A 68,925-nucleotide genomic window follows, 5' to 3' on the forward strand; every position below is an offset into this window, starting at 1 on the left:
CCAGGCCTCTGGGTCCAGTCAAACAAGACGGCCATTGTGGTCGCCCCATAGCTATTATTCCCCAAGAGATAAAACCTTTTCAGCAGGCCAAGACCACCACTTACGGAAAGCAGACACCGGCCAGTGAGTCCTGCGCGGCTCTCTCTCTCTCTCTCTCTCAGCTCTGCTAAATAAATAATTTGTGATGCTAATGCCCCAGGATTGTGGGGAGGGGGAAATGAGGGTGGAGAGCCAAAAGGGCCCCTGATGCAAGGAGGAGGAGGAGGAGGAGGAGGAGGAGGAGGAGGAGGAGGAGGAGGAGGAGGAGGAGGAGGAGAAGGAGGAGGAGGAGGAGGAGGAGGAGGAGAAGAAGAAGAAGAAGAAGAAGAAGAAGAAGAAGAAGAAGAAGAAGAAGAAGAAGAAGAAGAAGAAGAAGAAGAAGAAGAAGAAGAAGAAGAAGAAGAAGAAGAAGAAGAAGAAGAAGAAGAAGAAGAAGAAGAAGAAGAAGAAGAAGAAGGCCAAATACATTTCAAAGTGCAGAGAAGTAAAAATGAACTGTCAGAACATATTGGCTCTCAGAAACGGGGAGGGGGCAGAATTTCCCCTGCTCCTCTTAAATGCTCCTTTCCCACGCTCTGCTTGTGTGAGAGAGAGAGAGAGAGAAGGAGAATTTTGCATTCTCTCTCCAGACTTCCCTGAGCCAATCAAACAGATGAAAAGATTCACAGTCCAGGCTGAGCTCTTTTGGTCAGCCACTCCAGGCCCCACCACCCACCACCAAAAAAAAAAAAAAAATACTTCCCAGAAGCTTTTCATAATTCTCCAGCAGCCTTTTTACATTCTGCTCTCCCTCCTGTGCGATGACCGTTTTTCCTAAACGGAGAAAAGCCTGAAAATATGTCCAGCAATATGTTGCAGATGCTGAATTAAAAGAGAGAGAGAAAGAAAACAAAAAAAAAAAAAAGGAAAGGAAAGAAGGGAAGGGAAGGAGAAAGGAGAAAGGAAAGAAGGAGAAAGGAAAGGAAAGAAAAGAAAGGAGAAAGGAAAGGAGGAGAAAGGAAAGAAGGGGAAAGAAAAGGAAAGGAAAGGAAAGGAAAGGAAAGAAAGGAAAAATGTGTCCATCCCACCGATGGAGAAGGAAGCAGCTAAAAATAAATAAACTGTCTGAAATAGAAAGTTATCCAGAATTTCAAAGGAAATTTTAGGAGTCAAAGGCATTTTAGGAGTGAAAGAGGAACAATAAAAAATGGATCATGGAAGGATTGTGGTTGGGGAGAAAATTGTGTTTCTTAAAACAGCTCGTTTAGTGACCTTTCAATTTTTTTTTTACAGCATCACTGAAAAAAGTAATTTATGACCGTTTTTCACACTTTTGACCATTGCAACATCCCCATGGTCACGTGATTCAAAATTCAAATGATTCACAGGCTGCAATCCTGGGTCTTCTGAATTCTGTGAGATCACTCTGTGCTTCTGGGGAAAGTCAGAAAAAACAAAGTGTGAAATTATAATTACGCTTTGCCGTTCTCCGTAAAGAGATTTGCGCAGGTTGAAAGAACAGGCTGCCCGCCGTGCTTTGGGGCAAAACACCAGTGTTGCTTTGCAGTGGTTGTTTGTCTCTGGTGAAGCATCGATAAAGCAGAAACCAATAAAGAATGCAAAGTGGGGTTTGCTCTCTGAGCAAACGTCTCGCACTGATGATGTTACCTAGTTGGGTAAAGAAACGTCTGCAAGAAATCCACCCAGCTCAGAGAGCACCAAGGACCCCACGTTTCTTTCTTCCCAGAATTGAAAGGGATTCAGGTGAGGTCGATGCTCTGGGGAACCAAAACCCATTTGGTCTCATTCGGCTCACTCGGAGCTCTTCCAGGCGATGCCAAGGTTCACCTGGGCACCTGCTGTGATGGGAACCTGGCATCAAGGTGAAGGCTATGGGGCGCTGTCCCTTCAGCACCAGGGAGGTCCTCCAGGCAAGGTGACCACTGGTGTCCATGCCCTTTGGGTTCCCCGCAGTGAGAATGCCTTGTTTTTTTTCTTCACTAAGGCCAAAGAATCTGAAAGGCAATAAATTTTGCAAATAAAAACAGTGACAGTTCACCAAAGACTACTAGGTGCAAAATAGCCATCCATACTATTTCCATAGCAAGGAAGATCAAGCAGGAAGGGTTGAATTGAATACTTTAATTAAAGAGGAAAGTATGTTCTTATTGGGATATCACTTCTGGAATTTATGCTTGTGTTGAAACTTTGATCTTGGTTTTGTTGAGTAGAAAGATTTGGTGTCATAGAAATGACTAGTATATATTAATATGTAAAAGCAAAAAAGTTGAGATTTGAGAGTGTTTATCTTTGTACTGATCCAGGAAGAGTTGGAAGTCAATGCCTTCTTTTCTTTCTTTTTTTTCTACCCCCACCCCTTGTATTTCACACCCTCTTTTCCCATTCCCTTCCCTTCATTTCCTATTTTCTTTTCTTTTTCCTTTTGTATTTTGTACAATTAAAAAAAAAAGAATGCCCAGTCAAAAGGAAAAGCAAGCAGGTGCTTCCTGGCCTCACCTCCACTTTATTCCACTTAAGGTGACCTGGGGTGCAAGGAGAGATTTCCCACCCACCCACCCACCCAAAAAAGGGACAGGAGAAAAAGGATGGTTTGTAGGCAGAGGCACAAAATGGCTTTATTTAAGGTCTCTATCTGAGGTGGTTAAAGAAGGAAGAGGCGAAGGATGTCTCTACGGCGTACCAACCTGAGGTGTAGCAGAGAAATATCTCTTTGTGTGCTTAGGGCTTTCAAGGGAAATGTCTCCCTGTGTGCTGTGACTGGAGGAGAGTCACAACTGAGGGTTGTGTGTTTGTACACACTCACATGCATAGGACACGCCAAGGTGAATGGTATTCTAGTCTCCTGAAGACTATAAAATAAGATAGATAAGATAAATAAGATAACCTTTATTATCGCTTTTCCTGGCACCCGTTTAAAAACAGGCCCATCTTTTTGTAGTGGTTTCGACCAGCGTGCTGCAAAGGGGGTGCGTGAGTGGAGGTGTTGTGGGTGTTTGTGTGTGCATCCAAGCGGTGGAACCTAGTGAGCTGCGGCAGGGCGAGATGATCCGCAGAGTTGGAGGTCTCGATGACCGAGTGAGAAATGATTACTTGCTGGGTGGGGAGGCAAAATTGGAGGGCTGCAGATTGTGACTGGCTAGAGGGTGTGTGTGTTGGGGGGTGTTGCTTGCACGTGTGAAGAGCGTTTGCTTGTGCTTCGGTGAGTGTGGAAGGAATGTCCACAGCAGAAGCTGAGGGAGCCCACTTGCTCTGCTGCAGGTCTCTTCCAGCCTCCTAGGTCCCCCTCGGCTACCAGACCCATCTCTGCTCCAGGTAAGTCCACTTGTTTCTAAGGGGAGAGTAAAAAGGGGGATACGGGAGACAGGCAGGCAGGCAGGCAATGGAGGGTTTGTTTCTATTGATTGGAAATAAAGGATTGGAAGTTGCCAAGAGCTGCAGGCAGAGAATATTCCAAGAGTTGGATCCTGACCTCCTGCTTGAGAAATTCAGAGGGCTGATGCCTTCCCCATCTCCTGTTCCTAGTAGTCGTGGAAAGAAAGAAAGAAAGAAAGAAAGAAAGAAAGAAAGAAAGAAAGAAAGAAAGAAAGAAAGGAAGGAAGGAAGGAAGGAAGGAAGGAAGGAAGGAAGGAAGGAAGGAAGGAAGGAAGGAAGGAAGGAAGGAAGAAGGAAGGAGGAAGGAAGGAGGGGAGGAGGAAGGAAAGGAAAGATCTCAAGGAAGGAAGGAAGGAGAGGAAAGATTGGAAAGATTGGAAGGAAGGAAGGAAGGGAAGGAAGGAAGGTGATATCTCAAGGAAAGAAAGGAAGGAAGGAGAGGAAAGATAGGAAGGAAGGAAGGAAGGAAGGAAGGAAGGAAGGAAGGAAGGAAGGAAGGAAAGAAGATTGGAAGGAAGGAAGGAAGGAAGGAGATATCTCAAGGAAGGAAAGGAGGGGAAAGAGAGGAAAGGAGAGAAGGAAGGAAGGAAGGAAGGAAGGATCTCAAGGAAGGAAGGAGAAGATAGGAAGGAAGGAAAGATAGGTAGGTAGATAGGAAGGAAGGAAGAGGAAGGGAGGGAGGAAGGAAGGAAAGATAGGTAGGTAGGTAGATAGGAAGGAAGGTAGAATCTCAAGGATGGAAGGAAGGAGAAGATAGGAAAGAAGGAAGGAAGGAAGGAAGGAAGACAGAGTTGGAAGGGACCTTGGAGGTCTTCTAGTCCAACCCCTTGCTCAGGCAGGAAACCCTATATCTTTTCAGACAAACGGTTGTCCAATCTCTTCTTAAAAACCTGCAGTGTTGGAGCACCCATAACTTCTGGAGGGAAGCCGTTCCACTGAAGGAAGGAAGAAAACCTGTTTATTTCTAGGGTCTCTATGGGAACATTCGCTACACTTTCTTAGCTGACGTGCTCCCTTTCATTTTAAAAAAATAAAGAGTCCTTATAGTCCTTAATCTTCCTTCCCTTCCTTCTCCTTGAAACCTCTGCTCTTCTCCCTCAACCGCGAGTAGCTCCTTCTCAGCTTACCCAGGTCACAACCATGTCGTTTCTTTCTCCCCCCAATTGTCTCCACCAGCTATGAACCTCTCCTTCAGCCTCACCGTCCTCGGGAGCCAGCCGGAGGCGTGGACGCCACCCAACCTGCCTTTGTCGGGACAGCCAAATGGGAGCCAACCAGAGTTGGGTTGGGCTGAGGTAGAGAAGCTGCTCTTCCTGTTCGACAAAGACCCGGTCACCCTCAGCCTCACCATCCTCTACCTGCTCTCCTTCTTGGTGGGGTTGGTGGGCAACGTCATGTCACTCCGGATGCTGACCCAGAAAAGGAGCCACGCCATGCCCAGCCTGAATGCCACCCGCAGCCTCCTCATCAACTTAGCTATCTGTGACCTGATGGTGGTTTGCATCTGTATGCCCATCACGACTGGGAACCTGGTCTACAAAGCGTGGCTCTACGGAGACGTGCTGTGCAGGGCGGCGCCATTCCTCCAGGCTCTTTCCGTCTCCGCCAGCATTCTCAGCCTGACCGTCATCAGCGTCAACCGCTATTACAGTGTGCACAACCCGCTGAAGGCCAGGTCCTTCTTCACCCGGACCAAGATCTTGACTGCCATCCTGGTTATTTGGGTCTTGTCTTTGGGCATCTGCCTGCCTCTTGCGTTTATGAGCCGACGGGACGAGATCAGGGTGGGCTCCGATCGCCTGTTGGTCTTCCCCATCTGTCGGGAAATGTGGCCCCGGGAAGAGCTCAAGCGAAGCTACAACCTCTTCCTCTTCTGTGCCCTCTACTGCTTGCCAGTCTCCTTCAACGTGGTCATCTGCTATTTGACGGTCCGCCGTCTCTGGAGACCCGCAAGCAGCGCACTTAAAGACTGCGGAGCCTTGAAGCAGACCTTGCTGGCTTCCAGGCTGAAGATCCGCCGGACGGTGGCTCAAATGGTCATCGCCTTGGTCCTGCTCTTTGCCGTTTCCTGGCTGCCCATTTACCTGGTGGACATCTGGATAGAGTTCCACAGCCCCAAGGCCTCACGGGATGAAGAGCCATCTCGTCTGGTCCTGCAACTGAGGGCTTTTTCCCAATGGCTGAGCCTCACCAACTCCAGCCTGAACCCCATCTGCTACTGTTTCGTGGGCAGCCTCTACAGATCCGCTCAGGAAATGAGGAGCCGATACCAGAAGAAGGTGGCTTCCCTTCTCAACTTCTCTCCCTTGGGAAGGAACTGGCTACCTTCTGTGCCCAAGAAGATTTCTCACAGGAGGTCCACAGACTCGGCTAAAAAAGAAGCCGGCCTTGCAACACGGAGAGAAGGCAAAGTAGGCCACAGCCACAGCTGCGGAAGTCTTGCCTAATAGATCATAGATCAACCTCATAGATCAACTCATAGATCAACTAGGGATGACCAATAGGGTGTTGAGGAACCTGCTTCCCACAAGGGTTTGATGTTTCCACGGTGCCTCTTCCCTTGACGTAAGCACCTTCCTGAAGCCGGTAGAAGAGAATAGTTGCAGCTCAGAGTTGAACTGTGGGGTGCCTTGGTGCTCTCTGGGCTTGGTGGGTTTTTTTCCAGACATTTTGTGACCCAACTAGGGAACAGCATCAGTGCCAGAAGGGAGTGGGGTTTGCAGAGAGGAGGGGGGAGGAGGAGGAAGAGAAGGGGATGGAGGAGGAGGAGGAGGAGGAGGAGGAGGAGGAGGAGGACTGTGGGGTCCTTGATGCTCTCTGAGTTCGGTTGTTTTCTTGTGGACATTTCATGACCCAACTAGGTAACTTCATCAGTGCTTCTTGAAGAGGAAACAGTGAATGGAGGACAGGATCTAAACTCTTGCAGTGATGACACAAGTGCCATCATGCTCAATTTTAGCAGTTAACTGCAAGCTTTTGGAGTCTCTCCATGAACCAAAGTCCTCCAAGGAATTACTCCAATTTTTAGCGTCAAAGCCATTTTTCTCCATTTTCATCTTTTACAGCCCCTTCAAACGCCCAGGGTTCCTGCAGATGCAATTTGCACTAAATGTCTTCTGGCTGCGGCAGACAGACATTTAATTCCATTATCACATCAAATTAGAGTTAAAAGGCAGGAAGAAAACGAGAGTGGTTTTTACCTCTAGCTCAGAATCAAGTGCTCCCAGTATGAATTCTTGCGAAAGAAAACCAAAAACAAAAACCAAAAAACCAAAACCCAAAGCTTTCTGGATAGAAAGCAGATTGGGTCTTCTCGCTTTATAGAAGTAAGAAAAAGGCTCTCATAGAATTAAACCTATAGTATGGAAAACTTTTTATCTGGTCTCCAGTTGCAAGCAGTATAGAGTCACTCTTTTCACTGAGAATCCTAGGTGCTAACAGGGAAAGTCCGTAGACTGGGGTCAAAAACATGGCTGCCATCCTGTGATTGAAACTCTACTTGTTTTGAGTTGGTTTTTATGGGATGATTGAGTCAGTTGGACTGCAACCAATGTTGGAGGGGGCAGTCTAACAACTCAGTTGATGAAATAGGAGTTTGGCCTAGTGGCAGAGGCATCAGGCTATAAACCAGGAGATTGGGAGTTCTAGTTCCGTTTTGGGCGTGAAAGATGATCGGGTGATTTTGGGCCAATCACCAGGAGACGGTGAATTCTACTCCTGTCTTGGGCATGAAAGCTAGATGAGTGGCATTGAGCCAATCAACAGGAGACAAGTGAGTTCTAGTTCCACCTTAGACATGAAAGCCAACTGGGTGATTTTGGGCCAATCACCAGGAGACACTGAGTTCTAGTCCTGCCTTAGGCACAAAAAACAGCTGGGTGACTCTCTCTCCACCTAACCCAACTCACAAGGTCGGTTTGGTGGGGAAAAATAGGAGGAGGAAGGAATATTGTGTGTGTTCGGTGCCTTGAATTATTTATAAAAATGAGAAAGGCAGGACATAAATAAATAAACAAATAAACATTCACAGCTTCTCCACTTGCTAACCATCTGGAGACCTGTGATAATGGAAAAGATAAACGCTCAGACTTTGTGGTATATGTGCAAAGGCCAATCAAACGTTAAATCTCCCTGCCACTCCAGAGACCAAGGAATGGAAACTCCAGAATCTGGAATTAATGACCCGAAAAGAAATGAAACGGACACACAACACTGAAGTTGTCAGGTATGTGTTAATTTCATGTGATAAAAGCTGGGATGTTGACGTTAAATCAATCTCTTAACTCGCTCAGCCCTGCAAACAAAGCTCAAGGACATTAAAAGGCTATTTGCCGAGAGATGGAAATGGAATTGTGCTCGGTTTCCCATGAGACCCAAATATTGCCTCCCGGATATTTTGATATCTCGGGCAGGTGCAGCAGGACGGAAAGCCCCACAACTCCAAACTGGAAGATGATACAGCATCTATCAAGTCAGCTGCCATCAAACAGGAAAGAGTCAAGAGATGCCACTCTCGACAAAGGGTCTGATAGTCATAGTTGCATTCCTGATCTTAGTTTTGCAGCCCAGACTGCCTCAAAAAAAGGCCTAGCCAATAATACATAATAAAAAATAAATTTGAAGTGTTCCCCGAACTTCAGCTACGAAGGGACTCCTCATTTCAATGCACCTTCCTGCATCCTTCACCAATTTCCCTGCAAAGCAAGCAAGAAAAACAACCAAGAATTGTAACCTTTTCATTCTCACAAAAAAAACCAAACACCAAAATCTGGTAAAGTCACCTTAAGAGTCCTAGAAGAACATATTGTCCAAATGCGCCCTCTTGTGGCAGGAGATGGAGATTCTCCTCTAGTTGGCAGAGTTCTGGAGCCCCCTACCAGTCTTTCTATCCGGCAGATTTAACACAACCATGCCAGGATATTCATGAATCTGCCATCCAAAGCAGCCGGGGAAAGCTTGTCAGCTCAAACCTAGCCCTGGCTTGTTTCTGAGCACCGAAGGAACGGTCAACAGACCGCAGTTCTTGCCATGTTGGTCTTCCCGGCTGCAGACAAAGCAAGCGGCTTCACTAAATATTATCTTTCCCCCCCAAAAAAAAGCTGCCGGAAGAAGGAGGTGCAAGTGAGAGCAATCACAATGATGAAGCATGGAGAAAACCACCTGGCCCCCTCTCTGATATTTACATGGCTCAAACCATGATGCCACTTAGATGCCTCCTGGAAGAAGCAGATGACCAGGAGTTATTTCCTGGGTGTAGGAGGAAGGGCCCTGGTGCCACATTCAGATCCATGGCCTCAAGAGATCCCCCTTGCTCTGCGCCATTCCTTCAATCTTGAAAAGCCAAAGCTTTTAGTTGAAAATACACCCCAAGACCAGCACCAAGGAAATAACAAAACAAGACTTTATTTTGAGAGGTCCTTGGTGGTCTTTGAGCTTGGTTTTTTCTTGCAGGCATTTCGTTCGGTGGCACAGTGGTTAGAGTGCAGTACTGGAGGCTACTTCTGCTGCAGCCAGCTGCCTGAAATTTGGCAGTTCAAATCCCACCAGGCTCAAAGTTGACTCGGCCTTCCATCCTTCCAAGGTGGGTAAAACGAGGTCCCAAATTGTTGGGGGCAATATGCTAACTCTGTAAAACCACTTAGAGAGGGCTCTAAAGCACTATAAAGCGTTATATAAGTCTAAGTGCTATTGCTATTATCCAAACCAGATAACACCATCAAAGCCCCCAAGCTTAGAGAAGCACCAAGGACCCCTCATTTCCATCCAGAGCTACAAATATTCTTTATTAAGTCTTGATTTTGATTGTTGAAGTTGACTGATGGTGGAGAGGAAGAGATATAGAGGGACATGGTCCAAAATTCTAAGGTGCTTTAGGAAGGACATGGTTGAGAAAGCAGAGATGTGGGGAAATGACTTACAGAAAGCGGGGGGAGATATCATAGGGTAGATTGAGTCACCTTGAGAAGGAAGGGAGACAACGAGAAGACCAAGAAGATTTCAACGTGGAAGTGGCAGTGGAAGAATGAGAGCGGAGCAGAAGGATGCCAATGAAGTCAAAAGCATTTGATCTAGGAGAATTAGAGAAGGTTTCCTTGTAAGATTATATATTTATGTGCCAGTTGAAAAGAAAATATTTAGGCTGCTGAGCTGCATATTGCAAATATTAAAGGAATCCTATATTGGAGAGACTGAAAGAAACGGATTATTTGTCCCTAAAGTCAAAAAGGGCAGCGTTATGTTTATGCCCTTGGCTGAGCTCAGCTCTCTGTTCATTGTGTCCTGGAGGAAGTGTTATATTAATATAGTGAACATAAATATTTTGCAGCTGGGAAACTCAGTTTAGGGGAGTGATGGCTTCACTTGGAAAATGTTGTGAGCCAGGAGGCAGATACAAGACCTGAATTAACCTTCTTTGGCCTTGGGGGGGTGGGGAATGGCTTGTGCAGAATCTTATAGATTAACTTTAATACTGAAAAACAAGGGGGAATCAGGATACGATGATACCTGAAATACGTTTTACCTGTGGTTGCAAAAAAGATGGGAAGGTTGGAACAAAAATAACTAGAAGGATTAGAATCAAAATGTAAATATTGTACCAATAATAGAAACGTTAATGGTTTGGTTATATTTTTGTATGTAAGGCAAAGTAATGCCCAAATGCTTGCACTGTGCTTAATACTTATCGTTGTAAACAATAAAAAATATATTCCAAAAAAAAGGGGGGGGAAAATTAAACGTTAGGAGAAAATGATCATCTTGAACCAGTGCTTTCCATCATAGCTAATAATCCATGGCAGCTGGTGTGTCAGGCTCAGGATAGGCTGGATTAAAATCTCAATCCCATAATGCCCCAGAGTTGGAAACAAATCAAAGCGGGTGTCTTCCTGGGGAATTCTGGGAGTTGAAGTCCACCCATTGCAAAGTTGACAAGGCTGAGAATCATTGATTTAAACCATTGGTGTGTTCTTCTTCTTGACCAGCTTTTTTCTTTTCTTTTTTTTACTGCTTTTAGCAGTTTTCCACCTGCTTATATGAAGTTTAGGAAACTCTGCCACTGAACTCTAAATTCCCAAAAGAGAAATATGCAAATATTGTTTAACATTCCCATGCTGATACTTTGCATTAAAAACCAAATATCGAGGGATTGTATGGCGCGGAGAAACAGCGCCATGCAAGCTTGAATTGCTAAGGCTGAAGAAACTTATAGAGTCTTTTATAAATGAGATAATATCCAGGAGCCACTGGCCATCACAAGCTACTGAACAACCTCCGCAAAACGCTGGTGTCATCTTTTAACATGTGAATAATACCGCCTGTGTTAGCACGATGGCTGGAGTAGACATGGACACTGTAAATACGTCATTCAGAAGCTCCCTTTCTTGCTTTTCCAGATGCTTCGAAGTTTGCGTTGGTTAGTCTTTCCACAAACCCCCTTTTCATTTTCCTCTAAACCAGTACTCCAAAGGGGAAGGAAATCCCCAAGGGATATTTTGGGGATAGCTGAGGTCCAGCTTGTTTTCACAGCTCTCATCCCCCCACAGACAGTTGGCCCAGTTCAACGCTTCCTTGTCTCATTCTGGCTCGGTTGCCATTCCACAGCCCCACCTTTATTTCCAGGGCAGAAAACAACCATTGCAAACAAGAGCTTGTTCCAAAACCTTCACTCATATCTGCATTCCAACAGATGCAAGGAAACAACATGGCTTAACACCGCTATAAATCTCCTCCCCTCCTTGTTAATTCCTCCTCCTCCTCTTCCCCTTCTCTTTCTCCCCTCCTTCTCCTCCTCCTCCTCCTCCTCCTCCTTCTTCCATATTTGATTTGTCTAGACTCACCCACCACAACTTATCTATCTGCCTGGCTTTTTCGTTCCGGGCAGAACCTTCTCATTAATTTTAGGCAATAGACCAACTTGATGGTGGCTTGCCAGGGGAGGAAGATTTACATGCCCTAAAGGGTTCTTTTTCCCCACAGAAGAAAAGAACGATGCTTAGAAGCCTTAGGTAAACATTCGTGTTTGACAGGTTGCTTGTTTGGGATGCTCCTGGAGGAGGCACCCCACCTGGGCACTGAAAACATTCGCTCGGAGATTGAAGGGGTAGAAGATTCTTGGTTCTTAATTTGTTGTGGTGGTCCTTCCTATTGCTTTGTCCCAACAGGTGAGGGACCTTGGTTCAAAGGACCTTACTGGACCACCAACCCAAGGTGTTGAGTTCAATTGATGCACATTAATGGCCCAAAGAACTTCAGGAGAACATATTCTGGATTCTTGGGGGGTTTTGCTTCCCCGATTCCTGAAACATGGAAGTGTTGAGGGCCAGGCCTCTTTTAAAGATCTGGGAAACGCCCACATTATCTAGTTATAATTTTTTTTTTAGAATCAAGACCGATGAATATGCACAAAAACATGTTGTTCCCATTGAGGATTTGCAGACCTTTTCTACCCAAGATATTACAAACTGTTCCCGTTTGCCTCTTGGTGCACATTCCTTAGCCCAAGCACAATTCCTAACTTTGCTTTAAGAAAACTACAACACACACACTCTCTCTGCTCTTTCCCAGTCCCTTCCACCTCGTGTCGAAAAATGACGAGACTGTCAGAAATGAATAGATTCAGGATCGCTTTTTGGGCAATCCACCCTTGTTTATCTTTTCCGTGCAAAAACCTGACAAGGGCCTTGCCTTGTTTTTCTCCAAGGGTGAGTCACACATTCCAGATTTTGGCAGCAAGCAAAGTTGCAAATGCCAGAAGGGCAGATTTACACGTCTTACTATCAGCTGCTCCCGATGTGGAGAGTTGGAGCAACTAAGGAGCTATGAAGAATCTAGTTCTTCTGGCTCCAGAGACATGCAGGAGGAAGACTTGGGTCTCCTTCCACAAAATTGGGAGGGGGAAAAAAGGAAGGAAGAAGGGGACGCTGGGCCAAATGCCAAATTCTGTGCAACTTTGGCATAAGTGAAATGGCAAGTATTAAAGGAATGCACTTAAAATGGCCAACACACTCCAAGAGGGGTCGTAATAGCTGAGATATCCAGTGGCAATTGAGGCAGGGGGTTTATTTTATCGGTGTTGGGGTCTTCTGAAACCTTAGCTTCTACAGAACTTTGAACAGACGCAAATACATCATCTTAAAGTCTTGGTTGCCCCAAAGAATCTTTGCTTGTATTTTTCTGTAGACCAGGATTCCACAAAGCTGTAAACAGGTCACAACAATTCCTGGGAGGCAGGCTTAAAGATCATGGGATGGTTTGTTGAAACCCAGACAGTTGTCTCTTGCAAATTGCATCTGGACTGTGGCACACTTCGTACTATTTTTTTTTTCTTACACTTGAGATTACAGCCAAAATACCGAGGAAGCCATGGTTTAGAAAGGCCAGTGAACCTGGTTAGTGGTATTTTTCCCCAGAGGTCTTTTCCAAACACCTTACCAAATAAAACTTTTGGCATATTTGTAGGGTTTTCTAAAATGAAAAAAATAAAATAATGATACTGGCTGACTTTGGACCAACCACTAGGGGACAGTGAGTTCTAGTTCTGCCTCAGGTGACTTTGGGCCAGTCCTTCTCACTTAGCCCATCCCACCTCACAGGGTTGTTGCTGTGGGGGTAAATAGGAGGAGGAAGCTGTGTTGGATACATTCACCACCTTGGGTTATTCGTAAAAATAATAAAGGCAGGAAATAAATAAGTAAGTAAATAAGTAAATAAATAAATTTATGCACACAACTGCAACCAAGAATCAGTACCTGCTGCTTTACCACCAATGACTCTGAACCCGCAGCGTTTTTCTCACCCCATCCCACCCTCTGGGGTTTGGGGGGGGGGAGTTTGAACAGAAGCAACGTAAGAGGACACACTTTTTCGTTCTTCCTTCCCACGGCAAGCTCCGTATTAAATATTTTTTTTAATATATTAATTCTTTCTTTCCATTTGTTTTAAACGCACCCCAAAAAAGCATCAACATAAAACAGAGGCAGAACCCACCGGATCATAACACAAATGCAAAACTCAAGAGGTCACACTGGACAAAAAAAAACCCGAAGGGGGCTGGTTGAGGCTTGAGACCCTTTCCTGCAGAAGAGTCGGGAGTTCGCCACTGAGCGATGTGTAAAAGGCTGTAGAAAAAGGTACACTTGTGGAAGTCCACCTGGAAGGACCTTGTTATTTGGGGCAGGGGTCCCCAACCTTTCCAGCTTTGTGGAACGGGGGAGGGGAGAGAGAGGAAATGGTTCCATGTGCGAGCGGCAGGCAGGTGTGCTCACACACGCAGCACCACTGGCACAAGCAGCAGGTTCTCGCACACGGCCGTGAAGTTCCATTTGTGCGAGTGACGGCCACTCGTGAGCATTCGTGAACCTCTATTTGTGCAAACGGCGGGCGCTCGCACGATGCATGGTGCCCCATTTGTACACCTGATGGGCACTGGCACTCACGCGCATTTGTGAAGCTCCATTTGGGTGAGCAGCGGGCACACTTGCCGCTCACCCGAATGGAGCGTCACGCGCACACACACACAGGGCGAGGGCCCACCGCTTGCCCGAATCGAGCTGAGTTTGTGCACACTCACCTTCTGCTCGCACGGCCTGGTTCTCAACAGGCCATGGCCTGGGAATTGGGGGACCCCCTGATTTGGAGGACATCAAATAAGGAGGATTCTTTGGGATTTGGGGGCGGAGGGGCGGGGAGGAACACTCCTCCACCTGGCTCTTGCTCAGTTTTTGAGCAGGTTTTCCGGTTTGGGATAGCCGAAAAGTACGAAATCGGCTTCGTAGAGTTTGTACAGCCGCTGTCGCCACGCCATGGGGATTTTAGCGAACCAGTCTTCCTCCCAACTGTTGGCTGTCCTGTTCCGGTAGCTGGGAGGGAAGTGGAGGAGATGGTCCACCTTGAGAAGCTGCAACAGGTACGTGGCGTCTTCGTCCAAGGTCTCCAGTTTGCCGACAAAGTCATACTCGATCTGGCAGGGGTGACATAGGCGGTACACCTGCCTCCAGTGCTCGTTGAACGGGGCCAACTTTTCTGTCCGAGGGTCCAGTAAGTACTGGATGAAGTCTGAGAAGGAGACCCGGAAGCCACCTTCGAAGGCTTCGCTCACTGACGTCGGCAGGCTGCTGTAGTTGGCGTAAAGCTTGAGCATGGGGATGGCAAACCGGCGGTAGAATTCCTCGTTGGCCAGCTCAAATTTGCTCCGGAAGGCCGAGATGAGCCGAACGAAAGGATCCCGGACAAAGAGGAACTTGGTGTACTTCTTGAGCTTGATTTTCATCAGGTGGCGGGAGAACTTGCCGTAGCGGCGCCAGAATTTGTTGAAGGTGAAGTGGGTGCTGGTGTTGTGGACGTTCTCGCGGGGAATGTCCAAAGGGTCGACATAAGGGACGCCTTGGTCCATTAAGCTTTCGCTCAGGACAATCATCACCCGCTTCCAGTTGGTGCAGGCCACTTTGGGGACGTAGCAGTAGATGATGCCGTGACGGTCATCCACAATGAGGTGGTTGAGCTCATAGTTGGGAATGTCGTCGAAGGTCCTCTCCTTGGTCGGGAAGGAGAAGCTGGAGTTAGTGCACCAGTCCTGCAACATCTGCCGTCTCTCCTTCTGCAGCTTTGCTTGGTCCAGCACCATGTTGACTTCCCGGGTGGGCCACTCGTAGCCTCTGACATTCTCCTCCAAGTTGCTGGCCCCGGGTTTGCTTGAAGGTCGCAGCTTCGGCTTCTCGGCCTTCCAGCCCAGATCGAGGTTCTTTTTCAGGTTGGAATTTAAAAGGTTCTCCAAAAAGTCGTCCATCTCCAGCAGAGAACCTGGGTTGTCCTTCACCGCTGTGGGGAGCGCCCCCTGAGGCCTCGAGAGGGTGGTGTGGAGGTAGAAATGCGCTGTCCCGACATTGTCCCAATACACAATGATCAACAAGATCATGAAAATGGAGCCGAGGACCACCGAGAGACGGAAAAGCCGTGCCTTGGTCATGGCTGCCAGGTGGGATCTTCAGCTACTTCCTTCCTGAGCTCATCTCCAACTCAACGGGAAACCTCTGGAATCCAACATGGCTTCGATGGAAACCTGCAGGGGGTACCAAGCACAACGTGAATGTTTTTTTTCGCAAACATTATTAGAGAGAAAATACAGAACAGGCCAGCCTTCCCCAGCCTAACCTCCTTCAAGACATCAAATGGAATTTTGGAGAACTGGAGAAAGGTTGGGATGTGCGGGGTCCTTGTTGTTCTTTGAGTTTGGTTGTTTTTGCGCAGATGTTTCCTTACTCAGCTAGGTAGTATCTTCAGTGGAGTGCTTGATGCTCTTGGGGCTTGGCGGTTTTCCTGCAAGGCGTTTCATGACCCAACTAGGTGACATCATCAGTGCTAGAAGGAAGTGGGGTTTGCTTTCTGAATGCTCTCCCATCTAGCACTGATGATGTTACCTAGTTGGGTCATGAAATGTCCATAAGAAAACCACCAAGCTCAGAGAGCACCAAGGACCTCATCTTTCTCTTCCTCCTCCTCCTGCCATAAACCCAACTCCCTTCTAACATGGATGATGTTACCTAGTTGGGTCATGAAACGTCTGCAAGAAAACCACCAAGCTCAGAGAGGACCAAGGATCCCACAGTCATTTCCCCCTCTTCTCTTTCTTCACTCTCCCTTAAAGCAGTGATGATGTTACCTAGTTTGATAAAGAAATGTCTGCAAGAAAACCAGCAAACTTAGAGAGCGCACCACAATTTAACCCCGGACTATAAATATTCTCTGTTATCAATAACATGTTCAGTGCTGCACTGATGATATTACCTAGCTGGGTAATGAAACATCGGCATGAAAACAGCAGGATCAGAGTGCGCCGTGGATCCCACAGTTCAACCCAGAGCTATAGAGAGTCTCATCTATTGGCTGTTATGTCTATTTCAATCTGCAGCACACCCGAAATTTTAAAAGGTGGACCCTCCCAAAAAAACCAAAATAGAGTGGAACCCAGTTCAAACCATTGTAGATACAACTTGTATTAAAACTGTATTTCGTGCGTGGTATTATTGCTCTGACACTATCACCCTAATCCGAAATTGATTTTTTTTGTTTTGTTCTGGATTGACCCCACTCTCTCCCGAGACCAAAGTTCATCTCCCTCTTTTCCTGTGCCAATTCTGCGTTATCTCACTGGTTTTAATCGACAACCCTTTTCAGAGCTACTTCTCACAAAAGTGAATTTCCCCTCTGGAGAGAATGTGATAACCTTTCTCCCTCAGTAAACACAATCGATCACCACAAACTGGAATCCGCAGCACCAATTTCATCCGTTTCTAGGCTGCTATCTCTCCTGTTTTGAAATACCTCGGCCGGCAAACCGGTGAATTTCTGAATCCCGAATTAGATAACATCAGCGGAGTTTGGAAGTTTCTGTTCCTTTTAAAATCTGGGGTAGATGGGAGTCTAGATATTTGTTTCAGAAGTTGGTTCTTGCAGTCCTGATTTCTTAGGATCTTCAGCCAAAAAAAGAACACCACAAAATGTTTCTAAGGTTTGTTTGTTGGCTTGCTTGCTTGTTTATTATTAATCAACCAGATCCCCAGGATAAGGCACTTTCTCCACAAATAATGAAACTTTCTTTCTACATCAAAAGTGACTCACATGCTTCGTCACGCAAGAAATGCTTACCCCAAATCTTCTCCTTGATCACTCTTAGAGCAGGGGTTCTTCAAACTTGACCACTTTTAAGACTTGTGGACTTCAACTCCTAGAATTCCTCATGTTGGCTAAGGAATTCTGGGAGTTGAAGTCCACAAGTCTTAAAAGTTGCCAAGTTTGGAGACTCTTACCTTAGAGGGGAAAAAGGAGACCACGTGAGGAAGATCAGCTGTTTTGAAGACGGAAATCACTTTAAATTTCAAGCCATGCCAAAGAATTGAAGTTTTTCAATGCTTGATTTGATTGGCGGGCAAAGCTTTCAGCAAAAAGCAACTTAAATCTTATTCCTGGTCCCTTATTCCTGTCTCCTTTGGAAGACCTTTTAAAGAAATCCAGCTGTTCCCTTCTTTATCACTAAATCTTCACAACAATTTGGCAAAAGGAATCTAGATCAGACTTTTTAAGATCAGATTGACCGACAATGGCAGGGTGACCCGATTCCTTCCTGGAAAGTAAATAAATCATCATAAGGCATGCTTTCTGGAAAGAAGCAACAAGGGTGTGCCTTGAATCTTCTCAAACGGGCTGGATTCCTGCAAAATCCCGTCTGTAGAATTTGACAGGAAGCGAAGCAGACATGGGAAATGGTCTTTACAGCATGAGGTGGAAGGGAAAGCATGTAAACAACCATGGAGAATGGTGTGTTTGCTTTGGGAACGAGTCTGCCCTGATTGCATCTCTGGATTTCTCTCTAACTTTAAAATCAACAACACATGAAGAAGTCTGAAGTTTCACAGACCCAAGATCTTGGCGGGGTCCCTTCCTTGCCCCGTGCATTGTTCGAAAGCATGCGAAGTCATGCGTTAAGACGCCTTTCCTGGCTCAAGCAGAAAAAGGAACCAAGGGCCAAATTTAGCATTCGACTATGGCTTGTTTTTAGAACAGTGAAGTTTATATGGCAAGGGTCTTCAAACTTGACAGCTTTAAGACCTGTGGACTTCAACTCCCAGAATTCCTCCTCCAGTCATGTTAGCTCAGGAATCCTGGGAGTTGAAGTCCACAAGTCTCAAATGTGCCAAGTTGGAAGACCCTTGATCTATTCTCTCTCTCTCTCTCTCTCTCTCCTATCTCTCTCTTTCTATCTATTCTACCTCTCTTTCTATTCTATTCTATTCTATTCTATTCTATTCTATCTATCATCTATCTATCTATCTATCTATCTATCTATCTATCTATCTATCTATCTATCATCTATCTATCTATTCTATCTATCCTATCCTTCTCTCTCTCTCTCCCCCTCTATCTATCTTTCTTTCTATCTATCTATTCTACCTCTCTTTATCTATCTATTCCAGGGGTCTTCAAACTTGACAGCTTTAAGACCTGTGGACTTCAACTCCCAGAATTCCTCCTCCTCCAGTCATGTTAGCCCAGGAATCCTGGGAGTTGAAGTCCACAAGTCTCAAATGTGCCAAGTTGGAAGACCCTTGATCTACAGCTTACAGGCCAAATGTGCATTGCGCAACTTGTGAACCTTCAGGAAAGCAACACGGGCCAACTTATTTTCCACAGCACCACAAAGCAAGACAAGAAGCGACGGATGGAAACAAATCAAGGAGAGAAGCAACCTAGAATTAAGGAGGAATTTCCTGACAGGGAGAACAATTAGTGAAACGACTTGCCTCCAGAAATTGTGGGTGTTCCATCACTGGAGGTTTTCAAGAAGAGATTGGGCAGCCATTTATCCGAAATGGTATAGGGCCTCCTACTTGAATTGAGGGGGGGGGTTGGACTAGAAGACCTCCAAGGTCCCTTCCAACGCTGATGATATCCCATGTTCTACTGCAGGATGCTCAGGGGCCCATTCAAGATATATCCACGGACATAATCCACAGGCCACTTTTGGCCAAAGCAAACTCCCTTTCCCTAGCTAGAAACTGGATTCCATCATCCCAGCAGGCTTGGGCCAACCTGAGGTGACTCATAAGTGGTTGCACATTAAAAATAGAAATTCAGCAGGCCTGCAAGGATTTCGGTCAACAAGCAAAGCAAAAGCAACCAATTATTTGGTATTCTGGACAAACTCAAGCGAACCAAAAAGGGTTTGCTTCACGGAAAGCCACGGGGAGAAGAGTGGACTCTTTCTCACTCACTCCCCGGAGAAGCTGGAAAGACATCACAGATCTGCAAGGAGCACTTGCACTTAGTGATTGATGTAAGTTGGATGAGGGGAAAATTAAAAAAAACCAAACAACTGGAGCAGAAATTTGCCAAAGGCGTAAAAACACCGAGAGCCAGAACTGGGTTCTATGCCATGCAGTTTAATCCACCTTCCGATGCCTTCACATCCATCTTCAACTTGTTCGCTAAGATGACTGACACAAGCCACAATGACGTGTCAGGGTAGCAATTGCATGACATCGTGATGGAGATGTTGTTCCCTAACTCCATTTATTTACCTGTATCCATTTATTTACCTGTATTTATTTATCTTTTTTTTTTTTAAACAAGTTTTATTAATTTTTAAAACACACAAATTATCATTATTCATTACATGTTTAAACCTTTTTCCATTGTAAATTTAACAAGTCAGATAAATTATGATTCTATTTTAAACCATTTCCATATAATATACCAAAACCTCTTATTCAATTTCTCTTTACTTCTCTTTACTCTTATTCAATATCATTATTATTATTTCATCTGTTTCTTTCTGACTTAGTTACCATTATTCTCATTCTATATTTCTACAAGTTTTTACCAATTCTCCCCCAAAAAGACATATACACACAACACACAAAACATAAAAAAATCTTTTTGGAAAGTAACTTGGACCCAGGTGTCTCTCTCTTCATGGACTTCAATTATATTCATGCTCATCTTACATATCATTACTTATTTTATTTACCATTCTAAGCCTTCTATATTAACTTCTCCACATATTTCACACTTCTTAATTCTACCTTAATTAATCATCTTAGTTTGAATCATTATATTTGTATCTTTTGTCCATTTTTTATCATCCTTTTGTCTCATTCCTTATGAAAAAAAAAACAAATCAGTTTCTCCTGAAATCATTAAACAGAGTATGATGCCTTTCTATCTCCCCCCTAAGTTAATCAAATTAATCTTTAAAATAATATCTAATACCCAATCAGATTTTGCTTGGTACATTCTATCTGACTAATACATCCAACACAATTAAGTGCATAATTAGACAATAAATCCAAATATTAAAAAAAAAAATACTATAATAAAAATTTTATAATAACATCAATACCATAATTTTATTAAACTCTTTAATTAAAACAATATTCTAAACCTCTCCTATTATTAAGTTTTAAAGCCAATCATTTTTAAACATTTTAACATTTTAATCTCTTATCAACTCTTAAACCATTGCAATACTACCATCTCATCTTATGTACCTTGCAAAATCTTTTTTTTTTTTAAAAAAGTTATACTTTATCCATTATCCATAAAAAATTCCTTTTTTCCATTTAATTTCAAAACATTGTAGCTTTTCTCCACCTTTTCCCTTTCTTTCTTCTCCCAACAAATCTTTCTACCCCCCCTTCTTCTAGCCTCTGCCTTACCGGCTTCCCTTCTCTGTCGTATTCCTTTTCCCCTTTGTTTACTATCATCATATTGGTTTTGCACTTTATTTTTCCCTTTCTTAAATGTTTTTTTAGATCTTAAGTCCTTAAGTCCTTTAGTTTTCTTCTTTTCTCTTCTTTTCTTTTCTTTCTCTCTTCCTTCTTTCTGGATCAAATTCTGAGATTCATTAAAGATGGCTCCTTCCTTTCTTTCTTGTTCCTCTGCTGTCTTCATCTGTTGTAATGTTTGTTGATAATTAGTAAGCGCCATTTCTAAGAAAAGGAAAGCTTCTTCCACACCATCTTTACCATTTTTTTTTGCTTGTTCATATTCTTTTCTTAGTTCCTCAACAGAAAGAGCCATTATAAATCTTTTCTTTTCTTTTCTCCTTCTTTCTTCTTACAACAACCAGAATATTCAAAAGAAAATAAAAAAGATAAAACAGTCCCAAAGTTATCAATCAGTCCAAACCAAGGCAGAGATCTCACTTTCTCCTTCTGGGGTAATATCAATCAAAGAGAAAGAAAGTCCAAATCTGTTTAAAATCTTATTACAATATATTCTAGTCTTCAAATCCTTAAGGCATCTGCTCCAACAAAGTCTTAGCATACAAATATTTTCTTTTTAATCCTCTCTCTTCCCACTCATCGCTTAAAACCAATTTCCACCTAAAAAATAGGTTTCTTAATATCCAGTTATTTATTCCGTAGGAAAAGAGGGAAAGCTATCCTTTCAGCACCTTCAAACAGCCGCTTTTTTCCTCTTCTGGCAGGTATTATTCAGAAAGTCATACTTTTCAGGAATTTTATTAAATATGTCTTAGAGTCCTAGGAGCCAAGAAAAACTTTCTCCTCTCAATCACTTTCTCCACTTCCTCCTGCGCATTCTTACCCGGCTGCCAGCTTCTTTGTGGCGGCCATTGCGGACCGCCGCTGCACCGTCCTGGGAAAAGGGGGTTCTGCCGGCCAGGGAGGGGGTCTGCAACACCCCCAGTCCCTTCTCCGGATCCCCCCAACCTTCAGCTGCCCCTGCAGGGCAGCCTAGCTCCGTACCCGTGTGGGTCGGAGCCCCAAAAACGGCTAGCGCGGCAGGGATCGCGCAGCTTCGCAAATCCCTGCCGCTCGCGAAGCCGACAAACCGGAAGTTTGCAGGATGCTCAGGGGCCCATTCAAGATATATCCACGGACATAATCCACAGGCCACTTTTGGCCAAAGCAAACTCCCTTTCCCTAGCTAGAAACTGGATTCCATCATCCCAGCAGGCTTGGGCCAACCTGAGGTGACTCATAAGTGGTTGCACATTAAAAATAGAAATTCAGCAGGCCTGCAAGGATTTCGGTCAACAAGCAAAGCAAAAGCAACCAATTATTTGGTATTCTGGACAAACTCAAGCGAACCAAAAAGGGTTTGCTTCACGGAAAGCCACGGGGAGAAGAGTGGACTCTTTCTCACTCACTCCCCGGAGAAGCTGGAAAGACATCACAGATCTGCAAGGAGCACTTGCACTTAGTGATTGATGTAAGTTGGATGAGGGAAAATTAAAAAAAAAAAAACAACTGGAGCAGAAATTTGCCAAAGGCGTAAAAACACCGAGAGCCAGAACTGGGTTCTATGCCATGCAGTTTAATCCACCTTCCGATGCCTTCACATCCATCTTCAACTTGTTCGCTAAGATGACTGACACAAGCCACAATGACGTGTCAGGGTAGCAATTGCATGACATCGTGATGGAGATGTTGTTCCCTAACTCCATTTATTTACCTGTATCCATTTATTTACCTGTATTTATTTATCTTTATTATCATCTTCTATCTATATAAAAGCAAAATACCACTCACGCATCATCACAAAATCTCCAGAACCGTAAAGCCTACAAACTTGAAATTTGGCCCATATGTTCCTCTTGGCTTCTAGGTGCTCACTAAGAGTTTTTCGAAATCACCATCAGAGTATTAGTATTTCCTATATTATTATTATTATTATTATTATTATTATTATTATTATTATTATTATTATTATTATTATTATTATTATTATGCTCTGATGCTAAGGAGCACTACTCCCTCTCTCCACCTGGAAAGAAATCTTTTCCAAATGCAAAACACAAGCGGAGGAGTTTCAGTTTCAGAGCACCAAGCAGCTTTAATACAGAACAGTTGAGCTAAGCCACGCCCAGGCTCCTTGCTGTCTCCTTCTTGCTCACACAGCAAATACTGTTTCAGTTTCCAAACAGCCCTCAACTCTCTCACATACCGACAGGACGCCTAGCCAGGTGAATACCGATGGATGCTGGTAAGCAGAAGCAGAATTTTTTTCTCCCCTTATTTTCCTCCCCAAAAACTAAGCCCGACCACCTATTTTCGTAGCGAAGCACAGATCTCTGGCTCATTATTTTTATAAGTAACTCAAGGTGGCAAGCTTATCTAATGCTCCTTCCTGCTCCTATTGTCCCTACGACAACCCTGTGAGGAGGGTTGGATGGAGAAAGTGTGACTGGCCTAAAGTCACCCAGCTGTCTTTCATGGCTAAAGTAGGACTAGAACTCACACTCTCCCAGTTTCCAGCCTGGTGTCTCAACCACTAGACCGAGGTGGCTCTCTAAATCCTAACCTTATATATGTTCCAAACTGCAGATTTTATTTCCAAATAAATGGGAATTTTGGGAATTGAAGTCCACGGGTCTTAAAGTTGCCAAGGATGGATACCCTGAGCTAAGGGCCACCTAGCTTTCCTCCTTCCTTGCTCTTCTCCAGGACAACTCCTCCTAGTGTCCTGGGCGCTGAAGACCCGAGCCACGCAGAAGTCTTCAAAGGCAGGGTGAAGATATCCAGGCGCCTCCAGCTTTATGCTTGATCATTCCCTCTTTCTCCAAAAAAGGAGAGCTGTTACAAGCACCCCGTGCACAAAGATGACAAGAACTGCAATGAAGCAACCGCTGTCCCACCAAAGGAACATGGAGCACCACAGCTGCGTTGGGTGTCCCATTTCTTCAGAAAGGGCTCGCATAAGCTCTAGACTTCCTCCTTTTCGTTTCCTGAAAGATGTGTGCACACCACCAGAAGCCCAAGACCGAGAAATCACCATTCTCAGCCAGAGACGCAGCTGGTTTAACTCAGGGATGTCCAACCTGGTCAATGTTAAGACCTGTGTGGACTTCCAAGAGTTCCCCAGCCAGCCAATCTTGGCACCCCCAGTTGGATCTCCCACAACAAAGCCTGCCCTTCATGATTTGCAAAAGACAACGTGGCCAACCGGTTATATTAAGACCCATCGTGTGCTTCAGGGTAGCCCCATGTGGGGAGCTGGCCAGCCAGGTTTATGAACCATAATTTGAAGCTTTAGACTTTAACCCAGCCATCGTGGCAAGTCTTCCAACTTGACAGCTTTAAGGCTTGAGGGCTTCAACTCCCAGAATTATTCCTCCTCCTCCAGTCATGTTAGCTCAGGAATTCTGGGAGTTGAAGCCCACAAGTCTTAAACTTGCCAAGGTGGAAGACCTTTGGCTTAACTCAAGCAAGCCGTGGCTTATCTCAGCACGATGTGCCAATGGGATGGCCCTATTCTCCGGCCATTCCAATCCTAACCAGGGTTGTGTCTTCACCAGTAAGGGGAAAGAACAAAGCCTGACCCCCTCCTCCCTGTATTTTATCACAAGCCAGCTTTGTACCACAGCCCAGTGGCTGATTAAGACTCACCGGTGCCCCTAAGCACTGGCAAATCTTGGTGCCCTGTACAAATGAAGCCATATTCTCAACTTTGTGGTGCCCTCTTTGGGTCTCGTGCGTAGTCTGCTTAATGGTTAATACACCCCTGCCACAGGCGTCCATCCCAAGACACAACCACAGATGGGTGTTGTGATGCCACCAGCTCACACCACCTCCAGCAAGCATGGAGGATGCACCATCGGTTGACTGAGATCATGACACACCTGTATCAGGTGTTCATCCCAGCCCCACCCCAAGGATGCCGGGAGGAAGCATGATCCCCTCCCCAGATCCAGGCAGCCACCAGCCAGGCCTGGTGGGGGAGAGAGGGCATCTGGAGTCGAGATGCCCCCCTCCCCAGCCAGCAGCCGCTCCTGCTCAAGGGGAGAAAAAACCCAAGCGAGGATGGCGCAAGGGTGGCAGGGGATCTCCAAGCGGCCGCCCGCGGAAGCCCTTATTGCGCATCTTTCGTATATCAACCCCGGCTGTGAGAGGAGGGGATCCCACGCCCCGCGGGGTTTTAGCTTCCGATCCAGCCAAGGTGCGCGCCCGGGAGAGGGAATTCAGTGGGAAGAGGCTAGCGCAAGGCAAGGCAAGGCAGGGCGCGATGCGCTTTGCAAAGATGCGCCCACGTGGGCGCGGAGGAAGAAGGCGCCGCCGCTGCATCCAGCCCCCCTACCCTCCCACCCCCATGGCCGATCCCCTGCCCACCTGCGCCCGGCATCCCCGCTCACCTCCGGCCGGCCCCGCTGCCTGGATCGCGCCTTCGGCTGCGGCGCGTCCCGCTTTCTTTCTCCGGCCAGCCCGGCCGCAGCTCCTCCTCCGGCTGGGGCTGCGCCGCCCCTCTCGCGAGAAGCCCGGCCCGGCCCGGGGGTCTCCCAGCCAACGAAAGCGCCGCCTGCCGCTCCCCGGGCGCTGCGCGACGAGGCCCGGCCGTGCAAGAGCCGGTAAGCCTGGCCTGCTTAGGCTTGCGCTGCGCTCCGCGGATGCTGGCGGGCTGTTCCCCGCGGCGCTCGGGGAGAGCAGGAGAAGTCGGGCTGCAACCCGATCTTCGCTTCTCCCCCCACCGCCCCATCCCGAAGGGGCTTTCAGTACTTTCTCCCAGCAAGTGGGGAGGAGGAGTTTTTGTTTTAATGCCCCTGCAGTTTTCTTGGAAGGGCCCTTGTCTTCTTCCTCCTCCTCCTCCTCCTCCTCCTCCCAGGGCTAAGCGGGAGGGACTGGCGCAAGTCCCACTGCCTAAGAGAGGACTAGAACTCCCCCAGCGCCTAGTTTTTCACCGGGTATCTTCACTCTGATCCCAAGCAGGCTTCATGTATTGTGAAGATACTATCCGCTTCGGAATAGACTAGACTAGAGGTTGGGACTAGAACTCATGGTCTCCTGGTGATTGGCCCAAAGGCACCCAGCTGGCTTTCATGCCTAGAGCAAACTATTGGCCCAAAGTCACCCAGCTGGCTTTCGTACCTAAGACAGGACTAGAACTCACGGTCTCCTGGTGATTGGCCCAAAGTCACCCAGCTCCCTTTCATGCCTAAGACAGGACTAGAACTCCCAGTCTCCTGGTGATTGGCCCAAAGTCACCCAGCTCCCTTTCATGCCTAAGAGCAGAACTCACGTCTCCTGGTGATTGGCCCAAAGTCACCCAGCTCGCTTTTCACAGCTAAGACACGACTAGAACTCACAGTCTCCTGGTGATCGGTGCAAAGTCACCCAGCTGGTTTTCAGGCCTAAGATGAGACTAGAACTCACCATCTCCCAGTTTCTAGGTGCCTTGTACCAACCTGCTATGACTCTTTCATTGTCCTCCACCCCGGGAGAAAAACAAGATCAGGCCCTTGACTTGCAAACAGAAGAAGAAGGATCGGTTGATTCATGCACTTCCTGTTATTCACATGCCGCTCTTGGCTTCCTTTTGAGGGACATATAGGTGCGGATGTGGTGTCCTTTTTGGTAACATCCACCTCACCGTGGCCCTGTGAGGAAGGTGGGCCTGAAAGGGGGGGCGGGGAGAGCGAAGGCCCTGAGGTGCTCACTGAGCGTTGGGAATTTGAACTGGGACCCAGTGCAGCCATTTCTTGCTCTCTGCGGCAGTCCATGGTCACGAAGTCCTCCCTTATCCCTTCTCCTGAACCCAGGCAAATGCACGCTAGGAAAGGCAATTGGGGCTTGGATAAATACAGTTGGTACAGCTGGTCCTCCACTTATGACCACCCCCAAATTTCTGTTGCTAAGCAAGACATTGGTGAGGTGAGTTTGGCCCCACTGTTCGGAAATATGACAGCACCCCCCTAAAATGGTACTACAGGTAGTCCTTGACATATGGATCACAAATTTTGAGCCAAAAATTTCTGTTGCTAATAAGCAAGGCGTCGCTTAGGGGAGTTTTGCCCCGTTTTACGACCTTTTGTTGTCGCAGTTGCTAAGCGAATCGCCGCCGTTGTGGAGTTGTTAACAGGATTGTAAAGTTAAGCTGTCTTCCCCACTGACTTTGCTGGTCTGGAGGTTGCAAAAGGGGATTGGAGCATTGTAACGGTTATAACTATGAGTCAGTTGCCGAGCGTTGGAATGTGTGGGTCATGTGATCGTGGGGAAGCTACCATGGTTGAAAGTTATGAAAAATGAGGGTAAGTCCCTTTTTTCCCCCAGTGCCGTCGTAACTTTGAACGGTCACTAAATGAACTGTTATAAGTTGGGGACTGCCATACAGGGTGGGCGTGGCTTATTCAGGGCTATTAATGCGGAAGACCCCATGCTACCTCTCTGCTGGGAACAAGCTGTGGTGTAGCAGTGATGGGAGAGAGGAACATCTCCCGTCTCTTTGCTTGTGGGCATCTCAGAAGTTTCTGGTTGGCCACTATGAGAGACTCAAGATGGCCTTAGCTGAATCCAGTAGAGCGGGACTCTTGTTCTTGGGGACTGTATGGGTGGCCCTTTGGTTCAGGGGCCACAGCGTAAACCCAGAGTCTCTGTGTCATGCCCCTGTCGGAATCTGATTCGGAGGGGGAGGCAGAGCAGTTGGCAGGGAGTGGGAGTGTGGCTCCGTTGGCTATGGAAGAAACTGGGGAAGGGCAAAGTCCAGTTGGGCAGAGCAAGAGAGAGGTAGAACAAGGGAGAGAGAGTTCAGAAGAAGACCCAGGCCCACCCCTCTTCATCCTAGAGCACACAGGGAGGAACAGAGAAGGGAGCAATGTGAGTTGCGTGGCTTATGGGGGAGGAAAGGGCCCTGATTCCCTTCATTAGCTGCAGCTGGGAACTCAGTGTTTAAAAAAGACAAGCTGCGCGCAGCAGGCTGTTGGGAGCAAATGTGAATTTATCTTGTATCATCGCGGTTTATCTGTGTTCCTGGCGTCTTCCCAACTGTGTGTGTTTTGCTGGCCTTTCAAGTCTTCAATTCCTTCTCCTACCCTGTCCAGTTAATTACTGCAGCGTAATTTGTGTGGATTTTTAGTTACAGTTTGTACGTGCTTTGTTTTCGGACTGAATTTCCTCCACTTAAAGGCTGTTTCCTGGGAGAGTTTTTCTCCAGGCCGAAGGTAACCTGGACACTGGGGGCCAAGTTGGAGATAATAAAGGGACTCTTCTTGCTTATTTGACTGTGTTGCCTTTCTGCCACGTCCCTTTGGGTCATCACACTCTGCTCCTTCCATTCACACAATCCACCAACTTCTCTCCTCCTGTATCTCAGCACCTTGGTGAGAGAAGATCCTTCTGGGCTGGACTGATAACCGCAGCTTCCCTCCCAGTCGCGGTTATTATTTCGGCATTCCTGGCTTCTTCGAGTGAGTAATGGGCTGCTGTTTCTGATATCCACCAGTGCTTTCAACAGGCCCTGCGGGAGAAAAGCAAACCAGACGGTGGGCGTGATAAATACCGCGGGGTGTGGAGCTTCTTCTGTGGGTCCATCAGCGGCAGGAAGGAAGGCCAGCACGGCGAAGGACAATCCCCCACCACCAAGTCCATCAAGAGACTCAGATTGTCTTCCTTCCCCATCATAAAAAAAGAAAAAGAAAGATAGCATCTTTTAAGACTTGGAAGTACCCGACTCTGTAGTTTCTTCCCAAACCCCAAAAACTTTAACCTTAGACTGTCTACTATTGACCTCACCCCTTTCCTAAGAGGCCTGTAGGGGGCGTGCATAAGCGCACCAACGTGCCTACCGTCCCTGTCCTATTGTTTCTCTTATTCTTTTATTTTTCTTATATGTAACCATTTCATGTATTCACAACTATGTATACATTTATACTTATTATCTTGTAAACAATTGGCAAATCAAATAAATAAATAAATAAATAAATAAATAAATAAATAAATAAATAAATAAATAAATATTTTTTTTCCTCTTCCCTCTCCATTCCTTTTCCTTATATGTCTTTCCAGAATGCTGCTGTGGGAAACAGAATGTTCCAGAGTAATAATAACACAAGTCCTCAGACTCACAAGTTGGGAATTTGTGACATCAGGGGTTGCTCTTTTTTTTTTTTTTTCCAGCTTGGAGCTCTGGGGCTGGATTTTGCACAATATGCTACCCACCAAACATCACACATCGCACAGTTGTGGCTTTCAACCTTAACCTGAACAAGGACGGTAGAAGGTAGATGACTCCATTCATTGGCCTTCCCAGACTGACCTTTGACTTGTTTCTGGAGAACTTGGCCTCGGGGTTGGTTGGGATTACTCCGCTGGATTTTACTAGGTCCCGTGTGGTTTACAGTCAGGACCTGTGGTGGGTTTTCTTCTTTCGTGGGGAAGAAGGAGAAGAAAGGAAGAGGTTAATGGAGACGTGGAAGTGGTCTCGTCTGCGTTAGGCCAGAAGTTGCACTGATGTGACCAACTCTCTAGTTCTCTTCGCTCAACTTTCCTCCAGATCCTCTCAAGATGGGTGAGAGCTGCAACTCCCACAATTCCCAGCCAGCATAACCATTAGCAGTGCAAAACAGAGATCATCCCTTCAACCTCATCTGTTTCTCCAACTGTGCCAAACTTCTGAGGTCTAGCAGTATGACAATCATGGTTGCAAATCAACCCAAGAGTTAAGAACTCTACATCTCCTTACATCTCCTAGGTTTCATTGGTCTCCAAGGTCTATTAGTTCCAGCCAGCATGGTGATTGGTCAAGGATAATGTTGTGTCCTACAAAGGTAGGGTCATGGGTTCTTCACCCTTGTTCTAGATCTCTGCAAAGAAGCCCAAAGGTCTCCCATTAGGTCTCCCATGTTCTACCTGTTTGATGTCCAACGGGAAACATGAGTTTTGTGGGAACTGGAAAGATATGGAAAAGATTTTCTGTAGAACCGTTTGAGGTTTTGGCTGGTGGCATCTGGTTTCCTGGGCCATTGCTGTCCTGACTGGAGGGAGACCAGTGTTTCATTTGCAAAATCTGTAAGGGGATTAAAAAAAAAAAAAGCTATTGATCCAGATTGGATCATTAAGATAAGGATATCTGACAGCACTTTCACTGGGACTTATCTTTCCTGACTGTGATGTAACCGTGGTTCTTCATCTGATGTACTTTCATCTGAACAGGGGTCAGCAACCCGCAGCTCTGGAGCTGCATGTGGCTCTTTCATCCCTCTGCTGCGGCTCCCTGTTGCTCAAAATAATGTGTCACAGCTGCCAACGTGTGTGTGACACCCACCGGCGCATGATTTATTGAGCTTTTTGACTCCCGGTAGGCCAGGGGATCTTCAAAGTTGACAGCTTTAAGACTTGTGGACTTCAACTCCCAGAATTCCTCCTCCAGTCATGTTAGCTCAGGAATTCTGGGAGTTGAAGTGCACAAAGTCTTAAACTTGCCAAGTTTGAAGAGCCTTGTGCTAGGCCAACCAAGGGTAAATCCAAGAAACGTTTCAGAAGAAAACGTCAAGGGTGACAATGAATGATGTGTCTCAGAGTTGGCTAGATGTCAGGATTCCGGCAGTTACCCCCATTTAAATCATGAGTCTCGAGCCAAACTTCCCAAACTTCAAAAGGATTTATTGGGAGTTAAACTGTCCAGCACTGCCTGGGTATAGTTGACTCTGAGACACATCATTCATTGTCACCCTTGACCCTGGTTTTTCCCCCCACCCCCTGGGTGTATCCTAATTCATATTCTCCATTGGGAGACATCCATAGCCAAGAGTCATCAATCATGCTCTCCAGTTAGATATTTGCACAGCAGAAACTTCAGTCACCTAGTTACTATCTTTGAAAACTATTTATGGAATGCACTTTTGATTTCCAAGCTGCCGCAATGCTCCCCCCTCCCTTTCTGTTGGCAACTCTAAAAAGACCAGAGAAATATTTTATGAGTTGACAAGAATGTTTAATTCAACTACATATGCTATTTTTGTGGCTGCTCAGGAAATAGTCAGGCACGGAGAAAAGGTTTTGTGGCTCCCGGTGTTTTCTTTTGTGTGGGAAACGGGTTCCAATGGCTCTTTGAGTGTTTAAGGTTGCCAACCCCTGGTTTAGAGCCACTATAACTTCATCTGATTTCTAGGTCCACGCTGTGCTCGCTCTCTGTAAAGCCATCTTACCCTGGAGGAGGTAGGTTCGAGAGGTCCCTTCTTCTCTGTTTTCCTTTCCCAAGATGGCTCTTTGTCTCCTTCATTCTGAGCCTGGTGGTGTGTCCAAACTTTCCTCTGGAACATTCCTCCAAGGCCATTGATGGTGGTGGTGCCTTTGGAACGATGTTCTGGAGTGAAACCGGGCTGCTTAGACTCCATCTTCTCCTCCCCAAAATAGTGTGCAGAGGAGATCTGCCTGCCAAGGTCTTTTTCCTGGACTTGGGATCGACGGCGGGAGGCAATCAAAGCTATCTGCTTGGTGCTCTCAACCATCTCCTTCAACGTTTTCCAAGTCAAGAGACCATTGAGGGCATCTGCCCTGGAATTTTTCCGACTGGAATCTTGGGAAGATGGAGAACGTAGCTTGGAAGCGACCTTTTGTGAAGGGAGGCCCGAAGTCTTCTTCTAGAAATCAAAGTGGTTACAAGACAATATTTGCACATAGTCCCATTCAAAAGCTGGGCTGTTCTGCAAACCTGGTTGACAGTTGACCAAAGATGTCATTTATGCCTTTCTTTGATATTAAACCAGCTGAAGTTTTCCCTAAATGTGCCACCAGATCTCTGCAAGCCATTATCTTCTTGAAATTCCTTTTTCTTTTATTTAAACAATCTTCTCCAGGGTGAAGACTCTGCTTCACCTCCTGCTCTGTTTTCCTAGCTGTGGTGTGAGAACTTGACCAGCCTTGCTTGGCACTGACCTCGTTGCTTGCAAGGCTGACTCGGCTATAATAAAAAGTGAAATAACAGAAGCGAAACAAGATGACATCAGACACCCACTTCCTTAAGCTACAAAGTCCCCTTAAAATACATTCTGAGTGTTTCCTTTTTGTATTGCAATGGTTGAAGGATCTATATGTCCTCCACCTCAGCATCTGGTAGTCTTATTTATTTATTATTTATTTGATTTGTCAATCGCTTACAAGATAACAGGCATAAGAATAAACATGAGTAAGAATACAGGAATAAATGGGGACAATAGGACAGGGGCGGTAGGCACGATGGTGCACTTATACACGCCCCTGACAGACCTCTTAGGAATGGCGTGAGGTCAATAGTGGATAGCTTGAGGTTAAAGGAGTGGGGGTTAGAGGATGTAACTACAGAGTCAAGTAGTGCATTCCAGGCATTGACCACTCGGTTGCTGAAGTCGTAATTTCTGCAATCAAGTTTGGAGCGGTTTATATTGAGTTTGTATCTGTTGTGTGCTCTTGTATTGTTGTGGTTGAAGCTGAAGTAGTCATTGACTGGTAGGACATTGTAGCAGATAATTTTGTGTACTATGCTTAAATCCAGCCATAGGCAGCGTAATTCAAGGTTGTCCAAGCCCAAAATTTCAAGCCTGGTGGTGTAGGGTATTCTGTTGTGAAGAGAGGAGTGGAGTACTTCTAATTAGTCTTCTAATCTTTCTTCCTTGCTTTGAATCTTGACTCTTGTCTGTTCTCTACCTCGTACCTCTTTCTGAAGGACTTAGCCTGCTGTAAACCAGGCCTTTCCAAACTTGGCAACTTTAATCCTTGTGGACTTCAATTCCAGGAATTCCCCAGCCAGCATTGGAGTTGAAGTCCACAAGGCGTAACGTTACCAAGTTTGGAGACTCCTGCCATCAACGATGGTATATACCAGCTCCCCCAAATCCTAACTCTGTCAGATAGAAGATAAGAGATTATCATTCCCATATACATCTCTTCTTTGAACTTGCAGGACAAGACGAAACAAAGGCAAAGCAGAACAAACAAAGAAGAGCTTTTGATGGACTTACCTGGTGGACAGATGTTAACAGATGAAACGGTGTAGGAGTGGGGTTCCATTCACGAGTCACCTTCCTTTTTGCTGGGGTGTTTTTAGAGGATGACCGGTAACTGTCACTAAGAAAATATAAGACACTGATATGAAGCATTGGCAGATGAGTTGGGAGATTCCCATTGGGAAGGAGATCTAGTCTTTGGATTATAGGCATGGTTGAGTAAACACAACACAAATCAAATGGAAAATTGGGGTTATTTAATTAGGGCAGCAAGACACGGAAAATATTGTTGAAGCCCTGCCAAAGGACAAAAAGGATCTTGGGTTCCCTTAGAAGGAAATTCCACAATATTCCTTTTAGGATTGGGTCCATCTCTGTCAAGTGCAAAAGACCGGGATTATACATGAAGTTCCAATTAAACTGATTTATTGCTATCATGCACAGGAATCTATTCAACTAACGTTGAGCACTATTTTGGTGCTAGATAAGGAGAATTCAAAAAGAATTGGGCTTTGTTTCTTTGTGGCTACACAGCGATTCTAGGCTGATTCCTCTTTTGACTCCACCCCCCAGGTTCTGCTACTTCTTCTACAATCTCCAATTTGATGGATATCATCAGAGTGCTTCTGTAATTGACAAATCCTTTCCTCTGTCAGTTGTCAGTACCTGTCGGAATCCACAACAATTGGGGGAAGTTCAAATTTGGGCCCTGAAAGGAAAGCTTTCTTGTGATCGATGAATCCTTCTAGATTCTCCTCTCTGTTGCGGTCTTGTCTCAGAATCTGTCCAGAATGGAACTATCCCGCAAAACCAATAAAATAAAATAAAAATTGAAAGCTTAGTTCATCAGCTGATGGATGTGTCTCGTGCAAAGTTGACATTACCTTGTGTTATTTCCATATTGCACCGTTCTCATTTCATATACATTTAATAAATAAATAATAACAACAATAAACAATGTCCTCTACTCCCCATCTCTGAGGAATCCCTGTTTAAGGGAATAGGAGAGAATTCTGTCTTACCTGCCATGCATTGGACATCAATGAGTGAAGCACCATCAGACGATCCAGAGTCCCTTCCTCTAATTCATGGAAATATAGGCAGTACAATTTTTCAAGAGGTCCCGGGACTGGAATATTGTGGTCTATAGAAAAGACAGAAAGCTTCCAGATTTGATGGCCCCAAAGAGCTAGCCCAATTCCCCGAGAAACCAACAAAGATAAGGGTGAAGTAGTAGTAAAATTCCCTTTGGAGAGCCATGTCTGGTGTTTTCAATGCAGTATGGCTGGAAGCTAGAGAAAAGCATGATCAGAGAAAGCTCTTGAGATATCCGTTGAGTTTCTCCAATCCCTACCTTTGATCAGGGACCACTGCTGTTGAATGAGCTCTTCACAGAGATACCGGTATTGCTGGTGGCGCTGGATGATGAAATCCTTCTGGCAGAGGATGTTGTCCTTGTACAAAGCGTTGGCTTGAAGTTCTGTCTTTCCCACTTCCAGCTCATGGGTCTTGCACAAGAGACTCAGAACTTCCTGTTGGTCCTTGCTGGTGGTTTGTTCCGGGAGCAACTTCTCCATTTGGCAAACTTTCTTCTTGGCATTTGCCAACCTCAACTCCAAATCAGCCTAAATTAGGAAAGGAGAACTTGGAAACCTCTGAAAGTCCTCCATTTCTGAAGAAAGGTCTAAATATTAAGAAGTTATTGAATACTAAAGAGCAGCCGTTACTTTGTTGAAGTAACCCCATTCCTTTGATGTGGCCACATCAAATCAAAATAGCAGCCACGATGCTCATAAAATACGCCACAGTCTTCAATTCCATGGTTTTTAAGAGCCTGGCGGTAGCATTGTAACATCCAGCCATGCAATCTGATAAAGCAATAGATTGCAAAGCTTTTGGAAAGTTTTAGTTTGGGACGATGTCCTCTTTCTATTTGCTGAAAAATCCCCATCTGCGTTTACCCCAAAGAATGAAGACCAGGAATTTATGTCTGAAACATTAACAACATGCAAAATGAGATATCAGCATTCAACTATATTCTCAGCAAACCTCAACTAACCCATTTTGAAAGTCAGCTCTTCGGGGAAACACATTGATTCATTAAATCATAACATCCTTATTATGTCAATAAATAAGTACTGTGGGTTGTTTTTTTTCATTTGATGAAAAATGCTCCCCAGGTTCTGGAAGCAATATAAGTGGGAAGGTGTTATTGTTCACAGGCACACACACTGACTGAACTTAACTGAACAATTCTGAGCCAATTGTGAAAATTCCTTCCTGCCGTTACCTTTAAGGCAGCTGTTTTCCGCTGCTCTGCCACCAGTGTGTTGATCTCTTCCCTGGCAATTGTGATCTCTACAGGTTCCAGGAAATCTTCCTGGTCAGCCTCCTCGTCTTCCTTTTCACTTGGATGCTGTGTGTTGGCACTTTGTCCACCTTGATGAACTCTCTCACGTTCCCAGCTGGGAAGGAAGGACGGAAAGGAAGGAGGGAGGGAAGGAAGGAAGGAAGGAAAAGGAAGAAGGACATTATGACTAGACCTGTTCCAAGCTCAAGACTTGGAAGTCTACATCAGTTCTTCTCCAGTTGGGTACCCTTGAGTTGACTTCAATGCCCTTAATTGCAAGATGTGACTGTTCTCCAGTGCTGAGTGACCAATTTTCTGGAAGGAAACTTTGCAACCATTGTTGATATCTCCTGCAAGATCTTCATTCAACTGGGATGGATCTAAAGAACCGTTGCTTTGATCTTCAATTCCCTACTGCTTGTCTAAATTCCTCTGCTTAAGCATATCTAGTGAATTGGACCTTGTCTTTAGAAGAAATCTGTTTCGCTGGGATTTCCATTTCCATTTTGATGTTCAACAAACTAAAGATGGGTTGCAAAAATAAAAAGGTCCTTTGGCTCACTCTGCAATCATGAGAAGATGCCTGGAGGTATCTACGTGGAGTTCCATGTTGGTATTCTCCAGCTCCATCAAGCTACGTCGCATGTCCATCTGTTCCTTGAAGGCCCCCACCAGTTGTTTCTGTAATTTCTGCAACTGTTGATGACCATCCTCCTCCAAGTCCACAGGAGTCTCCCCTGAGGATGACAAGAAGTGAGACCTGTCTACACCTCAGCTTTACCATGTATTTTTGAAGTTACTTTCTAGCTTCTAGAATGGTGGCTTCAAGATGGGTGGAGTTCAACTCCCAGAATGTCCCAGCCAGCCAGAATTCTGGGAGTTGAAGTCTGACCATCTTAAAACTATCAAGGTTGGAAAACACTATTCTGGAATGAAACACCATGCACGTTAGTCTAAACCCAGATTAAACAGGGTTAATTCCAAGGAGCCATTTAGGGCTAATTGAGGAGTCCTACTTTCCCAGCCTTCATTTTTTTCCCCAAAGAAGTTATAATTTTGCAAAGATGGGTTCCTTTGATCTCCTTTCCAGCTCTTCTCCATGTCTTTCTTAGCAACCCTAGCCACATGCCTCATACTGACATCTCCGAAGTATAGAAACTGTTTTAAGAAAACCACATAGTGATTTAATGCCCTGAAGAGGCCAAACTCTCACCTTGAACTTGTCCATCTTTGGCCCCAGAGCTCAAGAGGTGTTTCTCCTTCTCCTGGTTTTCAACCTTGGCCTTTAAGCATTCAATCTCACTCCGGAGGTTCGAAATGATGCTGGTGTACTGAGCGATGTGGTAAGAGACGTTGAGAAGATTACGCTTCACCTGTTGAGGCAGAAACATCTGGTCAAGCATCCCAAGAATACTAATTGATATGAAGGAGGAGAAGAACAAGAAACCAGATTGTGAAGAATCACGATCTCGATGATGCTCTGAGGTTCTTTAGCTCAAATTTTCTGTATCTGGTCTCTTTTTGGATTCATGGTCTGTTGAAACATATGTACCACCCCTAGTAGCGACTGCAAACTGGATTGTATCTGAAAGTGGGTGGGGTACCTGAGAAATGAAGAAGCTGCTCTGTGGAAGGATGATGCCCGTAGAATACCTAACTTTCCAACCATTATTACAAAAAAGAAGCTCTTTCCCTTCCGTTCGAAAACCTATAAGTCTAAACATTCTGCTTAATATCTGTGAATGAGTATGGAGATAACCTCAAAGGAAGGAAGGAAGGAAGGAAGGAAGGAAGGAAGGAAGGAAGGAAGGAAGGAAGGAAGGAAGGAAGGAAGGAAGGAAGGAAGGAAGGAAGGAAGGAAAGGTTAACATCAGCTTAATCCCAGGAAAGAAGAGTAGATAAGAAAGAAGCTCAAGATAAACCCAGTTTGATTCTGTTTTGTATATGATGGAGCAGAAGGATAATCTGGCCGGCTTTTGAAATTCAGTTATTATACCTGAGTATAACACAACATAATAATATATATTATATCATATCATATAATAAAAGTAAAATAGAGTTCTAGTAGTGCCTGCCTTGCCATTTCCTCAGACCCGGCCTACTTTGAAGGCTGGGCAGTTGGTTCAAAGAAATTCTGTCATGTCGGAAACCCAAATCAACTTTGGTAAGCAAGCATTGGTGCTGTTGTTTTTGGCTATTGTTGTTAGATTGGACAACCACTTGTCTGACATGGTATTAGGGTTTCCTGCCTGAATAGGGGATGGACTGGAAGACCTCCAAGGTCCCTTCCAACTCTGTAAAATTCTGTAAAATAAAAAAAACCTAATTTTGGAATGTCAGCCACCAGTTCTTGTGCTCGTGGTTTATCCATTTCAGTTTTTTATTTATTTATTAAATTTCTTGCACTGGCCGCCCCTCCCATCTGGGCGATTGTCCTTTTGTTCTCTCTCTCTGTCTCTCTCTGACCCTCGTTTTGATGTTCTTGGCTCGATAGGCGTACATCAACGTTGTCCGAGATTCTTCAAAGCAGCTGCTGGCTGGGCTGATGTGGGCGATCATAACTGTCCGGCTGTTGCCTCCTAAGGAATCCTAAAGAGAGAAAGTTCTTGGGAGCATCTGGCTCTGGGTGCCAACAAAACGAAACTCTAAAAAAAGTGCATTTGGAGGTGGGTTGTACGACCAGGGCAGAAAGAGAAAGATGCTGCAACTGTCATAAATATGAATAAGTTGCCAAACATCTGAATGTGGATCATGTGACCATGGGGATGCTGCAACAGTCATATAAGTATGAAAAGCGGTTACGAGTCACTTTTTTCAGTGCATAATTTTGAATGTTAAATGAATGGTTGCAAGTCGAGGGATAATATCCTTTTCCGACTCCCAAGAAACCAAAAGCATCTAGAGATGAATCCACATCTTATTTCTTACCTTCAACAAACGGGTCAGTTTGCTGTCTCGGAAATTGATGTATTGAGTCCGGCTGCTCCCCTTTTCGCTCAGGGCATTGATGCAGTTCCCCAGAGCAAGGAGGGACCGGTTGATGTGGGCCCCCTCCTTCCTCCTTTTGCCCTGATTTTGGGTCTGTGGAGAAGGAAAGAAGACATTAACTTTTGCATCAGGAAGGGGTAAAAAAACACACACCCAAGAATGATTTAGCAGCAGATGATGTAGAAGTTCTGGTGGTGAAAAGTTCTTTCAAAACCAGATAGAATCGTTTTAACAGGGGGTTTCCCCAAACTCCCCCTGGAAAGGTGAATTTTAAGCAGAAGTAGGAAACTCCGTTCTAAGTAGATCCTTGTTGACCAACTGGTTGACTCTTCAGTGTGCAAACAGATTCCTTAGTCCCAAGTCACAAAACTTGGGGTCAGAGCTTGCAAATTTGGAGAGGTCTATTTTAAGCAATGACCACTGAGAGGTGAAAACTGATAGCAGAGAATCTTTGTAGCTTAGTGGTAGGATTCAAAATTTTTTACTACTGGTTCTGTGGGTGTGGCTTGGTGGGCATGGCATGGCTTGGTGGGCGTGGTAGGGGAAGGATACTGCAAAATTTCCCTCCTGGGGGAAGGTTACCACCAGTTCTCCAAACTGCTCAAAATGTCTGCTACTGATTCTCCATAACTGGTCAGAACCTTCTGAATACCACCTCTACTCAGGCTTGAACCGTGGGGGGTCCTTGGTGTTCTCTTGGTGGTTTTCTTGCAGACGTTTCATAACCCAACTAGGTGACATCATCAGTGCTAGAAGGGAGAAGGGTTTGTGGAGTGGAGGAGGAGGAAGAGGAAGAGGAGAGAAGGACAATGGGTCCTTGGGGGTCTCTGAGAATGGTAATTTTCTTGAAGATGTTTCATGACCCAACTGGGTGATATCATCAATGGTAAAAGAGAGAAGGGTCTGCAGAAAGGAGGAGGAGAGGGAGGAGGAGGACTATAAAGGGTCTTTGATGACCAAACTAGAAAATGTTATCAGTTCTAGGTAGCATCATTGGGTAGAGAATTGAAGGATGGTTGACCTTACCTGAACAGCCCTTTCTGATCCCGCCAGGTCAACCATGAAGAGCCTTCCGACACACACTTCCTCACCAATGCCTTTCACTCGGTTGATCTGCTTCACGGACACTTGCAGGACAGCATGTGACCGTGAGGAGGTCTTGTTGGCAGCTGTGGGCTCCTGAGTACGTTCCTTGTTCCCTTTGGTCAACAACTGCATGATCTTTCAAACACAAACACATTTATGTGTCTACAAAGACAGGATGAGGTTGGAAAGCTGAAGAACTCGCTGGCATTCATAGGAGACCCAGGAAAGCTGGTCCTTAACTCTGATTCATCAGAACTTAGAAAAACATAGATCCTTGGATGTCCCAAAGGTGCTTTTTTTCAAGAGGCAACTGGACTTCCTGGTTTTTCTTTGAAGACATTTCACTTCTCATCCCAGAATCATCTTCAGTTCTCTTCTAAATGTCTATGGAGATTCTCAGTCCTCCAGGTCATGGTTGTCCCAAAGGGGCTTTTTCAATGGACTTCCTGGTTTTTCTTTGAAGAGCTGAAGAAGCTTCTTGGATGAGAAGTGAAACATATTCAAAGAAAAGTCCAGTTGCCTCTTGAAAAAGCACTTTTGGGACAACCATGAGCTGGAGGACTGAGAATCCCCATAGATCCTTGAACATTTATCGCAAGTCTTGAGTAAGGTTAGAGCTCTGTTTGACCTCAGCTTTTCTCCTTCAACATCTGGTTTCCAACTCTTCCCTGGACTGTATGGATCAACTGGATGGAGACTCTTCTTGCAACAGGTTTAATTCCTGCATAGCTGCCTTTTCCCCTTCCCACCGAAAGTTGGTGATACTTACTTCCTGGGCATTTGTCGTGGAAACTTCCATTATTCCTGCAATCTGGATGCACCCTTTGGAATCTTCTCTCAGCTCCAGATTGCCCGTGGATGGATTCAGGAGATCGCGGATAATTTCATTATAAACCTGGAAGGAAAAGGAGAGAAATGAGGACACCAAGCTGCCTCTTTCCCATCTTGTCCAAAAGTGCCTACTAAGGCTTAGCATTCATTCGTCTATCTTCTCGATCTTTTCCATCAGTTGCTTCTAGAGCTCATTTCCCCCCCACCCCTTGAAGATTCAACTGGGTTATTCTCTTGCAAAGTGAGTAGAGGACTCAAGGATGGGGGCTTCTCTCCTAGAGGGACAGGGATGCCTGGTTTGATTTCATTCCTACTACCCCTTCAGATGCTCCAAGATATGTCTCTTCTCGCTTTAACCTGCGATCCTCTACATTTGGTGATCTCACCTCCAGGTACGACATGCAGACCAAATAATTTTGGCCATCTTTTGTGGCCTCAATGGCTTGAAAGAGATCGTGGAGGGTACGGATGTATATTCCAGGTTCTGAATCTGTCCCCAGCATAGTGTAGGTTTTCCCAGCTCCTGAGAGAAGGAAAGGAAGGAAGCAAGGAAGATGAAAGGTATGTAGATGAGAGAGAGAGATGAGAGATAGATGGATAGAGAAAGGAAGGAAGGAAAGAGAAAGCAAGGAAAGAGGAAAAGGAAGGGAGGAAGGAAGGAAGATGATAGGTATGTAGATGAGAGATGTGAGCAAGATGATAGATGGATTGATAAAGAAATGAAGGAAGGAAGGAAAGAGAAAGAAAGAAAGGAAAGGAGAAGGGAGAGAGGGAGGGAGGAAGGAAGATAATAGTAGATATGTAGATGAGAGATGTGAGAAAGATGATAGATGGATTAATAAAGGAAGGAAGGAAGGAAAAAAGCAAGGAAAGGAGAAGGGAGGGATGACAGTATGTAGATGAGAGATGTGTGAGAGATGATAGATGGATAAAGGAAGGAAGATAAATGGACATCCTCAATTCCATGGTCAGTTTTGGGTGGAATTCATAAGAGGGAGGCTTTTCTTCCATATCTCTTCCCCTCGTTCCACCAATCCCAACCTCAGCAAGAAGAGAAAGTGATCTACCTGTGGGTCCATATGCCAAAATGGTAGCGTTGTATCCTGAGATGATCCCTTCGATTAGGTTTTTAGTAGTGGACAAATACACCTGCTCCTAGCGAGAATCACAGGAGACAATCATCAGAGATGCTTTCAAGACTTCTTGCATTCATGCCTTCGAACTTCTCAAGGCCAGAAACAGGTTTCAACAACCAGATGACTTTATTGTGCTACGGTTTGAGTTCAAACTCCTAGTTATGGAGGCTCCTTTTTTGTGTTGTCCTCAAGTTATGACCATCATTGAACCAGGCCATTACAATCTTAACTTGTGATGGTTGTAACTCAAGTTACATTGGGGGCGGGGACAACAAACCCATCATCCTCAGCCATTCTGGGGTGAGGATAAGGGGTCTTTCATTCCAGCTCAATGGTGGGTTTTTATTTTTATTTTTAAAAAGAGCTGGTATGTTTTGATTCAGAAGCGACTGGAAATCTAACTTGACAGCTGTAGCTTCCAGACGTGTTCCTGCAGCATGAAGCTATCAATGATGCAGCCTTGCTATGTAGCACGTCATTGTATGAACACCTCTTTCCCTGGGCTGCCCAGCCCACCAAGCAATGGCACATCAGCTTCTTTGCTTCTTTGTTAGGACTTTTCCATTACCAAATATTTTGACACTTTCATGGCTCAGGAGGTTTCGCCTCTCTGGGTACAAGAAGCCATAGTGACTTCTGTTCCTTAGCACATTTCCTGAGCAGCTTTGGAGTTCTTCTTCACGCCCTTCACAAGTGTGAAAAGTTTGTGTACTGCGTAGGGCTCTTAATGAAACTCCAACCTCAGCAAAGCAGAGAAGGCAACCTTTAATCATGCAAGGGCAAATGGAAACTCTTCTCCTCCCTCCCTTCCTCTCTCCCTTCTTCCTTTCTTTCTTCCTTCCTTCCTTCCTCCTTCCATCTTTCCTTCCTTCCTCCCTTTCCTTCTCCTCCTTCCCTCCCTCCCTTCCTCTTTCCTTTCCTCCTTCCCTCCTCCATTTCCCTCCCACTCCTCCCTTCCGTCCTCCCTCCCTCCTTCCCTTCCTCTCTTCCTCCTTCCCTCCCTCCCACTCCTTCCTTCCCCTCCCTCTCTCCCTTCCTCCCTTTTCTTCTCACCCTTCCCTCCCTCCCTCTTTCCTTCCCTCCTTCCCTCGTTTCCCTCACTCCTCCCTTCCATCCTCCCTCCCTCCTCCCCTCCCTCCCACTCCTTCCTTTCCCCCTCTCTCCTCCTTCTTTCCTTCCTTCCTTCACTCCCTCCCTCCCAGTATATTTTTTACACCTATATCTGAGCAGACAATTCTCAAAAGTATAACTCCAAAACATGAAAGAAAGCTAAGTATGATGTTGTTTTTGCATCATCTTATTTGAAGGAGGGATACTTTCCTTTAAAAAAAAAAATTTGTAAAAGCTTCTGCTTTGTTTGAATTACCAAATTATGACCATGGGGGCTTTTCTTTAATCATTTTCTTTCTTCCATGGAAACTCGAAACGAGGCACGAAGTTGTGGAATTGGCCCCAGCAGAATAAGCTTCCGGAGCTACTGAGATGTATTCATGCTGGACATTTTTCAAGAGCAGTACCTAGCATCCTAAGTAAACATGACTTCATTCTCTCTGGAGTGTTCCAACTTTTAAACTTGGCTTGTGGGTTTGAAAGGCAATAATTTCATCCCCAGGGACTTAAAAGCAAAGACACAGAATGGCAACAAGAAGAAACTGAGAGCAAAATTTACGTCAGGAAGAGTAAAAGGGAGATGGGAGAGTTTGAAGCCTCTTCTTCAGCATTGGATACAAGGACATCGATATATTTAATGATATCACTCATTTCAGACCAAGAGGTACTGATAAAGGCAGATGAGGCTGTGGGCTTAGAAGAGATAGACTCTGAAGGAAAAGAACCGACAGTGAAAAGATGACACATCTGTGCAAGCTACAACTGGTGAAATAGCCAGTGGGTCCTTTAACCTTGGGTTTCTCAACCTTGGCAACTCTTAAGATACTTGGACTTCAAATCTCAGAATTCCCCAGCCAATCTACTCATCTGAACATTGCGAAGGCAGAGAAACATGGATTAAACCAATGTGAATGCCCCCTATATATTCAGTTTCCCTTCCTATTCAGATAAAATATCTTGAGATTTACATCTGTCGAACAAAATGTACATTCTCTCTTGGATGCTCATATAGGAAATATCTGCAGGAGCTTCACCCAACTATCGCCTTTGAGACAGAGTAGGACAACATCCATGTTGATTGGCTGATAGGACGTCTTCCTAAAATGACTAAGCAATGCATTTAGAGCTAGCATGAAATAAGATTTGGAAGAAGGAGGAGGAGGAGGAGGAGGAGGAGGAGGAGGAGGAGGAGGAAACCAGTTAGATTAGCAGCTTCCAAGTTACTCAGCCAAGAAGGACTTCCTCACCTGTGTTGCTTGAGGGCCAAAAACCATGTCAAAAATGAATGTTTTCTCCCTCGACCGATTGGCACGCAAAATATCCTCTGGATCTTCCGTTGGGTCCATCAAGACCACGATCTATTTCACAGAAGTAGATTTGGTTGTTGATAGCCATGAGGCCAGCACCCATAGTCCCTAAAATCATAGGGTTCCAGGAAAGAGTTCCAGGAGATCATCCAAACTCAACCATTGGCAGTTACGCTTCCTTGATGGAGAATTTAGAAGTGTTTTGTTTTTTTTCAAGCTTTAAGATGTGTGGACTTCAATGCCCAGAATTCCCCAGCCAGCTGGGAAAGGAGAACCTGTGTTTAATTCTTCTCCATTGAAACACATCCAATTGAGGCACTGAAGAGTTCCGTCAAAGCAATTTCCCGACAAAAAGTTGGCCGCTTTGCAGATAAAAGCATACAATTAAGGAAAGGGCTTGCAGTATAGATTATATATCATTTGCCCTTTAAAAAAAAACACCAGACAAAATTACTGCTGAACATATGAGGGCATAAATGCCAAATTTGGACAATAAACCCACTGAAAATTACAAGACAGTATTTATCCAATTAAGAGGGTTGGAATATCAAATTATTATGTCTTGCCCCACCATATTCCAGCTTCTGATTATACTCATAGCTCATAGCAAAATCCAATTTTCCGAGAATGCTAGTGGATGAGTACATATTTTGTAAATTTCTTTGGCTGTCTTGGTGGCTATTAGCTTTTACATGCAGCAACAAACTGATTAGGGCTGTTTAGAGCTGTAACTCCTTTGATGTCTTTGTCTCCCTCAAAATTAAAGTTTAAATTAAACACGTTTGGCCATGGGGTGAGAACCTTGTACGAAAGAAGCAGGATCTCTGGAGCTGTTGGGAAAATGTAAAGCCAAACTGCCTCTTATTCTTATCCACCCTACCTCCCCGTTTGAAAATGTGTTGGCATGAGGATAACCGTCTGCTATTCCAACTTGTAAATATTTTCCTGGACAGGAGAGTTTACATCCAAATAAAGTAACAAATTGCAGCCAAGCATCATTTCCCCCTCCTCTAAGAACTGGCCCTTTGGTGCTATGTTGATTTATTTCCATTTTCTTTCTTTTCTTTTTTTTTTTGTAAAAGGAGGACAGGTAAAAAAGCTGTAAGGATCATAGAAGAGCTGGGCATGCAAGGAAAGGCAGTTTTCTTCAGAACTGGTTGTTTTTTCCCCCCAAATTTGCCAGCTTTTAAGAGGTGTAGACTTCCACTCCCAGAATTCCCCAGCCATGATGCTAGCTGTGGAATTCTGGGAGCTGGAAGTCCACACTTCTTTAAAGTAATGGAAAAAAACCCCATGGCTTTAGAGAAATATATTTGTAACCCTAAGTCAGCTCAGAGTGAGATGAGTAACACACAGTAGAAATGAAATATATATATATATATATATGATTTCGGATCCAGTTTCTCCAGCATTTATCATTTCCATGGAACCCAGAGCCCCATCCCTCTCTCTGCCCTCCCTCCCTCCCTCCCCCTCTCACCTGCTCCCCCACTCTGTGGCCACTGACCGTCGCACCTTCCTCCAATTCGGCCTCGTTGATGGGGCGAATACGGAGAGCCACCTGCAAGCGAGACCCAAGAATCGGGCTTTTTCCGGAAGTTTGGAATTCCTACAAGGTTTCCCACTCGCAATTTCTGTACGGCCACTACAGGCCCTGGGGGGGGGGGGATTCAAGGTGCCCATTTTTGAAAGAGGTGGGATGGCACCCCTTTGCGAGGGTGGCAGGTAGGTGGAATTGCCTTGTATTGCATCACATGGACAAAGGCAGCGATGGGAGCAGACGGTTAAGATTTGAGCATCAGGTTAAATGTTGTCCTTTCAGTTGGACTCATCCTGCAGAGTTGTGCCCAGCTTGGAAACTTGAGCCCCTCTGGTGGGCGGCAGGGGGGCATCTTCTGTGTCAGCAGCCCACCCCCCCAATCTCATTTAAAGGCAGAATTACTAACATACAGGGGTGGGGTGATGGGGGAAGGACAGGGGCCTTGATCTACCAGCTCTGAAGGACTTACCACCACCTGGTGTTCTTCTGTTCTCAGGTCCTTCATAGTAGCCGAGCCCCCACAAAATCCCCTCCTGGCTGCACCAGGAGACACGGAGGGTGTCAAGATACCCATCTGGCTGTCTTCAACCAAGCAATTTGCAAGCATGGGAGGAGCACCTTGCAAGGGGGGAAAAAACACGTTTTCCCAGGGGGCGGAGGAACAGGTGATGCAAGGCAGACGCAGGGAAGGTGCAAGGAATCGGAGGAAGGTTCAGCACAGATCTCAAGGAAAAAGGGGCTTTTGATCAGCATTTATGAACACACACACACACACACACACACACACACACACACCCACCGCTCTGGCTTTGCTACCATCGAACAGCAGCTCTCAACTCTGGGTGGAGCGTTTGAAATCCACGTCAGTGCCTTTCAGCTTTTGCCCCCGTCCTACTAGCAGATTTTAAGAGAGAGATTAGCAAGGACAACTTACGAAGCACATCTCTAAACAGGGCACAAGATACTGAAAAAGGAAAGCCGCCATCGTTCAGCAGCTCCCACTTCCAAGTTAGAGCAACTTTTGACTTTTGACATGTTCCTCCCACACAAAACTGGAACTGGACAATCTAAACTGACCTCAGCGTTTTGCACATCTCTGCACCCCCCCCCCCCTCAAATATTCCTTACTGATTTTAGCAGTGACTCAGCCTCAGAAATGCAGGCTATGGAGCATGCTAACTCTAACCCAGAGGTCCCCAAACGTGGCCACTTTACGACTGGTGGACTTGAACTGGCTGGAGAATCCTGGGAGTTGAAGCCCACCAGTCTTAAAGTGGCCACGTTTGGGGGGGGGGATCCCTGCTCTAACCCTAACCCCTGCGTTAACTGGAGTGGGGATAAACCCATGTTTTCTAAAAACGGCGTCCCAATATAATACACGGCAGACAAGACACCAGAGACGGCTGCATGTTGGCTTGCTTTATTTCCAAGGTTCGACGCGTGGAGAGATCCCGTCACAATCGGAATAGGGGGGAGTCGAGAGTCCACGGCGGTGCGGCTTCAACGCAACCAGTCACGCCGGAAAGAAGAGCCTTCCTGGCTGGCCCGTCTCTGGGTTCACACCAACCCTCTCCCCCCCCCCACTGCCCCCCGCCCCCGGTTGGTGTGGGACGCAGCAACCGTCCTGGGCAAAAGAGAAGCGCTGGAGTTTCCCGCACTCAAAAGAGATCTTGGAAACTGTTTCAAGGCTGCCGCCTTTGGATGGATGGAGGGGGGGGGGAGACACACCACCCCCCTCGTGCTCCGCGGAGCATTTTAGCAGCAGCAGCAGCAGCAGCAGCGGATTCCAGTGGTAGATTGCTAAAAATTGGACTGATCCCTCCCCTCCCCCCCCTTCAGTAAAGAAATACAAAATTAAAAGCAGTGCCTTTCGAGGGAGCCCAGCAATTGATGTCGGGGACCAAAAGGCACTACAGCATGTCAGAGTGAGTGGATCCTGTGCGGTCACCGTCCAGAGAGGAGAAAAAAAAATACGGATTTTAAAAAACTTCCAAAGATGAGGAGACCTCCTGAAAAGGAACAGCTCTCTTCTCAGGACGATCCATGGTGGCCTGTAAAGAAAAAAAAGGGGCTACTAACGCTCGGATCCCACGATTCCTCTGCCTTCCTCCCTCACTCCCTGTTTTTCCCCCCACGGATGGCGCAAGAGGAAGGCTCCTTACCACGGCTTTGGGATTACTCTGCCTCTACAACCGTGATGATTTCTTCATTGATAAAAATTCAACGGTCTCTTCCTCCCAGTCCTCCACGTTGCTGTCCAGCTCGTCTGTGTCCACTCCTGGAAAGAAGGAAATGAGCTCAATCGCCAGTAGTTCAAACGAGATGGATCTGAAGGCAGATCTGACTTGATTTGAAGGCGGAAATTGCGGCCCTTCCATTGGAAACAATGCGGCCAGAGAGGATTCTTAACCACTTTCCTTCTGCAATCTTGCATCTTCGGTTTGGTTTGGTCACAGACTCGTTTTCTTCATTAACATCCCACTAATTAGGTCAATTATAGCTTTGTAAACCAGTATCTGCCTTCATCAGAATCCCCAAAGCCTGACATGAGCAATAGCACCTAGATTTATATACCACTTCATAATGCTTTTCCAGCCCTCTCTAAGCAGTTGACAGAGTCAGTCTCTTTGCCCCCAACAATCTGGGTCCTCGTTTTACCCATCTTGGAAGGATGGAAGGCTGAGTCAACCTTGAGCCGTTCAGGATCGAACTCCTGGCAGTGGGCAGTGAGTTAGCCCTGCAATACTGCCTTCTAACCACTGCGCCACCACTGCTCAATATTAACTACACACCCTATTAGGCTGTACTTCTCAAAATAAATCTGCATAATCTTGCATTTTCAGACTAGGGATTCTGCAGACATTTGGGATCTCAGCTCCTAGATCCAGGCTGGTCTAATACATCTGGAGATGAACCTGAGGTAAGCCAGCGGGTTCCCCTGTCCTACCTACCTCCTCGGAGCTCCAAACGCTCGTTCCTCTGCTCCATGTACAACTCCTGGGCCATCTTGCGGTATTTTTTGAAGTCCTCCATCATTGTTCGCCGTTTGTCAACCAGTTCCTGTAAGAAACAGGATTTAATTTAAACGATCCCACTGGCCACTGGTCCAAAGCTGTGGTCCCAAGTACCCTATATCAGGGTATACGTCTATATCAGGGGTCTCCAACCTTGGCAACTTTAAGCCTGGAGGACTTCAACTCCCAGGATTCCCCAGCCAGCAAAGCTGGCTGGGGAATCCTGGGAGTTGAAGTCCTCCAGGCTTAAAGTTGCCAAGGTTGGAGACCCCTGGTCTATATGGATGCCCAGCTAAATGCACAAAGGGCTGGAGCTCCTCACGGTGTTAAGAAGGCTCCTTAGCGCATTCACCAGAAGGGACTGAGGTTGATGGGGGCCAAAGGCAGTAGCCCCTGTGGTCCCAAATCCCCTTCGCTTCGTATTCCCTGGGCAATTTACCTTGGAGGCTTTCGATTGGCTCAGGCGATCCTTCTGTTCAAATATCTTAGAGTACCTCTTGAGATCTTTCTTGATTTGCTGCAGCAAGGAACAAAAAAAAGAGAAAAAAATGCTTCACGCCTGAAAGGGGAGTTAGGCAGAGAGAAAATGCTCTCTTCAAGCCAAGGAAAGTTCATCCATGTAACTGTTACCAGCTGCCCTGCAGATCATCAGGGATTTAAACCGAGGCTTCCTGCAGGCCAAGCCCTGTCCCGCCCCTTCTCCATCTCTCTTTCGAGCAGTGTTGTCACTTCCTCTTGGCAACAGCATCCTGGAAGTCCTCCGATGGGCTACTTCAAGCGGGTTTCTGCCCCGAGGGACGCCTCACCTTTATCTGATCCTGGGTGAGCAGAGTTGGCGGCCTGGGTCTCCATAGCAACTGGCAGAACCGGTCCTTGTTATTTTTCTGGAGGAGGCGACCCTGGAAAGTCCACAGCCAGTAGGCGTTGTCCACCTGAGGACGACATTTTGCTCAGGTGAGGGCGTCCAAGACAAAAGCATCCTGGCACAGCAGCTGGAATTCACTAGCCTGGTGCTTAAGAGGGAGAAGCCACACCAGCCTGGCTGGCGTGCAATGGGTGCGGAGTGGGATGCTCTACCCAGCTCAAGGATGTCTAATCGTGGCAACCTGGAAGAGGTGTGTGGGCTTTCAACTCCCAGAATTCCCCAGCCAGCATTCTGGGAGTTGAAGTCCACAAGTCTTCAAATGGCCAAGTTTGGACACTCCAGATTTAGACAAGTGAACCGATTTTGCTGCTTGCCGAGGCAGAAGAATAAGACACGGCTGAAATCTTTTAATTTACTCAGAAGAGATTGGTAAAGGTGGCAGCCATACAGAACACTTAAGTAACCCCAACTAAAGCCCGTGCAGGTGGGAAAAAGATCAGGAGACACGGCCTCCAGGTTACCTTGTGACTCCACCAAGACACAGATGTCACCAGAAAGCGGCCGGTGGGGTCCCATTCCACGTCCGAGGCAGTGTAGTGCTCAGCAATGTTCATCATGGTGCAGTCAGAGGTATCCACAAATGCTAAGGCACCATTCATGCTGAACAGAGAACGAGAGGAGAGGCACATTATCCCACTGGCCTCCTTCAACGTTTTGGCCGGGGAGGCGGGGAGAATTATCCTAGAACTTCAACTCCCTAAACTTGGGTTTAGGTTCCAGACTACGCAAACTTCACTGGGGAACTTCCCTTGACGGATTGTAGTGAGGAAGTGGGTTCCCAGGAGGGAGCGGGGTGGAGTGCAGACGAGTTAAGTGGCAACTCAGCCCAGCGGCCATGCGTGAGAGAAAGAGGGACAGACCCTCCTCCATAGTTCCCAGAGTATATCGTCAATGCAGATAGTAGAATCTTCAGTCTGGCAACTACAGGCACAAAACAATAAAGAACTCAGCTTGGAAGATTCACACCTATGGTTTTGGGGTCTGACACCTGGACAAAAATCCAGGGGTTGGGATCTTCTAACTTCTACACAAAGGAAGGTTCAAAGGAACCAGATGCATTTTCACTTTGTTTCTAATCATCGGAAATAAGCTATATGGATGATTATAGAAGTGGACACCACTTCTGTTAACACTTGCAAACCAAGGCAATTGTTTAAATTCTTCCCCGAAGCGAGCGCTCACCTTCTGAGACCGGCCAGCACCACAAACTGTCCCTGAGGGCTCCAGAATATCGTGTTTGCCTGCTGCTTGTCAAAGATTTCTGAGATAAAAATCAGAAACACGACTTGACTTTCAAATAGTGAAACAGCCACGCTGGAGTAACGAGGCTGGCATCATCTCCCGCCCCCTGCTGAGGCTGCTTCCGGAATTTTAACACCAGGGGGATTAAGTGGGCGATCTTAAAATAACACCGGAGCAGAGCAGCCCAGTTGTGTCATCCCCCATCAGGCAGTCCTCCCTTTTAAATCAGATGCTCCAGCTATTTAGAAGATCTGGAGGTTTAATTTATGCTGGCAGTGCTAAAAACCCAGTGGCATGTAGTCTGTAACAGGGCAACTACAAAGCCCACGTTCACGGAAAGTTCCATTTTCAACGGTATAATTGGACAGGTTATGCCACTATTTCCCTGCCCCACTTGGGCCCAGGTGATTTGCAATGCAAAAATATGGCAACACTGGTATTCAGCTGGGGAGGGAGGAGGGATGCCGTGGAAAATGCTTTCTTTTAGCTATCCTGTGTTTACATATTTAGGATTTTAGGGTAACAACTGACTTTAGACAGCTGGCAGTAGGATGCCGACGAAAAAAAGGAACGAAATAAGAAACAACACACTCTGAAAAGCAACACACTCTTGTTGTGTTTTGCTTCAGCTGAAAACCACAGCAGACTTAAAAGGAGCAGCACACCGGGCGAGAGCGAAATCCACTTACTAATGAGCTCTATCTTCCCATTGTTCTTCACATGATAGAAGGAGCAGGATATCCGGGGCGACTCCCCGTGCAGCACAGCAAACTTGCTTCCATTGGGCTCCCAAGCGAAGGCGATGATGCTCTCTGCAAAGCAGGAAGGTCCTGTCAGTTGGGACTAGGAAACCCTCTAAAAGCCCAGTGGGCAGCCCAGATGTTTTAAGGTGGAAGGTGAAAGACTTTGCCAGATCCGGAGGGAAAGAGCCAAGACAAGCGTTCCTTCGTTACGACATAAACCGGATGTGTCGCTAAGGGCTGAGAAACCGTTGCAGAAGTAAAACACGCGGTATATGTTGAACATGCTTTACTTCCGCTGTACCTAACATACGATATAAGATCTATCGCCTCCCAAGGAGTAATTCAGCTGGGGGACAGCAAACATGGTTCCTTGGAGAAATCACGCACCATTGCATGGAGGCGACAGAAAAGGTGCCCTTTTACCTTTCATTTCCACCACGTCGACGGGAACCTGCTTTTCTCTCATGCGGAAGATTTCAAAGTTGGTCACTACACCCTGGGATGGAGGAAGGAAGGAAAGCATGATTGATCCAAAGTGGGACTTTTATCCTCGCTAATAACATGCATCGCAAACCGTTTTATCTGAAAGAGCATGATCTGTAAGTCAGTAGGGCTCTTTATGAAAAGCCGAACGACGTATTCTATTCAAAAGAGGCCTTTCCTCAGACATCAGACGCAATTATGAAGCCACATCTCAGGCCTGTGCTGGCTGGGACTTGATGGGGTTGCAGAAAAGGATGGCTTAACACCAAACAACAAAAGCGGAAGAGTCACACGACTGCATTTTGGCCCCTTGGCAACCGGCCTGCATCGACAGCCATTTGCAGCCTCACGTGAATGATCCGTGGGCGTCTCATGTTGGATTCGGATGCCTGCTTCCAACTTCTGGCAAAGAAAGCCCTTTGAGAACACGGTTTGCTTAACGATCAGGGAGATTTGTTTAGCCACCATCACAAAAGTTACACCTGTAATTCCAGGCTCAGTGGAAGTCCTCAGCCATAAGACGACCTGTAATCACCCCGAGAGGCAGCACACATTCTCCAACTGGCCACTTTTACGAATATGGTGAGAGAAGCAAGTTACCTGGGTGCCCTTCGGGGTCCGGTCCACTTTCACACAGAGGTAATCCCCGTTCTTCTGCCAATGGAGTTTGCAGTCTACCACGTTGAACAGGTTGCGCACCCGGATCTCCTGCCGGGAGGGGAGCTGCATCAGGGTCACCCTCGCTGGGATATCTTTGTCTTCGGGGACCCAGAAGGCGATTATGTTTCCTCCGGGGGACCAGGAGAAGTCCCTGAGGGGCAGCAAGAAAGAAGGGAGTCCTCAAAGAGGAGAAGACGTGTTCCAAAACAGCCCACCCAACCTGTACTGTGGAATCGAATTCTCAGGGTTTGGAGGAAGCGGAGGAGAGCCCCTTTTTTGTTTTTTTTTAGGACAGGTGCTGATTTTGTTAACAGTGACACCTTCATAAAAGCAGAGCAGCACTCACTTGATCCCTGTGATTTTCAAACTTTTCTTATCCAGGAGGCCCATGGACTAGAAGGGCAAAAAAAAAAAAAAAAAAAGACAATGTAACAATCCTGCAATCCTCATACCAATATTTAACATACAGACGTTTTCCCACGAGAAAGGGATTCTTTTAAGGTCCCCAAAAGCATTGATCTATGAGCCCGGAAATGCATCTATGAATTCATTCATGTATAAAAATGAAATAAAAGGATGGGGTGAAAGGCCACAAAAGGGAAAAGGGAAGAGGGAGGGAGAAGAGCTAAGCATGTACTTTTGCAACGAGCAACGTTTGTGTTAAGGCACGATCGGACTTACAGGCGTTTCGTAGATGCTAAGGGTGTCGGATGTCATCCGGGCAAAGAATTTGCCATCGTGACTCCACCTGAGCAAGAAAAATTTCAAAGGTTTAGTGTGTGTGTGTGTGCGCATATATACGTGGGCGCCATATTTCCCAATAGTCAAAAGAGTACCATAATTGTTTTTAGTCCTCTACAAACATACTTAAATATGGGCCAGTGGGCGGAGCTTTCACAATGAAACCCTCGTTTCTTCTGTCCAGTCAGGATATCCCAAATGATGATGGCTTGAGGATCATCTTGGGTGTCCATCAGGGGGCTGAACGTTACCAGGTACCTTCACAAAGACAGCAAAATCAATTGCAGGAATACAAACACTCTGAGCCATTTCATACTGACTTTAGTAAGCAAGATGGCTTCAAACAGCCAAGAGTCAGCATCAAAGAAAAGCTTTTCCTTCATTCACATACACAAGGCTGATATGCCAGCAGTTAAGAATCTAACACCGTGCAGAGCAGAATGGTTCCTCAAAAAAATCATGCTACAGATGCCTCTGGGACCAATACAGTACATCTTCACAAGGTCATCCTAACTATAGTTAAATAATCAAGACAAGAGACCCAAGAAGTGGCAAGAAACTGGGAAGGTAAAGGGATTTCCATACGGAGAACCTAAACCAACCATTACATACGCCAACATTTTGCCATTCAGTGACAACCTATCCATGAGCAAGGCTGCTGAAGCGCTGACCGTTAGCTGATTTCCAGGAATACCTTTCGCAAGGTGAGAAGTCAATGAGCTGCACCCCCTGGTGGCTGAACCTCTGGATCTGTTTGAATTTCTCGCCACCCCACAGAGCAATGCCCCTCTGATGGAATGTAGCCAGGTAGGTCCCCTTTGGAGACCAGCGCACGTAGGTCTCTGTCCATCGCTGCAGGGGGAGAAACCTACATTAATGGGGTCAAGCTACATTTGAACACTGAAGCTATATGAAGATTTTATTTCTGAAGGTTTGCGTGGCATTTCCTTTAAAAAAGTCTAATTTAATGGGGAAGGGCATCAAACTGGAGCTGATCATTCCCTGGAACTTCCCTCATCACAGTTTTAGCATATTATTTTTGTAGATAACCTGATGATTTAGTAGAAAAAAAATGGATATCAAATAGAAAACAAACATGATCTATTTTGGCCAAATAGAAAACCCCTTAAATCTTGTGAACAAAGAACATCTAACATCAGACAATTTTTGCACTTTGCTTTTCAACAAAGTTGTTGAAATGTGAATCTCATAATCAATCACATCAGGATGAAACACATTTTCACTGGCAAAAGCCACTTCGGATTGGTAAAATTTATGGCTCGGGTCAATAGCTATTATGTTCCTAAAATCTTTTTCTGTGCATCAACTAATTAAACCATTTAATTTCATTACAGATTTGAAATTACTTCTTACAGCCGCCAGCACACAAAGTGTTACCAAGAGAAACTTGCCCCAAACACTCACAGCTCTCTCCTCAATTGTAACAGGATCTTTTGCATCATTCCAGTATATAGAGGTTCGATCTCCAGATTCAAAAATTACACTATACTGATCTCTACAATCTGCGTCCTCCAACCAATAGCGCAAATTCCCCTAGGAAATAATCAAAAGGTTAAAAAAAGATGAAGAAAGAGGCTGCAAAAAACAAGAGGATGAGCATTCTATTGTAAAAGAAAAAAAAACACCCCATCCTGCCTGATAGGAAACTGTCCCTATGACACACACACAACTTTTGTTGTAGCAAACCAAGCGCACTCTTGCCATGTAGCAAAACGAATTTAAATTGTGATGTTTTTATTGGGACACCAACAGTTCAGACGATTTCTGCAGTACTCCAGCAAACAGCACGTAAATCAGTCCTCTCACTCAGACACTATTTTTATTTTGCATTTTCAGGAGTTTCATTGTTATGCGTATGAATTATTGAGCTCGCAGCTCTTGCTGAAAACGCATTTTTTTAAAACTGAGACATGCATCCTGGGAACCGTCAGAGTTTGGACAATGCAACTGCCAGCCGCACACTGGTAACTTCAACCTATCTCTTGATAAAAAATACATTAGACAACGGTGTAATCTTGGTTAGGGCAAGGTCTGCTTCTCCTGCTCAGCTAGGGATGTCGTATCTTGGGGAATGTCTGGAGTGATCTCTACATGCCATTCAGTCTTCTGAATACTTACGAGATCTTTAAATGGCTGTTTCTCTGGAATTTCCCACTCATCACTGATTGTCATGTATCTGAAAGTGCAATAAAATTAGTCACATATACATACAGGTATGTGTTTTTGAGGAAGTCATGGAGATAAAACTGTACTCACTTGTCAAAGTCAGTGAAAAGATTGACCCTGAAAGTGTGTTGTTTGTCCAGCTTGTAACCATCTGTGTTTTTGACAGCATCCAGAGCATGAGTGGGAGACATATATTCCAAGAAGATATACCTGCAGCGAAACAAAACCAGTTCATTTACATTCCACCTTTCACTCAGAAGTGTGATGCAGCATACAAATTATCTTATCCTCCCCACCCCAAGCTACCACTCTCATTATCTAAACTTTTCAAGAGACCATGTTCATTGTGGAAGAAGCTCCCACGAGCAGAGCAAGTAACCAGCTTGCCTTGCCTTTCCTTCTTTCTTTCAAACATGTCTTGTGTGTTACTTTCCTTCCCATTCATCTTTTACACATGAAAAATTGCCCAAGACTTTGCTTGGTTAATCCGGATGGGAGCATCGTAAAGTGTTTTATATATAAAAAAAGCTTTAGCAAGGTGCCTTCGAAGCAGGATGATGTGGTGGTCAGCTTGGAGAAATGTGTTGGAGATGCACAAATGCACCAGCTACTATTTTGGCTTGCTGGATGAGCTAGAAGATTATGCTTCCTTGATGGAGAGACTTGGCTACAACAACTACAACAAAGAAATGAAAAACATCATCAGCACTCACCCTTTAGTCAGGCCATCAGCTTCCGGGTAAAATTCATTGGTTATCTTCCCAAACTTTGAGAAAATCTTATGGATAACATTCTTCAGTTTCTCAAGGCGGTCTGGTCCAACCTGGGGGACATTGTCCACCACAATCACAGAATCAATTCCATCTGCTTCCTGAGGGAGCTCTTGTAGAATATCTCCCAGTAATTCTGTGGACAGTGAAATAGAGAGAGACCAATGAGATCATCTACATTAGGTTTGCCTCCTGAAAGCACGCAGAAAGGAGTGATGAAAAGCGGAATCATCGGGTGAAAAGGACTTTCTGGTAAGCGGTTTTGATAATGAAGGAAAACATTTGGGAAGCCCTGCTTTGGAGGGTCTGTATCATTAGACTCTGATCAAAAGGCCAGTGCTAATTGCTCTGAGATGAACCCCCGAACGAATGATCTCCCACAGCAGTGTCTTGTCAGCTTGTTCTTCTCTCTGTCATCTGCATTATTTTTTGATGTTCTAAACCTGGAGAGCTTCAAAACTATCAAACTGTGACTGAGTTATCTATGTTGAATGATAGTGGTACTATAACATCAGTGTAACATAATATAAAAAACAAATATTCTAGTTATAGTAAGTTATCATGGCTTTTAAAAGTGCACTTTAATTGAATGTACCACAGCATATTGTCACACGTATATTTCACCCTTTTCTTTTAAAGCCAGCTGTATCCTTCACAGTTCTTCAAGGTCTTTTGGATTACAAGGTGTTAATTTATCAGTCATGCATAAATGTGGGTACTGAACGTTCTAACAATAAACACAAATTGGACAATATGTTCAACTGCCTATTGGGGCATCTTGCCCGTTTTATTCACACAGTTCTTCCAGGTTGGTACACAGCTCATGACAGTCAGAAATAGAAGCTTCTACTTTCCGAAGTAACCTTGGCTGATTATAACTGGGATTGCTTTGTTCTCCTCTGTGGTTAAAATATACCTCATCATAAAGCATCAGATTCTAATCTGGGATACCTGGAGCGAAACCCAGCAGCCTCTCCAGTTCTGTGTCCCTAATGTGGGACACAGAAGTACTGAACAACTCTGGAAGGGCTCCTCTGTACATCAAACAGATTTACCTAAACTGACCCCAGAAAATACAACAGATCTGAATGCCACAACTCTGGGTCTCCTCTAACTCAACCTACAGGTTAGGTTACTACCACAACCTTCATGCTAACAGGTTTTAAACAAGGTTTCTAATAAAACCTCAAAGGTTTTTTTCTGAATAAATTTAATAATACAAGGATTTATTTTTTTAAAAGTGTGACCTGCTCATAGTTCTCAAGGTTAACCAGACACTGGCACAGCTACTGTTCAAAGGATTCGCAGGTTTCCTTTTCCACCGATAACTAAAAACAAGGCTGCTTGAAACTGACAACAGCTCTTGAACCACATTCACTCAATATTGTACAGATATTACAAATACAGTCCACACACACACACATACGCAACCGCTTCCCAATTTCCTCAGCTGTGCTCACCCAGCAAAAGGCAGGACAAGAAACAGATTAAAAATTTAATGATTTTTGATTATTGTTTGGGGTGCCTGGAGAGCAAGAATGACCAGTGAGAAACAGGGACATACTAACGCAACCCCAAGACAGCTGTCAATCCCACATCACTCAAGATCCTCCCCGAGGGAACATCCAACAGCCCCTCCTCCTCACCAGCTGGGAACCGTGGGACTTGTAGTCCAGGCCCTGACTGGGAAGCAAGGTGCAAAGAGTTCCCCTGCCTCTTCTTGACCCCCTCTGTCCCAGGCAGAGACGCTTGGGACTGGACTAGAAGATCTCCAGGGTCCCTTCCAACTCTTGTTATTCTATTGATATTCTATGATCCCATCTATGCATCCCATCAAAGCCCCCTCCCCCAAAGCCCAAAATGGTACAAGTTTTCCTGCTCAAAGGGGGGTGGGGGTGGACTAGAAGACCTCCACAACCCCTTCCAACCCCATTATTCTGCCAAGCCACCCTCGTGTGACTTTTTAATCAAGTTTCTTTTTTCTTCTTTGCTGCTTTGGGGTTCCTGGAGGGTTAAGAGCGACCTCCACGAAGGGGGAGGGGGTGTGAAACAGGGACGAGCTACCCCAACCCCAAGGCAGCTGTCCTTCCCACCTCACCCAAGGCCCTCCTCCCTCCCCACCCCGCCCTTGGGAACACCCCACAGCCCCTCCTCCACTCCAGCTGCGAACCCTGGGGCTTGTAGTGCAGCCCCTGACTGGGAAGCCAGGTGCAAAGACACACACAGAAGCCCAGGCAGGTGAGTGCGTGCGTGTGTGTGTGTGTGTGTGTGTGTGTTTGTTGTGTGAGAGAGACAGCCAGCTTGCTTTGGGGGTCCAGGCCTCCAGAACACCCGCGAGGGTCCAGGGGAATCAGGAGGCTGTGAGTTCGATCCTGGGCAGTGGCTAGGATTTGGAATAGACTCTCCTGCTTGAGCAGGGGGTTGGACTAGATGACCTCCAAGGGCCCTTCCCACTCTGTTATTCTATGTCTAGCCCCTGGGGGAGCAGGAAGGTGCCCTTCTCTCCCATTTCCCCCCCCCACCCCAAAAGACCCCCCTCCCCTCCCCGGGGAGAGCGCACCTTCCTCTTCGACGTCGTCCACGAAGTCCTCGGGGTCGCTGAAGGAGGGCTCGTCCTCGTCTTGGCCCAGAGGCGGGAGGAGGAGGACGGGGGAGTGGGAGGCTGGGGCTGCTCCTCCTCCTGCTCGGAGGAGTCCCGCGGCGGCTTCTCTTCTTCCTCCTCCTCCTCTTCCTCCTCCTCCTCCTCGGATCCTTCCTCTCCTCCTCCGCCTTCCTCCTCTTCTTTCTCTTCCTTCTCTTCTCCTTCTTCCTCGGCCTTTTCTTCCCTCGGCTCCTCGGAGGCGGCGGCGGCGGCTACCGGCGACTGTTCTTGGGCGGGCGGCGGCGACGGCGGCGGCTTCTCCTCGTTCACCGCCGGCGGCGGTTCCTGAGAGGGAGGAAGCGGCTCTCCGGCTTCTTCTTCTTCTTCTTCTTCCCCCGCTGTTTTTTCCCAACTCCTCCTCCTCCTCCTCCTCCTTCTTTTCCTCAGCCTCGTCGGCGTCGGGTTTGCCGTCCGGCTGGGCCTCCCGCCCCTCAGGCGACTCCGCCGGCGGCCGTTCGGCCTCCGAGTCGCTGCTGCTGCTGGTGGTGGTGCTGCTGCTGCTCCCTCCGCCGCCTCTGGACCCCTCGGCGTCGGCGGGAAGGGCGTCGGAAGGGGAGGCCGCGGCCGCCGCTAAGCTCTCCTCGGTCTCCTGCATGGGAAACTCGGGGGAGGCTGCGCGGCCTTCCCGATCGCCTCACGCGCACACCGCTCGGAGAGGCCTCGGCCGAAAAGGAAAGGGGGGCGCATGCGCGAGCGCACGCACGCACGGGGGAGGCGGCGCCCCTTAGCCGGGCCATGTGCGCGAGAGGGCCGCTGCCCGCTCTCGCGAGACCGGAGGAAACCATGTCTGGGGGAGAAAAGCAGAGCCGCTCGAAGGGAAACTTTCCTCGGCTTTAGTGAAAGGAGGACGAAGTCACTCGAGTCGCCTTTCTCCTTTTTCCGTACTTTTCCCACGGTTGCTTTCTTTGAGAAAGGTTATTTCGGGATTATACACAATCCTCCCTGCCCCCCTCTGGATCCTTCGAGATGAGGCAGTCCAAAATGGCGACCGGTTTGAAAAGCGCCTTTGAGGTGAGGCTTGACATCCGGCATATGAAGGGGGTAGTCTTGGCAGGGTACTGCTGATAAAACTATTGCTTTTCGCATATACTACTAAAATAATAGGAAATTTAGGAAGGCAAATTATGAAAAAAATGAAAAATATAGTCGCGCCGAAGAAGGAATTAATAATGCTTTACCGTAGTGACATATCACCCTTTCAAGGGTTCACAATAGTATCGTCTAGGAATTTGACGTATCGGGAGCATGGACCATACTAAGTGTATCATGGGGGAGCTTTGAGCTAATTATTGGCACCTATCCTGAAATCCCTAAGCCAAGCAATGACTGGGATATGTTACAAATTGAATAGTAGATACAATCCTATATTGTGATCGGCGGTTTTTCCTATGCTTCATTTAAAAAAAAATCCCTTGGAATGGTACGGCCAGGCGAGCCCCGCCACATCAGCTGTTTCTTGCTCACGTGATCTTTCTCTTAAAGAAACAGTACACACACAAAAAGAACAGTGAGCCGTTGGGTCCTATACAGGAGAGAGATATTAAAGCTGAGCGTTCCCCACCGAACTTTTAAAACGCTTTAAATACAGATTAAGAGTTGCAATGATTTTATATACTTCATTCTTTTTTGCATTAAGTGGCATTTATTTTTGTGAAGATACACTTAGGACTAACCATGCGTGCACGCGCGCACACACACGTGCATAAGAGCAACAACGTGCCTACCGTCCCTGTCCTATTGTTTCTTTTTATTTTTCTTATATGTATCCATTTAATGTATTCATAACTATGTTTATACTTATACCTATTATCTTGTAAGCAATTGACAAATCAAATAAATAAAAAATAAATCATATCCCTGACTAGGTTGCCTCAAAAGTACAAGAATAGATTTTTGCAACTTTTGCCATTTCTGTTAGGACATTTTGGTTGGGAATTAGAGTATTTGGAGTCTAAAACATCTGGAAATCAGATGCTTGGAGCTGGAGAAGGCTGGCTTCTGTCAGGATATGTTAGTCCTTAAGGGATTATCCTGTCTTGCAAGGTTTCTCCTAATAAACACAATACAGCAATACAAAAATCATGGATAATTTTATTCAGATTATTTCCCCTCCCCCCATGAATATGACAGATAATATTTATTTTTATATTACAGTTACAACAATGTTCAAATCTATAGGCTCTTTGCTAAACTGATAGTAGCAAGGACATCATAAATGACCTTTGGGAAGGGAAATCTTCTCCTATGACCAAAAGCTAAGTAAAACTGTTAAAACACCACTGTTGGAAAATGAATATTAATATGAATGCACCAACAAAGTGGCTTTCAAATATAGTTTTGGAATCAGATCAACATGACACTGTACTTATTAATCTTCCAGAATCACCGTATAATGTTTGAATAGTATAGTACAAGGTCAAGAAAAGGCTTTGATCTGTTTATTTGCCATATCTAGGGGTACATGGACTGTTGCCCTCTAAATAGGGGGGTGCCATGCTAATGCAATCCATTGCATCCTTAATTTGCACATTTTGCAAGTCTTTAGAAAGGCTGTGAGAACTTGACAAAACAAGCATGGCTTTAAAATCTAAGCAAAATTTTAAAAGTGTAGGGAGGAGTCATAAACCAGTATGGGGAGCCATCACTGGTTTCTACGGCCTGAGGGTTCAGTGTCAGAGTGGCAGCTGTCCAAATGGGTTAATTCCCCCTTTTTTGGTAGCTGATTTTTTTGTTTTTAGCCAGATGAGCTGTTCCAGATCAAAAGAAGGGGGCTTGTAAGAGCTTAAAGCAAAGTTCTTAAAATACAAGGTGGTAGCTGAAGCAGAATTAGATTCTCTAATACTGGTAGCTTTCTACCATATAGTATCAACCTTATTAACTCTCAAGACTCCTTTTTCTGTTATATATTCAAAATGGCTGTGATAATATAGATGTACGTGTATGTATGTGTACATATATATGTGCGCTGCATGCAGATGTACTTTATTTGTACACTGTGAGCTTTATGCACTGGAGACAAATTCTTTGTGTGCCCAATCACACTTGGCCAATATAAGAATTCTTTTCCCTCCCCTCCTCTCTCTTCCCCCCCTTCCCTTCTCAACATTTGTATACGTGTATGGATAGATATATAGATATGAGATGGAGCATCAGAATTTCATTTTTAATGTGTGCAGTGTGTACACAGTTATAAGTGACAATGCAGGCTATCTTATCCATTTTTCTCGTGGTGTGTTAGACTCCAGCAATCTGTCTCAACTTTAAGAGGGTTGGTGCTGGCTGGGGAATTCTGGGGGTTGGAAGTGCACCCCTCTTAAAAGCTGATGATGATACAGTATGCGAAGTTCCCACAATCACGGGGGGGAAGGGTGTGTCCCTCTAGGAACAGCTAAGGAAGACTGTTACCCCCCCCCCACAGCTCTTTGCACAATCAACTGTGCAACCCTGGCTGGCGCTGCCCTCATCTGGGCGTTCCAGGCAGTGCTTCCCCTTCTCCCACCCCCCGCCCACCCCGATTGACGCACATCTGCTAAGTCAGAGTCTTCTGCTCCAATCGGGCCTTGGCAATTGCAACGGAGGGTTTCTGGGGGTGCCCAGGCCTGTCCCAGCCAAAAGGGGCTGGAGGGGGTGGGAGAAATCCCCTTACCCATCTAGCCCAGCCCCGTGCAACCCCCCCTCCCCTCCTCCTTCCCCCCTCCCCCCTCCCCGCGGGACTTTCTTGCAGGAGTTTTGCAAAGTCTGCGCAGCCTTGCAAATCGCGCGGGCGCTTATTGCGGCCGGAGAGAAAGGGGGGTGTCTCTTCCTTACCCCCACTCCCACCCTCCCAACCCCCGGCCGTTTAAGAAACCCCTTCCCCCACTTCTGCACCACCACCACCACCCCCGCCGATCCGAGCCATTGCAGAAGGGCGCAAAAGCGGCGCGCAAAGAGATCCTGCAGCAGTGGCAGCAGCAGCGGCGGCAGCGCAGCGGGCAGCACGTGTCGGCTCGGCTGGGAGACGCCTCCCCGGCCCCCTGGCCCGAGAGCCGGAGGAGGGACGCTTCCCCCAGCTCCTCCCGGAGGCTCACATGACCGAGGCCAGCGATGGACCGAGAAGAAGGGCCCGACGCGAGCCCGGGAGGAGCCGCGGGTAAGCAGCCTGGCCGAGACGCGCGGTGCGCTCGCCTTGCCTTGCCTTCTGCGCTCGCCCCCCAGCCCCTGCCTTGGCCAGCTGCGCCTGTCTCTCTCTCTCCAACGCCGGGCCTCTTCCCCAGACCCCCGGGGCTGGGGACGATGGGCAGGGCGATCCTCAGCCCGGCAGACCCCCCCTTCTCGCTGCGCCGAGCCCCGGCTGGGTTTGGGCACTTGGACAGCTCCCGCGGGTTCCCATCCGGGAGCTGCTCTCGGCAAGGGTTTTTTCTTTCTTCTTCCCCACCTGGAGCCTCGGCCACGCAACCGGAGGGGCAGAGGGGGCTCGGCCCAGCCACGCAGGGTCCGGGAGAGGCTCGGTGGGCGAGCGGGGATTCAGCGCCCCCTCCTCCTCCTCCCATTCCTCCTCCTTGCGCAGCAGCCGCGTTTCGTAAGCGCAGCGCGTAACCTTGGAAGGCGGCTCGGGAAAGGATTCGGGATCCAGGGAAGGCGTGGGTGGCAGGGCGGCATCTGGGTAGCCGTGGGGGATGGGAGGTGTAGTCTTTGCCTGGCTGGTAGGTGGAGGGGGGACTCCGGGGCAGGAAGACCCGTACTGGGCTTACTCCCCCCCCCCAAGTCCAGATTTTGAAAAGGAGGCCTCTGTGCTTCCCCCCACTTTCCTTTTTAAAGGAGGTGCTTAGGATTCCGAGCTTTGTGTTTCCTCCCAAGTGGGCACCTTTTAAAGCTCTTGGGACTCCCAGCTCCCAGAATTCCAGCTGGAAAACTCTGGGAGTTCAAGTCCACCTCCTGTCCTCGACTTACAACAGTTGGTTTTGGGCAGGGGGTCTTCAAACGTGACAGCTTTAAGGCTTGTGGACTTCAAGTCCCAGAATTCCTCCTCCTCCAGTCGTGTTAGCTCAATAATTCTGGGAGTTGAAGTCCACAAGTCTTAAACTTGGCCAAGTTTGAAGGCCCTTGAGCTAGAGAGTTAGGTTGCAGGAGAAGGTGGTGGAACTTAGCCAGCATGTCTTCTTCAGGCCTCCTCTAGATCAGGGATCTCCAACCTTGGCAAGTTTAAGACTTGTGGACTTCAACTCCCAGAATTCCTCCTCCAGTCATGTTAGCTCAAGAATTCTGGGAGTTGAAGTCCACAAGTCTTAAACTCACCAAGTTTGAAGAGCCTTGGTGTAGCGGGATTGTTCCAAGTTACAATGGCACTGGGGGAAAAAAAATGGGACTCAGGATCATTTTTCATACTTAACAGCCGTTGCAGCATTCCCCAAAGTCATGGGATTAAAAAAAAAAAATCAGATGCTGGACAACTGACTCATATTTGTGACGCTTGCATTGTCCCCTTTTGTGACCTTCTGTCAGTCGGTGAGGAAACCCGATCCGCTTAGCAACCAGATGACTAACTTAACAACGGCAGGGATTCCCTTAACCCCTGTAGCAAAGAAAGGTTGCAAAAGGGGGCAAAAATGGGACTTGTCTCACTTAGCAACATAAATGTTGGGCTCACTTGCGGCCGTAAGAAGTCAGAGGACTAAGCTGTATCTTAAAAGGTTGCTTGGTTGTTCTGGGAAACCTGGATTAGAAGTTGGGCTGAAATGACTTGCCCTGGGCAGGTTAGCAGGACCCGGGTGACATTTATGTCAACTTACCCTCATCATTATTATGATTATGTTCATGGTTGAAAAGAATTCTGCCTTCCTCACATGGTGGATTTGTGGTCACACCGAGCTGGTTATGTGGATCATGAGTTGCCTATCATGACTTCACACAACTCGTTGTGACAGCCTCATGTGGTGTGTGGGAGGTTAGGATGCATCTACGGTAGATAAGGCCAGCCTTTGTGGCCTGGAAACTGTGGTTTGTGGCTCGTCATGCTGCCTTAGTCCAGCCAAAGATGTTTTACCTTCAATAAACCAACATTAACCCAAATATGGCTTGATAGGCATGAATCCAACCCAACTCTCAACACGCGTGCCTGTTAGTTGCCTGGTTCTCATTTTTCTGGCTTTTTGTGCTGGCTGCTAAAGCCTGGATTTTATTTTTGTGTGTTATGCCAATTGGCTCACTTGCTCGATCATCTCTCTCTTTTTTTTCTACACAATGAACTCGGCGTATTACCCAACGTCCTCTGTGCGGTGCGGATTGATTTAGTATGGGCTGATGAAGTTTTCTAGGCAGGAATTGAACGAGAGCAAAGGAAATAAAACAATGCCCACAATGCACTCAGTTAACTTTGCACTTTCTGGTTTTTAACATGAGAAAGTTCTCTGATGCATCATATATTTTTTTCTCTCCCCTGGACTGGATGCAATCTGTTCTCATTTCCTAGAAAACTTCCTTTCCTGCCTCTGAGCTTTCTTGGGCTGACAAACCTCTGACTAATTTCTTAACAGCACCAGGGTTTGGGCCCCTGTATTTATCTGTAGCATTTTTACTTCTCTCTTTACCCAAAAAGGGGAAAAGAGCTTGGATTTTAAAGGCTGAGAGGGAAGGCGCGCAAGGAATAAAACGTGAGGTCGGAGGGGAAAAAAGCAAGCTCAGGGCACGAGGCGTTTCCTGGGATGCTTCTCTAGGCTCCATGGAGTAATGTTGGCCCTGTAGTAGGTATTCCTGCCTGCCCGCCTGTCCCCAGCGTGGCTGTCTCTGCTTCAGGCTCTTTATCTGCTCCTTTGTGTCTTGTGTTTGTTTTCTGCCATTGTTTTCCCCGGGGAGCTTAAAGCCTTCGGGTGCCTGTGTGATCTTGTGCTAATATTTCCAATATTTAGGCTCCAGAAAGCCGGGAACAGATTCTGCTCTGCGTAAGGGATGTGTTTGCTGGTTCAGACAACCGTCTGTTGCATGTAGGGTCAGCAAATGCCTTGGAGATGCCCTCTGTGTGTGTGTGTGTGTGTGTGTGTGTGTGTGTGTCCTGGGCCTCTTTGCTGTGTTAACTCTACCAATAAATGAGAATATTTGAACTGTGGGGTCCCTGGTGCTCTCTGAGCTTGGTGGTTTTCTTTCTTTCTTTTTCTTTTTGCAAAAGCTTTATTCAATTTTCACATATTAAAGAAAGAAAGAAAAAAATCTCTTTTTGGTGAACAGCATGATTCCAGGTTAACACATTTCCATTACAACCTTGACTTTCATTTCCTATTCTGCTTTCACATTTAATAACTTATCTTGATCCTACTTTATATATTTTCTTTAATTTTAATCATCAAGCACTTCCCATTTTATTTTATAATAAGCTTGGTGGTTTTTCTTGTAGACGTTTCATGACCCAGCTAGGGAACATCATCAGTGCTAGAAGGGAGTGGGGTTTGCAGGAAGGAGAAGGACTGTGGTGGTCTTGGTTACATTCTTACGAGCCCCGGGGGCGCAATGGTCAGAGTGCCGTACTGCAGGCTGCTTCTGCTGACTGCCGGCTGCCTGCAATTTGGCAGTTCGAATCTCAACAGGCTCAAGGTTGACTCAGCCTTCTGTCCTTCCGAGGGGGGTAAAATGAGGACCCAGATTGTTGGGGGCAAATATGCCAACTCTGTAAACCGCTTAGAGAGGGCTGCAAAGCAGTATATAAGTCTAAGTGCTATTGTTATTACAGACGTTTCATTACCCAACTAGGTAGCATCAGCAGTGCTAGAAGGGAGTGAGTTTTTTGTTTTGTTTTGTTTTTTTGCGGAGAAGAGGAAGAGGAAGAGGAGAGGAAGGAAGACTGTGGGGTCCTTGGCTCTCTTGGAGCTTTCTTGCTTTCTTGCAGACGTTTTGTGATGCAACTAGGGAACCTCATCAGTGCTGGTGTTAACTGTCTTGCCAAGAGCAACATCCCCATTTCACACATGATTTACATTCGGATATTTGGCTGCTGGTTCACATTTATGACAGTTGCAGCGTCCTGGGGTCACGCGATTCCCCTTTTGCTACCTTCTGAAGAGCAAAGTGCATGAGGAAGCCTGCTTCGCTTAATGACTGCCTGCCTAATTGAGACTTTCAAGAAGAGACTGGACTGCCATCTGTCAGAAATGGTGTAGGGCCTCCTGCTTGGGGTGGGGGTTGGACTAGATGACCTCCAAGGTCCCTTCCAACTCTTGATTATCTGTTAGCTTCAGCGATTCCCTTAACAAACGTGGCAAGAAAAATCGTAAGTACGGGGCCAGGCTCACTTCACAGACGCCTCGCTTAGCGACATAAATTTTGGGCTCCACTGCCATCGTAAGCCGAGGACTGCCTGTGCCAGTTGCCAAGCCGCCAGCTCTTAACGGCCATCAGTTTAGCGTCCGAAGTCACGGCAGTGTTGAAAAAGGTGATTTTAAAAACAGCCCTCCCACTTGGGATGCTGTGGGGACAATTTTAAGCGCAAGGACTGCTCCTCAGTCTCCTTTTTTTCAGCTCTGTCGTAACTTCGAACAGTCACTAAACAAAACAGCCATAAGAGAAATGAAATAGACTAAATTTCATAACAGAAGATCAATAGATTGATATAGAATATAACACAAAATATATAACCATTGGATGAATATATAATATAAATTTATAATAAAATCTAGAATATCTCATATAAAATGATGGAATAATAGTTTAGTCAATAACAATAGTTTAGTTAATAACTGATAAATATATAAGCATATGTCAAATTGATAATTTGAGGACCTATACAACTTGTGCGTAAGGACTATGAAAGGATAGCACAAAAGATTTGTAACCAATTGACACACTGTATGTATATAATTGGAAGATGGTTTTATGTTTTTATGTTTGTCTTAAAAAATAAAAATCTTTTTTTAAAAAAAACAAAACAAAACGCCCATAAGAGGAGGACCCATCCCTGTATTGCAAATTCTGGTCATGGCTTCCCCCCATTCTGAAGAGAGAGGGGCGGGCCATCTTATCTTATTATCCAGGCAAATCGGTCTGATGTAATAAGCGAGCTCCCCCACCCACCCACCCCAATAATCTGATGATCTTTGGCCGAGCAGCATTTGAACTCGGCTCTTCCAAGTTGTAAGCCGCAAGGAGGCCGTCGCTTGCCATCCCTCCCCAAGCTCCATTTAAAAAAAATAATATTTCTTAAGGTTTCTTTGCAAGCCTGGAATGGATTGGGGCTGAGATTTGGAGAGGCAGGTTTTCTTGTTGTTTTTTTGCAGGATTTAAACCAAAGAAATGAATCTTGGAACTTGACTTAAAGGCCATGCCATTCATCGGTGGTCAGGTTGGCATCGCAAGCGGGTTATTTTGTGTCTTGAATCCCGCACAGCCTGTTTTTTTTAAATAATAAAAAAAACAAAACTGAAAAAATTTATTTTTTTCCCAGCTGTTTCTCATTGCTGAAAATTATTTGGCAGGGTTTTCTCTTATTTTTCTTTCCTCGGGCCAGAAAATTGCAGAAGTACGTCGGTTTGTGTTACTTTTCTGAAATCGTTTCACTTCCATTTTCTGATGAATTCTAGAAATGTTAAAAAGAGTGTGTGTGGGGAGGGGGGATTTCCTGAGAAATTGGGGAGGAAACCCTAAACTTTTATTGATAAGAAACTCTGAATGGGAAATTACAACGCTTCCCGACTGGTATTTCTAAACTTCTCCTTTTTCCCTTTTACAAGCTGGATTAAAATAAAAGGAAGCAAAACCCGGCAGTAAACAACCTTGGATGGTTTGATTTGGGGCTGATGTCCCTGTTATCCTGTTTTCAGTTATTGCCTTTTGCTGATTCTTTGCATTCCATTGTAGCTCTTGTTTTCTTCTCTCTCTCTCTCTCTCTCTCCCTCCCTCCCTCCCCTCCCTCTTTTTCATTATCTCTCTCTCTCTCTATTTCTTTCCCTTTCTCATTCTCTTCCTTACTCCCTCCTTCTTTCTTGCTTTTCCTCTCTCTCTCTTTCTTTTTCTCTCTCGTCCTCTCTCTCTTTCTCGTTCTGTTCCTCTCTCTCCCCCTTGCTCTTTCTCTCTTCTTCTTTCTCGCTCCCTTTCTCTTGCTCTCTCTCCTCTCTTTCTTTCTCTCTCTTTCTGTCATTCTCTTTCTCTCCCTCCCTTCCTCTTTTTCACTTTCTTCCTCTCTTTTTCTCTCTCACTCTTTCTCTCTCTCTTTCTCACTTCCTCTCCCTCTCCCCCCGCCCCCGTTTAACCCCAGAATCGGTGAGACGTGGAGAAAAAGGCTTTCCGTGGCTTATTTTGGCGATACAGTGGCAAGGAAACATCTGGTTTTTGCTTGTTGGAGAGCCCCATTTCCCTCTGCATTGCCAGGGCTTGAGATTGGAATGAGGAATCCTTGATATTATTTTTTCCTGCTCTCTCTCTCTCTCTCTCCCCGCCTCCTCCAAGTGGGATTTGCTCTGTTCCTTCCAGGGGAATCATTTTTGTCTCTCTGGGAAGGGACCTTGGACTTTGGGGTGTTGCTGAGTGCGCTGTCTGGCTCCTGCTTTTAACAGAGCGTGCCTTGGAACGCGTTGGCCTGGAATGGATGTTGAG

The 68,925-nt window shown here is 46.0% G+C and overlaps 6 protein-coding genes across 12 annotated transcripts in view; 2 read left to right on the forward strand and 4 right to left on the reverse strand.

Annotated features, from left to right (window-relative positions):
- Positions 1 to 3,243: 3,243 nt before the first annotated feature.
- Positions 3,244 to 5,858, forward strand: LOC113423704 (QRFP-like peptide receptor). The gene is made up of 2 exons (XM_026685231.2): positions 3,244 to 3,351; positions 4,588 to 5,858. Exon 2 carries the CDS (start codon positions 4,590 to 4,592, stop codon positions 5,856 to 5,858), a length of 1,269 nt encoding a protein of 422 aa, XP_026541016.2. The 5' UTR covers positions 3,244 to 3,351; positions 4,588 to 4,589.
- A 7,410-nt stretch (positions 5,859 to 13,268) lies between these two features.
- Positions 13,269 to 26,151, reverse strand: CHST12 (carbohydrate sulfotransferase 12). Of its 5 annotated transcripts, XM_087942224.1 has the most exons (3): positions 25,058 to 25,125; positions 16,729 to 16,877; positions 13,269 to 15,466 (listed from the first exon to the last, which is right to left on the reverse strand). In XM_087942224.1, the coding sequence occupies exon 3, from the start codon at positions 15,371 to 15,373 to the stop codon at positions 14,123 to 14,125; it is 1,251 nt and encodes a 416-aa protein (XP_087798350.1). In that variant the 5' UTR covers positions 15,374 to 15,466; positions 16,729 to 16,877; positions 25,058 to 25,125; the 3' UTR covers positions 13,269 to 14,122. The 5 variants fall into 5 exon arrangements, with proteins under 5 accessions (XP_087798350.1, XP_087798352.1, XP_087798351.1 ...); XM_087942226.1 differs by lacking the exons at positions 16,729 to 16,877; positions 25,058 to 25,125 and adding an exon at positions 26,105 to 26,151; XM_087942225.1 differs by lacking the exon at positions 16,729 to 16,877 and having other exon boundaries at positions 25,058 to 25,152.
- Positions 26,152 to 27,607: 1,456 nt separating this feature from the next.
- On the reverse strand, positions 27,608 to 34,260 carry LOC148129662 (kinesin-like protein KIF19). Its single transcript, XM_087942219.1, has 8 exons — positions 33,972 to 34,260; positions 33,640 to 33,761; positions 33,284 to 33,414; positions 32,633 to 32,738; positions 30,842 to 31,276; positions 29,544 to 29,700; positions 28,951 to 29,058; positions 27,608 to 28,152 (listed from the first exon to the last, which is right to left on the reverse strand). Exons 1-8 carry the CDS (start codon positions 34,192 to 34,194, stop codon positions 28,076 to 28,078), a joined length of 1,359 nt encoding a protein of 452 aa, XP_087798345.1. The 5' UTR covers positions 34,195 to 34,260; the 3' UTR covers positions 27,608 to 28,075.
- Positions 34,261 to 35,139: 879 nt separating this feature from the next.
- On the reverse strand, positions 35,140 to 45,470 carry LOC113423712 (kinesin-like protein KIF19). Its single transcript, XM_087942347.1, has 11 exons — positions 45,435 to 45,470; positions 44,906 to 45,034; positions 43,366 to 43,476; positions 40,940 to 41,027; positions 40,259 to 40,395; positions 39,811 to 39,936; positions 38,982 to 39,176; positions 37,896 to 38,048; positions 37,434 to 37,556; positions 36,181 to 36,340; positions 35,140 to 35,704 (listed from the first exon to the last, which is right to left on the reverse strand). The coding sequence occupies exons 1-11, from the start codon at positions 45,468 to 45,470 to the stop codon at positions 35,526 to 35,528; spliced, it is 1,437 nt and encodes a 478-aa protein (XP_087798473.1). The 3' UTR covers positions 35,140 to 35,525.
- A 1,657-nt stretch (positions 45,471 to 47,127) lies between these two features.
- On the reverse strand, positions 47,128 to 59,044 carry EIF3B (eukaryotic translation initiation factor 3 subunit B). The gene is given in 19 exon segments (XM_026685243.2): positions 47,128 to 47,184; positions 47,187 to 47,243; positions 47,917 to 48,025; positions 48,419 to 48,496; positions 48,786 to 48,911; positions 49,366 to 49,504; positions 50,087 to 50,165; positions 50,836 to 50,958; positions 51,313 to 51,385; positions 51,973 to 52,183; positions 52,379 to 52,425; positions 52,714 to 52,780; positions 52,900 to 53,031; positions 53,468 to 53,625; positions 54,199 to 54,327; positions 54,913 to 54,970; positions 55,051 to 55,170; positions 55,674 to 55,866; positions 58,291 to 59,044. Coding segments are annotated over 19 exon segments (2,619 nt in total). The 5' UTR covers positions 58,967 to 59,044; the 3' UTR covers positions 47,128 to 47,140.
- A 79-nt stretch (positions 59,045 to 59,123) lies between these two features.
- Positions 59,124 to 68,925, forward strand: part of SNX8 (sorting nexin 8) — a 22,778-nt gene continuing 12,976 nt past the window's right edge. Inside the window, exon 1 of one of the 3 annotated variants that reach the window (XM_087942221.1) lies at positions 59,124 to 59,382. Coding sequence is in view for 1 of the 3 variants with exons in the window: in XM_087942220.1 (XP_087798346.1) it covers positions 62,455 to 62,500 (46 nt within the window). In the remaining 2 variants the exon portion in view is untranslated. Of the gene's footprint in view, positions 59,383 to 61,896; positions 62,501 to 68,925 lie in introns of those variants that run through there. The other 2 variants (XM_087942220.1, XR_015745185.1) reach the window with 2 other exon arrangements.

Source organism: Notechis scutatus, chromosome 12 (genome assembly GCF_049901735.1).
Source record: "Notechis scutatus isolate UNSWTSFEM ecotype Mainland chromosome 12, rNotScu1.2, whole genome shotgun sequence".
Lineage (NCBI taxonomy): Eukaryota > Metazoa > Chordata > Lepidosauria > Squamata > Elapidae > Notechis > Notechis scutatus.

Coding starts and splice junctions, on each gene's coding strand:
- LOC113423712 (XM_087942347.1), bottom strand. CDS start 45,470: ATGAAGGACCTGAGAACAGAAGAACACCAGGTGGTG. Junction 39,937..40,258: donor TCTGCATGTCGTACCTGGAG/GTGAGATCACCA, acceptor TTTTCCTTCCAG/GTTTATAATGAAATTATCCG. Junction 36,341..37,433: donor CCAAGAACATCAAAACGAGG/GTCAGAGAGAGA, acceptor CTGCCTCAACAG/GTGAAGCGTAATCTTCTCAA.
- CHST12 (XM_087942226.1), bottom strand. CDS start 15,373: ATGACCAAGGCACGGCTTTTCCGTCTCTCGGTGGTCCTCGGCTCCATT.
- LOC113423704 (XM_026685231.2), top strand. CDS start 4,590: ATGAACCTCTCCTTCAGCCTCACCGTCCTCGGGAGCCAGCCGGAGGCG.
- LOC148129662 (XM_087942219.1), bottom strand. CDS start 34,194: ATGGAGAAGTTGCTCCCGGAACAAACCACCAGCAAGGACCAACAGGAA. Junction 31,277..32,632: donor TGTTAACATCTGTCCACCAG/GTAAGTCCATCA, acceptor TTTGATTTCTAG/AAGAAGACTTCGGGCCTCCC. Junction 29,059..29,543: donor TCCCGTTGGACATCAAACAG/GTAGAACATGGG, acceptor TCCCCACGAAAG/AAGAAAACCCACCACAGGTC.